Source organism: Triturus cristatus, chromosome 11, assembly GCF_964204655.1.
Source record: "Triturus cristatus chromosome 11, aTriCri1.1, whole genome shotgun sequence".
NCBI classification, from domain to species: Eukaryota; Metazoa; Chordata; class Amphibia; order Caudata; family Salamandridae; genus Triturus; species Triturus cristatus.
Window position 1 is genome coordinate 412,288,677 of NC_140594.1, and position 72,089 is coordinate 412,360,765.

The window sequence follows — 72,089 nt, forward strand, 5'->3', positions numbered from 1 at the left end:
CATTTAACAATTTAGATTCGTTGAATTTTCTTCTATTTAGAATTACCAGTTTTCTGAATTATGGCACTTACTTTGGGTGTCACAAGATTATCTGCTGAGAATGCTGGAGAAAAAAACTTGTAGGTTGGAGATGCTATTACAAGGAAAAAATATTTTTTCCTAATTTTTGACCCTCATTTTAGGTTCTAACCAAACTAGTACCACATACATTATTATCAAGCTAAATATCCCTACCAACTGGTGTAAAACATCGAATCCATTATGTGTGCCTGCAAGAAAAAAGGGCCTAATGAACAAATTCTGCTGCTAGGTGAATATTTGCTGTTAAAATATATTACAAGACTATGAAATCACTGCTTTAGCAACTGCTCTGTAAAACAAGCTATTGTTGTAACTATTGAGAAATTGTTGCAGAAGTACCAAGAATCTGAAATTCTGTAACAACCATCTCTTTTACACAACTAGAGTATCAATTGGTAGGAATTTGCTGCTTACGAATATCACATTCACCTTTTGTTGCTATTTTTCTGCGATTTGGAGCTGTGCATAAGCACTAAGAATCGCTGACTGTTCCACCGGCACACCTCAGGCATCCTTCAGTCTATTTAGACTGCATCAGATGTTGGCTTTCTTGATGGTGGAGCCTTTGCTGACAGCTGATCCAACACTGACAAGAATGGCATGTAGGGAAGGCCCTGAAAGGCTATTTCTGATAATGTTGTTTCCTGTCCAGGCCAGCCGTGTAAATTAGGATGGTCCTGGACTGGAAAAGTCCACAAATGTGTCAAGTTCTATGAGAAAAACTCCAAGCATGTGAGGATGGGTACATTCGTTTTATGTTTTTTTCCCAAAGGCGGATCATACATTTCTGGGTCTGTCATCAGCAACACAAATGTTGATAGGTCCATAAAGCGGGCATGCAACTGCAGGCAGATGCTGCCTCAGACAAACAAGCATTGGCATAGCCAATAGGTCTCGCCTTTGGGACCTTATAAGTGTTTAGTTATCCAGCACAATATCCTTGGTGCAACATCAACTGTTGCATAGCTAAACACTTATAAGGTCCCAAAGGCGAGACCTATTGGCTATGCCAATGCTTGTTTAAATAAACTCCTGCTTTTGCAGAACCCTCGCATCATGTGCTTTAAAGCCAAGCATTAATGCCAATATCTTAAGATACAAACAGTCCACCATACTCTCGAACTTCAGAAGACTGAAAAAAACAATGCATCCCACTAAAAGGTGTTCTGAAAACTGTTGAATTAAATAGTAGCAATAAACACAGATAGGTCAGGTGTCGCCATTTTGACTTCTCTCACTGACAGCGCATTAACTACTCCTAGATCTGCCTGTCTGTCCATTTTCTCTCTTCTGATGTCAAGCAGACTGTTTGGTTTGAGAGTATTCAATTCATATCCAGCACCATCCCTATCCACTGAATACATCCACAGAAAAGTGTATGCACCAGTTGTGCAAGGTGAAGTGTGAGACAACTGGTGTTTCTTCATATGTTGGATTTGAGATGCAACTGTATCTACCAGGATGTGTCAATTTAACACCCCCACTCACTTCGCTTAGTAAAAAGAAAATGGCAAGCCTGGTAGCAGCTGAATGCATAATTTCAATCATTCCCTAATTCTCTGTGTGATTTCTGCAAAAAACGATGCTGCTGAACCTTCGCTGCAAAACCCAGCTCAGCATACGCACAAGTCCCCAAAAGTAATTTAAAAACTTGAAATCTCACGGGTGCATGATCCTCCTCACTTGAGAAACAACCACTGTGGAATTCATCTCAGGCAGCCCTCTCACAGGGCATCCATACCAATAGCGAAGTAACGAATTACTCGTCTGTGCTAAGCCATAATCACTGCACCCGAAGATCTTAGAACCTGTTGTTGTCTGAGGCAATATGTTCCCTTGTGTCAGTGCAAGATAGCGGGTTGTGCTGCATGCAAGGAGCAGCAGAAAATGTGTTGGAATGAGGTGAATGAAAAGCAATCCAGGATGGGGAAAGAGGAGGTCGACATTATGGAACACATGGCGGGGCGGGAGGGAGAGAGAGAGTGAAAGGGAAAGAGTGAGAAAGAGAGAGAGAGGGAGCAAGAGAAATAAAGAAAGAGAAGGAGAGACAGAGAGAAAGAGAGAGAGAGAAAGCGAGAGGAGAGGGAGAGAGAGAGAGAGAGAGAGAGCGAGAGAGAGCAAGAGCCTGGGAGTGGTGCGTGTGCGCGCGCGCAGTCTGCTCTTTTTGGAAGCACTGCACTCGTGCTTGTGGCGCGCCGCTGTGCGCTCCCACAAGCTGGATGCGCCACAAGCACGAGTGTGTGCTTCCAAAAAGAGCAGAGCGACGGCTAAAGGTCCTCCTATGCAGCGCATGCGCGCTGCGTAGGTGAGACCTAAAAAAGGATGTATGGCAACCAGTCCCCAAATGAGAAATGAGGCCCTTGCCGTGTTTAAAAGAACAAACACAGCAAATGCATCCAAGTGTCATTTTATCACCTGGGAGAAGAAAAAGCAATCCAGAGTGAAATAGAAGAGCGGGGAAAAATAAAAGGGGAAAAGCATGTGAAGGAAGAAAGGAGGGATGAAAAGGATAGAAAAGAGGAGCATCGAAGAAGAGGAAGAGAATAGAGGGTAAGATATGGGAAGAGAGTGGTACAAAATAATAGAGGGAAAGGATACACAAGAGAGGGGAGTGAAATACAGCTTGAGAAAGGGCAGGTGTGATTTCTGCAAAAAACGATGCTGCTGAACCTTCGCTGCAAAACCCAGCTCAGCATACGCACAAGTCCCCAAAAGTAATTTAAAAACTTGAAATCTCACGGGTGCATGATCCTCCTCACTTGAGAAACAACCACTGTGGAATTCATCTCAGGCAGCCCTCTCACAGGGCATCCATACCAATAGCGAAGTAACGAATTACTCGTCTGTGCTAAGCCATAATCACTGCACCCGAAGATCTTAGAACCTGTTGTTGTCTGAGGCAATATGTTCCCTTGTGTCAGTGCAAGATAGCGGGTTGTGCTGCATGCAAGGAGCAGCAGAAAATGTGTTGGAATGAGGTGAATGAAAAGCAATCCAGGATGGGGAAAGAGGAGGTCGACATTATGGAACACATGGCGGGGCGGGAGGGAGAGAGAGAGTGAAAGGGAAAGAGTGAGAAAGAGAGAGAGAGGGAGCAAGAGAAATAAAGAAAGAGAAGGAGAGACAGAGAGAAAGAGAGAGAGAGAAAGCGAGAGGAGAGGGAGAGAGAGAGAGAGAGAGAGAGCGAGAGAGAGCAAGAGCCTGGGAGTGGTGCGTGTGCGCGCGCGCAGTCTGCTCTTTTTGGAAGCACTGCACTCGTGCTTGTGGCGCGCCGCTGTGCGCTCCCACAAGCTGGATGCGCCACAAGCACGAGTGTGTGCTTCCAAAAAGAGCAGAGCGACGGCTAAAGGTCCTCCTATGCAGCGCATGCGCGCTGCGTAGGTGAGACCTAAAAAAGGATGTATGGCAACCAGTCCCCAAATGAGAAATGAGGCCCTTGCCGTGTTTAAAAGAACAAACACAGCAAATGCATCCAAGTGTCATTTTATCACCTGGGAGAAGAAAAAGCAATCCAGAGTGAAATAGAAGAGCGGGGAAAAATAAAAGGGGAAAAGCATGTGAAGGAAGAAAGGAGGGATGAAAAGGATAGAAAAGAGGAGCATCGAAGAAGAGGAAGAGAATAGAGGGTAAGATATGGGAAGAGAGTGGTACAAAATAATAGAGGGAAAGGATACACAAGAGAGGGGAGTGAAATACAGCTTGAGAAAGGGCAGGTGAGATAACAGAGAGTAGAGGACAGGAGAAAGTGAAAGCGTTATTATTAGAAAATGGAGAGGGAACAGGAATAAGGATCTGCTTCAAGCATAGTAGGTAAGAGAAAGGGAGTGTGAGGGGCAATAACAGCCTGAGTTTGAAAGATATTTATAGGGGAAGAATGAAGAGAGAGACCAAAAAGATAACTAAAGAATGAGTGCAAAATAGGGCATTATGAAACAGAAAGAGAACAAAGAGGCAGAAGAAAGTGATAGAGAGCACAGAGAAAATTAGGATTTTCTGCAATTGAATGAAAGCACTGGCTGGATGACAGAGTGGAAGAGACAAGTAGTGTATGGCCTTTCCCCTTACATTTTCCTATATTTTCTAGTGAATGGGCAGTTGTATCCTAGATGGCTGTGCATGGTGTCGGACTTTGAAGGAGCTATTCATGTGCCTTGGACACCAGCAATATTTTGTGAACATGGCTACAGTGTCTGTATTGTCTACATATGTAACATGAGACATAACTTTCCTGTATTTATTAACACTGTATTTTATCTCTACTGTTCGAGGCCTAAGCCTCTAAGATTGTATAACTTGAGTAAAAATCCTGTTGTCTCATGCTAGAATATAGGACGAATGATTGAAGGATAGTTTATTAGGTCCCGCCTACTAGACTTTTTAACTATCTGCTGGTGACAGTCTCCTGCAAGCTTAGAGCCCGCCTGCTGTTTACTATTGGTTGGCTTAATTGTCACTCTTATTTGCCTTCTTCTAATTCGATAGCTTGCCTTCCTCTTCCTGTTTTTGTCCCTCTCCATACACATAGCCTCCTTACCATCCTTTTGATAAGCTGACTTGTATCCTTCCACTGTTCACATTTAAAAACAACTTTTTTTATTTTTTATTCAGTACTCCACAAGAGTACTTGTGTTTCCTTATTCTCTATTTCAGATAGTTCTGGACTGCAATTTTGGGAGGTATGGAGCTGTCAGGTGGGCTAGATTAAAAGGGTCACTAAGTGTTTTATTTTTATTTTTTGGTTCCACCAGCGCTCATAAGAGGAAAAAAGGATCCATATATAAGCCTTTTCAAGCTGACTCATCTGGCAGTGCCCTCATGTGATGCTTTCTACCCATCAAATGCTCGCCACCCCACTCTGCTGTGTTGGTCCCCATTGTAGGAGAGTAGGATCTGCTTCTTATAGTTACCCCCACTTTTTGCTGATGTTTCACTGTTTTTTGACATTAGTCTGGCTGGAGCCCTTCCAACCAGGACCCCAGCCTAGCTGTTGCCTCTCTATATTGATTACCAGTACTTTAGGTACACTCAAGATTGGATTCTGGGGTGCCCTTATAAGTCCCTAGTATATGGTATACTATGTACCCAAGGCATAGGTACCCCAGAGGCCTACCAGGGGCTGCAGCATGTATTATAACACCCCTGGGAAGCCCTCCAGAATGACACAACAGGACTGCTACAGCAGCCTGTGTGAGGTGGTGCATGCACACGTTACTGAGATATAGGTACACTATATCTCTCCCTAGCACTGCACATATAAACCTATCAGTCACCCCTATGGCAGGCCTTACCAATCCTGAAGGCAGGGTGCTGGATTTTATGTGAGAGGGTGCCCATGCGTGAGCAGAGCAACCTTTGCAGCCTTCGGAACCTTTATTCCAGGGTTGTTTGTGATTCAGCCAAACCATATACTCTTAAGTGCATTATAACCTCGCGGTAAATGCTAACTTTGGGATGGCTGCATGGAAACATGTCGTGTTTGGTACTTTTTCCAAAACTTTGTGGGTTTGCTTAATGATCAGCATATCCATTCATAGTCATTTTTTTCATAGTTAATCAGAATATACATTTTTTGTGGGTGCTCCCATGGTGTCACACTACCCACCCACCAGGGTGTGTTTACACTAGAACTGGAAAACAGCCTAGAACAATATACAACCAAGATACACCAAAGCACACCAGATCGTTGTAACTGTTATCCAAGAACATAAAAAAGTCAATCTTTAAATAGAACGTATTATTTCTCCGTCAATAATGTATATTTGTAATCTCCTTTTTTTGTTGGATTCTAAAAAGACTCTTGAATCAGGTTCCTCTGTTCGCTTGATTTAATTTCATAACCAGTAGAGAACAGCAGCAGCCGACGTACGTTTCGCCCCCCCTGGGCTTTCTCAAGGCTTTAAAAGAATAGTTCCCGATTTGTCATATGCTTCAATTTGATTGAATGACTTCTGTTGTTGTTTTATCCATGCAATCTCTGCTTATCGTAAACGGAGTTGTCACCGTTTACGATAAGCAGAGATTGCAACATGACAGAGATAGGACTTATCAAGGTCTAAATTAAGGAACAAGGTGGTTTTGTGTAGCATCCCTTGGATAGGAGAGATATGTGCCTTCTAAGAGGATAACCTCATGAACAGTTGGATTAACACTGTACCTTATATACTCGCATGGATAAAACAATAACAGAAGTCATTCAATCAAATTGAAGCATGTGACAAATCGGGAGCTATTATTTTAAAGCCTTGAGAAAGCCCAGGGGGGGCGAAACGTACGTCGGCTGCTGCTGTTCTCTACTGGTTATGAAATTAAATAAATTTAACAGAAGAACCTGATTCAAGAGTCTTTTTAGCATGTCGTGTTTGGTGTCAAACACCTTGCAATCATACCCCCACACCAGTAACTGGTGTGGGAGTATGATCCCACCCTTCTAGAGGGAGAACCATTACAGAACCGGTATACCCGGTACCAGCTAACAGAGCCCTGGCATCACAAAATGGATGCTGCCAGCCACAGACACGAGTCTGCCCTCCTGCTGCTGGACGAAACTCCGGCAGGGGAGGCCTGGACAATATGTTTCCTGTCACAGGGAGGTGTGACCACCTCTCAGACAGGCTTTAGTGTATTGGGCTGGGGGAGTGCACTCCAAGAGTGCCATGAAGTCTGCACTGGGGGCACATTTGGTGTCCCTGTGCATAGTCCAGCTCAATCCGGTTGCAGGGGCTACCAGCCCCTGCTCTGGCACGAAACTGGACAAAGGAAATGGGTGTAGCCAGCCCTCTTTCCTGACCCTCCCATAGGTGGGTCCATAGAGTTTGTCCCACCCCTTCCTTGGGTATAAGATAGAAACCCTGGCTACAGGACGTTAGTTTTACCTGGACAAAACTCTGATACATAATCCTGAAACTTCGACGATCTACAAGGCGCTAGATGACTGAAGAATCTCCCTTGGAGTAAAGGAGTTACTCCCCTGAAAGGCAGGCACCTAAGACGCATCTGACAGGTTTGCATCCCCGAAGCTCCCGCCGGACTCCAAAGAATTTGCAACACAGGAGGTGGGTTCCCAGACTTCCCAGAGGCCGACCCGAGCTCCCAGCAAAGCTGAGACCCATAGCCCTCGTGGGGACCGTGGAACAGGAACTCCTGGACACCGAGCACATTTGCAAGTGCATATGCTTCTTGTTGATCCTTGAGACTGTGCTTTGGGCTACTAGTAGTCCACACCCCGAGCAGTGTTTCCGCCGAAGAAACTGGCGTACACTCACTGAGTGTCCCGTGGGCTGGTATTGTGTGATTCCTCTTGAGGTCTCTTCACGATCCCTGGTCCGTCGTCTCGTGGGTCCCTGTTAAGGCAACTCTAACTCTGATTGGGCTTACCTGGTTGCTCCAGATGTGCCCTGACTCTCCATTGTTTGGGGAGTGCCTAGGACCTTGCTGGTTTGCACCAAAGCATCTCATCTCTTCCTGCATAGGTTGCTGTTGCCAAGGCTTGTTGGGTTCAATCTAAGCACTGACACCGCAGCACTCGTCATCCTTTGTGGGACAGCTCGAATCCAGCTCCTGGTTGTCGTCACCGCCTCCTGGTCCTCGTGGCTGCAGAGTCAAGCTTCACCTCTTCGCACCTGAAACACCCGACATTGGTGGGCATTCGTCTATCGTGCCCCTGGTCACTGGCAAGTGACCCAGACTCTGTCCCCTCTGCTTTCAGATTCTTCTGATCTTCGATCCAGGCTTGGATCACACCGGACGCTTTTCTTCTTCCCGGCAGCAGCACTTTGCAGCAGATCGTCATTGAAAACAACGACGATGTTTTAGAACTGTATTATTGTGTATATTGGACTCTAATCTCATAAAGCGATTAGCAGTGAGTGTTTAGAAATAAATACATATATTTTATATATACCTTGTGTTGTTCTCCTTTCATTTAGTGATTTGAGAGGTTATAATCTGGTAAACTAAGCTGCTTTACACTCCTTCAAGACTTAGCCTGAAGGCTGCTCTCCATAGCTTCCACTAGAATAGCTTTCAATAAAGGTTGTCTTTAAACCTATTCATCAATAAGGGTTGTTTGGACTACTACAAGGTGCCCACTATAACTAGTGGACAGCCTATACCAGGCCAACTTCTCACACTCATCCCTCCCATATTGTTTGTAGAAGCACCCAAACAGATACATTGTTTCGAGGGTTTGACTAAAAGGTTGTCTTTAGGGTTGTTGTACCACGGTACCAAGGGGGTCATCAAAAAGCAAAAATAAAAATGAAAGCAGCCATCTGATTGGCCACTCAGGGTACACTACTCAATCAATCAATCAATAGAAACGTTATTCCATCTTTCACAATTAAGATCAGAAAGTACATAAAAACAAGATTGCAACAGTCACGTCCAGGCCTAAATTCATAAAGTAAAACCATGCCCAGTCAAATTCATAAAACAATCCCATAAGCTTATACACTTAGGTTCATTTAAAATGGAAGTTAAAATAACAGTTATTAAATATCATAAAAAAAGAAGATAAAAGATCCCCACAGTCTGGTTGATGACCCACTTGCTTCCTTTTCCGCATACATGCCCATAAAAATTATGCTACTGAGAAGCAGACAAACGGGTTGGGCAGAGATTTTAGAAAGTATAATGCAACCCGACATAGTTTAAAATTGTGCCTCTTTAAAATCGGTATAATTAATTTCTTTCTTTCCTGCATGTACAAACTACAGAATAATAATAATTGAAGGTCATTTTGGGATGATTGGATGTCACACAGGCACAAAGGCAGTTCGGAATGCTTAAATCTTCTACCTGAATACCCTAGCATCAACGGGATCAAATTCAGGCGAAATCTCAGTAGGATAAACTTATGGTGTGATACTGGAATATCTGCTAACTGAGAATACCCTTCCTCTAACATCGGTGGAGTTGTTTGGTATATGAGACCCAGCTGTTTACAATAGTTCCTCTCCCTGCGATTATATTCGGACCGCAACATAAATGTGTAAACCAACATCTGCCTGGGCGTCTTTCTGCAGATAGTTGGGTCCTTAAAAAGATCTTTCAACCCTAAAGCAGTCAGTTCCCGTTCCATGTAGTTTAGCCATCTGATCCTGCTGTAGTTCTCCAGTTTTATAATATCTCTTATAATATTCTGGGTATGGGGCATGGTGTCCCTATGCCATATGGAGAGCCACAGCAGGAGCGCGGCCAATCTATTGGAATCAGTAATATACGGGAGACCCAATTCTGTGTGAAAGACGTAATTTGAATGGGATTGCGGGAGAGAAGCTAATGATTTAAAAATATTAATTGTAAATGGTTTGGAGTGAGTCAATGGGTGCCATACCCCATACGCCTGCCCCATAGGAAGCAGCTGATTTCGTCTTAGTGTATTGTTGCCTGCAGATTAAATAGAGGCATATTTAAGGTGCTACTGGGATACAAGTGGGAGGTATTAGTGGGCTCCCTTGGGTTTGCAAAGAGGTCATTGGGTTGTGCAGGGAGGTTTTGGCCGCGAGAGCGGGGAGTGGTGTCAAGTGTGCTCGAATTCTTATTATCTTGTTGGGGGGCCTGTTGGGGTGCCTGAGATAGATGATCCCTCACTTCGTCATATATAGTCACTGAAAAAAATAAAGTTACAGGGACGTTATAGTTAGAAAATAGAACTTAAAAAAACGTAGAAATTCACCCATAAACATCCAAAGGTTACAGGGACATTATAGTTAGGTTCAGATTTTACACACATAAAACCATAGAAATTCAGCAGCTATTGTTATCTCAAGAAACTAGAAATTGTGCCCTAAGGCAACTATAACTCGCGCCCCCGCCATGCACAGTTTTCTCATCAATAATTTTATTGCAAATGTTGCAGTGATACTATCAATGAAGTCAGAAGATGTTATGACTGATGTGGGGTAATTAGCAGTGTATGGCGAGGGCGCTAGATAGAGCATGATGTATAGTTTTTTGAGGTAACTATAACTGCCAAATTTCTATGGTTTTATGTGTGTAAAATCCCTGTAACCCTTCTTTTTTTTGTGAGTTTCTAAGACTTTTTAAATTATATATTCGAACCATAATGCCCCTTAACCATTGTTTTTTGCCGTGAATTTCTGTTTTAGTAATATTTAATTACTATGTGTTAATCTAACCGCCGCTGTGCATGGCGGGTGGTTGGCCGCAGGGCCTGGCCCCCCGCATGCACCCCAAAGCCCGTGCACAGTGGGGATGGCCACAAGTCCTGGTCAACCCCCAAAAGAAGCCAAAACACGGGCCTTTGGGTGTGTAAGTGGCCATGTGAGTCTGTGAGTGGGTGTGTCACTAGCTATATGAGTGTGCACATGGGTGTGTGAGTGTCTGAGTGGGTGTTTGAGTGCCAGTGTGGGTCTGTGAGTGGATGAATGAGTGTTTCTCTGGGTCTGTAAGCGGGTGTGTGAGTGGCTGTGTGAGTGCGTAAATGGGTGTGTGAGTGGTTTCTGGGCCTCTGACTGGGTGTAAGAGTGGCTGTATGGGTCTCTAAGTGGATGTATCAATGACTGTATGGGTGTATGAGTTGGTGTGTGGGTGTGTGAGTGAGTGTGTGAGTGAGTCTGTGAGTGAGTTTGTGAGTGGTTGTATGTGTTTTTTGATTGGGGTCTGGATCAGTGGATTTGCAGGCAATTCACACAGGGGGCCGCGCTGGGCACCGCTGTGGGTCCGCGGATCCTCGCGCATGCAAAAAATATTTTTTTTTAAAATGATTTCCCTAAGAGGGGTCCCTCAACGCCCCCTCCATCAGTCCAATTGGGTCAGGATACCTCTATCCAGATCTGTTATATCCTATTTCTACTTTAATGTCAATGTGTCTTTATTTGTATCAGTTAATTCAAACCATTACAAAAGACATAAAACTTAAGAAAAAAAAACTGAAAATGTTCTCATACAGGTCTGTATATAACTGTATATACAGTTTTACCCCGACATAAAAAACACAATGATGTTAGCAGCAAACCACTTAACAAATGCATAATCAGTTTAACATGACCCTGTTAGTTATTTAAGTCTTATGAATCACAGTGGCAGAGTACTTTAATAGTGCCCAATTCTATTTATTTTATATGAGTTAGATAGGGTTTATTTATTCTCTCGTACATGTTGGTTTACAAATTCGTTTTTATAAAATACGAGCCAGAGCTCACAAGGTCCAATAAGATTTATATGTCTTGAGCTTAATCTGCGGCTATGTCTGTGACTCAATAGTGTGATCCCTGTGCACTGGTGCCTGTGCTGCTCACTGGAGTAGCCTGCCCCTTTAATCTGTCTTAGTTTCCCATAAATTACTTGTGCTTTTTTTTTCAGCCTGTGACAATCTTCTTAATGTTGTTGTTTGTTTTGTGGATAATTTGAATGATGTTATTACTCAGAGATCGATTAAAAGACCATTATGCAATAAAAACAGCATACGATTCGATTTATGTGTATTCTAGTAAGAAAAATTCCCAAGAGTTGTCGCAATAAGGAAACACTATAAATAAATATATCTACCGGTTATAGGCATTTAAAGGAATGCTAGTCTCTGCAGGCCATAGTTCTATTCAACATTGAAATGATGGGTTGTATGGTTATGATTACCTCTCAAAGCCTAAATGTACATTTGGTCTCACCGTATAAAGTGCTGGTACATGCTATAGTTAATGTTTTTTTAAAGCCATTGTAAGGATTTTTGGTCAATGTGATTTACAAACATAGTTATAAGTGCATTGAATTGAAAGCCTAAATGTAAATTTGGTCTAACCCTATAAAATGCTGGTGCATGCTGTAGTTAATTTTTATTTTTTTATTTAAAGAAAAAAACATTTTAAGGGTTTTTGGTCGATATGACTTACAAACATAGTTAAAAGTGAATTGAATTGAAAGTAGCTAAATATTTGAGAATTTAGGCCTGATAATGGTTACAGTGCTCATTTAAAACAGAATCAGAATGCGTAGGGAGGGCCTGCCATTAAGTCAACAGGAAATACAACCAGCAAATTTCGCTTGGGCATGTCCAATACTATTGACGTGCTTGAAGCATTTCTTAAAGAAACAGGCGCAAAGAGCGAGGTTGTTTAGATCCCGTATTCTTTGTGCAGTAGTCCATTATACGTTTCTGGACTTTGTGCCGCGGTTGAGGGGACCAGGACAAGGATGTATGGGGTCTCTGAGCTTTTTTACAAATTTCCTTCAACGTGCGAAAATGGTAACACCAGATTGTGAGAGATATACTGCCGATGCTTCTGTACAAGTATAGGCTCGTGCCTCAAAAAAATTGACCTGAGTAGGGCTCTCCTTCCTTTGATCATGACCAGGCAGCAGCACAGAAGGTGCAACCATGATTCTCGTTTATAGTTGCATAACCTAGAAGCACCTCCATTAAACTGGTTGGCCCATGCCGGATTGAAATCCGATATAACCAAGAAGATGCATGTACATAATGTCTCTCCATGTTCTGCGATTGATGGCAACTGATAGGTAAGGCTGAGCTCTTGCAACCAAGTATGAAGCGTTTAAGGGGTGCAAGGTCTCCGAAGATTTTCGAGAGGCTTGATCTTGCTGAAATGAGGCCAGTCGCACCTGTCTATTGATGATCTTTTCCCATGTCATTACGGAAATGGAAACCAGTGCAAATGCTGCTGGGTTTATTGTGGAGGTTGCTACTGCTCTTGTAATTGACTGTTCCACGGGGATCCTGGTTTTTCAAAGATGGATCCGAGTCTGGCCTTGAGAGAATTCTCTGGTGCTTTCAGTATACAAATGCAAAATTTCAAAAAATCTGTCGCTATACTTTTGTTTCACCAGATGGAGTTCCAATCTAAGTCTCGATCTACGGAGATATTTCAGGAATTGGAAAATGTTCTTATATCCGACACACTGAGCGTGTTCCAGGCATTCTAAGCAGGCTCCAGGAAAGGCTTGGTGTCCTTGAAGCTGGAAGAAGGAAGGCTTGAATAAATTTGATTATTCCCTCGGCAAAAGGACTATTTAATTTATTGTTGAGACTAACTAGTCCATAAATGATTGCTGTTTACTTCTTTTTAGTGAGCTTTTGTGGTTGGATGGTTGAGCGGATTCGGTAAACCACACTCCCAGATAGTTATACTTGGGTGCCGAAGTGATGGTCTTCGGTCCCATGGTACATGAATGCGCGCTCTTGTTCTTATACCAGCCAAATACTACTATTTTGATCATTTCTGGCTTAATTATGAGAACAATGTTTTCATTGTTTACATGAAGGCTGGTCGGTGCTCGCTGGAGACCCACTTTTGCATGGTCCATAATAACAATGTTGTCTGCATACTGAAGGATGTGAAGCGGTCTGTGTCTCAGATGAGGGAGAACAAGGCTACTATTTGCTAAAGCCTTCCCCAAATCTGCTGTGTATAAGTTAATAAGTAGGGGTGCTACCACACAACTTTGCTTCAAACCCCCAAAAGTGGGGATTTTGGGGGTGAGTGTGTTTGGGCCGATTCTCACACGAGCCCACGTTGCCAAATACAAAGAGGTTATAGCCATTAGGCGGTTAGGTGGAATGCCCCAGTGTGCTAGCTTCCTCCACAGAGTCAACTTTGTCGAACCCCACTGTAAAATCTATGAAACAGCAAAAGAGTGGGAGTTGTTTATGTTGAGCGGCTTGCCGGCTAGGGGCAGCTAATGCCATTATGTTGTCAGTGGGGGCTGCTACTCCAAGAAAGCCCGTTTGAAAAAGTGGGAGCAGCCCGTTTTCTGTTACCCAAGTTTCCAGCTTTCTTAATAAAATTTGTGCATGTCCTTTTGCCTCTAAGTCTAGCAAAGCTATTAAGCGATAGTTGGATGGCTTTGATGGGTCACCTTTCTTGAATATTGGGTGGAACCTCTCCAAGCTTCTGGAATTTTGGGCCAAGCAAAAGGCAGAATTAAAAAGCGGGGTTAAAAAAGATGCCCAATCCTCTGGTGCACATTTGAAGATGCCTGCTGGAAGACCATTGGGGCCCGGAGCTCCATCACCTTTCATATCCTTGATGAATTTAAGATTTGAGATGGTGAAGTTAACTCCTGGTGGTCCCTTTAAAAACTGCTCATTGGGCCCTTGTTTGTCCGCACAGATTGTAACTTCGTGGTGGCCGGAGAATAGGCCAGATACATGCCTCTCCCATCTGGTTTCAGAAACTCTGTTTTCCCTAGTTGAATAAGGTGCTTTTAGTTTAGTCACATAGCTCCAGAAACGGGCCAGTGATCTATCCTTAAGCATCCTGTATATCTTTAGTAAGCATGGGCGGTGAACTCCGCTCTGTTTGTGGAGTTTGCAGAGTTTTCCACACTCTGCGTTACACGGAGCTCATGGAGTTCCAAAAAACTTCGCTCTGCATAGCAGAGTTTTTTTCCTTGCTCCTGCTCATCAACATCAAGTTGGCGAACGAGAACAAGGAAAATCCACCTTCCGTCGAGATTTTTCCTAATTCGCGCTCGTCAACATCAAGTTGGTGAGTGTGAGCGAGGGAAATCAACCTCCCAGCGAGATTACTCAACGCGGGCAGTCGGATTTCTCAATGCAAAAAGGAAAAAGTAGATTCTGGGGTGGATGGTACTCCCCAGCCCGACCTGGTATTTCACTGGGGAGCCTTGTTACCTAAGGCTGACTCAAAGATGGTTGTGGGTCTTGGTTCAGCACCGGGGGTGTTCCGAGTTATGACTCTTGCTTGAGGAGTGTTGGCCATCTCAATGGGTTTATTCTAGTTCCACCCCCCAGGATCCATGTCCCCATTCACAAAATGGCGGCCGCAACATTACCATCAGGTTGTGGTCAGCCAGTCATGGCATTGCTGTTGGCATGTATATTTACGGTGGATCTGTGTCTCTAGATATACATACATATTTTTTCTTTAAGAATTCCAAAACTACTGAACAGATTTACACCACATTACAAAAAACACTCTTTCTGTGCCAAGATCTATCTTTCTGCCAAAGTTGGTGTAATTCTGTTCAGCGGTTGAGGCTGTAGTCGTGTCTAAAATCCCTATGGGTAATTGCTTGGGGAAAAGACGTTTTGGGACCTCCCTGCTTTTTCTCTAGTTTTGAAGGTTTCATGAAGATTTGTCAAACAGCGGGAAAATTAATAACAGAATAAAAAATGCTTTTTCTATGGAAACAAAGGGACTCATTACGATGCCGGTCAGACCGACCGCCGCTACCGTGATCCGATTCCGACCACCAAGGCCGGGAAAGTCCCCCAGCTGTATTACGATGCAAGCACTGCTACTGCAGCAGTATCATCTACAGCGGTGGACATACTCCCGAATATGTTGCTGCAAGTGCATACAAACTCACAGGAAACATGTGATATGTACACACATACATGACATATGTGGGGATATGCCTTGTGCTGCATGTACACCATTGCTGGAGTGAGGCGATCTGTGCACAGTCCATTCAATGGGGATACATGCCACCTACAGACTTACCTGCATTCCGGCACCCACAGGGTCGTTGTCTCCAGGGTTCAGCTGCCGCGGTGTAGGGGGGACCTGAAGAAGCTGATTTGGGTGAGTATGCACCCCAAATCCTTTGTTTATGATGAGTCGAGGCAGCCGGTTGGACCACCACGGTCGGCTCGTCAGAAATGTACATCATAATTGAGACAGCGGTCGGAACTCCCTGTACAGCTCTATGGCTGCTGCTTTTCTCTGACCTTCCTCTCAGTGGTTGGAGAAAGGCTGTCAGAGTCAGCGGTTGGTCCAAGTACACGATGCATGCATCGTAGTCCGGCAGTCTGACCGTCTCTCTGACAGGATCGTGGAAGCCGTACTGGCATCGTAATGAGCCTGGATGTCCTAACTATAACTACCTACCCTATGTGGATTTATTCCTCTAAGAAGTTCTCTATTTTATGGTTTGCTTTTGCATAACTTGCCCTCACAACGAATTCCACATTGAGACATTGTTGTTTGATATAATATAACTACCTACTGGCGGCCGTTAATAGGTAATATATATATATATATATATATATATATATATATATATATATATATATATATAATCTACTGGCGGTCGCCAGTAGATAGTTATAGTTAGGACCGAGTTCCCATAGGAAATCTGAAAATTCTATTTTGAATAACTTTGGCGCCGGTTGACTTATCTTCGTGAAATTTTCAAAACTAATGGGGCGCTCCGCTCAGCTCCTACCCGGAAAGTCTCGGGGTGATTCGTCAAGCGGGTGCTGAGAAAAAAGGGGGGTCCCAAAACGCATTTTCCCCATGCATTTTCCCATAGGACCTTTAGTCGAAGGTACAGCCCGAACGGCTAAACAGAAACAAAGAGGTAGTCCTCAGGTCAGGCATATGCCTTTTGCATATATGATGTCAATCTGTTCAGTAGTTCCTGAGAAAATAGCAGTTGGAGAACGTGAAAAGGGGGCAGGGTAGAGAGTTCCTGACCCCCTAGCCTTTGTCAAGGCTAGGGGGTCCCTAGGTGAAGGACACCGAAGGGTGAAAAAAACATTTTATTTTTTTTCAAAAAATCGCGGGGTGCGCGCACCGTGAAAAACCCTTAAAAAAAAAAAACATTTTAAACTGTTTATAAGTATATAGAAGATATTAACTATGCTGTTCAACTTTATCCAAATAAAAGAAAAAAGAGCTGAGCCATTCCATATTACACGATACAGTCAATCTATAACTATATACATAGGTAGTTTATTGTAAAATAAATATATAAAAAATATAATAATACATACATAAATTAGTATTTAAAAAACCTTACAAATTCACTAAAAAAACCATAGGTTTCACACACGTTATAGTTAGAAATTAGCATTTAAAAAACCTTGCAAATTCACTTAAAAAACCATAGGTTTCACACACGTTATAGTTAGGAATTAGCATTTAAAAAACCTTGCAAATTCACTGAAAAAACCATAGGTTTCACACACGTTATAGTTAGGAATTAGCATTTAAAAAACCTTGCAAATTCACTGAAAAAACCATAGGTTTCACACACGTTATAGTTAGGAGTTAGCATTTAAAAAACCTTGCAAATTCACTGAAAAAACCATAGGTTTCACACATGTTATAGTTAGCTGGACATTTCACTCGTACAAAACCATTGAAATTCCCCCGTTATAGTTAGTTCAGCTAACGATAACTCGCGCAACCGCAATCCACTGCTGATGACGTCACATATTAAATCACTGTATTCACTAAGATACTGTTAATAAGTCAGTTATACAATTATTTTACCAAAAAAAACATCCATTTAGACACTTATTTACCCATTTATTCTTCCATTAACCTTTAGATATACATATATAAAAAATATTTATTTTTCAGAAAGACACATATTCACTGGATGATGCAATCAGTGATGTCATCAGTGATGTCATTTGAGATGTCATCAGTGATGTCATGAGTGATGTCACTGACCATGTCATGAGTGATGTAATATGTGACGTCATCAGCAGTGGATTGCGGTCGCGCGAGTTATAGTGAGCTGAACTAACTATAACGGGGGAATTTCAATGGTTTTGTACGAGTGAAATGTCCAACTAACTATAACATGTGTGAAACCTATGGTTTTTTCAGTGAATATATATATATATGTAGACACATACACACACACATTTAAACAGTCTAAGCAAACAAACATTCATTACCTCAAACGCTGCTTTGCAGTCAAAGTAAGTTGGACAGTCTAATGTGGACAGCAAAGGCAGAGTCTTTTTTTTCTGTATTGCCTCATGGCACATTCAACAACTGTGGTTTTGAGGCATAAGGGGTGGCCAGGACAAAAAGAGCTGGGGACGGGCCCCATTTCACTCCCCTTTAGAGACGCTAGTGGTTCCATTGCTTCGAACACTAAATCACACTTTTTCTCCTCTTGATTAGAAGCATCCTCCAACTGTGAAACTTTCTGAGAACACCCATTCTCATTCAAACAAAAGAAAGGTTAGCCTGTTTGCTGCATTTAAAACATTATTTTCCAACTGCTGGGCTTGCCCTAAATCAGTAGTTCTTAACCTAGGCTCCGCAGACCAATGGGGGTCAGTGATGTCTTCTCAAGTGGTCTGCAACTATTGGAAAATAAATAAATAATATTAGTGGATTAATAAAATATATCAATTGCAAATCAAAAATGTCAAATGCTCTGAAAATGTAGATTGAAAATTAGGTTAGTATCTTCATCTTGATCTGCGGGACAAGTCCAAGTAAATGAAAGGGAATCCAATAAAAATGATTCGTAACTGCAATTGAAGCACTGATATGGGCCCAAAATGGCCGTGCATTAAGAGCACAAAAGGCAAAGTGATATGTTAAATTTTAGCATATATCGTCTTATGTTTTAGATATAAAACTATTTTTTTGTATATTTTTAGCGGTCCAAATCATACAAAATTGCTTAGGTGGCCCCTGGCTCCAGTTGTGATTCAGAGGGGGTCCAGAGAAGTCTAAAGGTTAAGAATTGCTTGAATGATGAAGCATGACTTCTCGATCCGCAGTGAGTGCACTTGGACTTGGAGACATTACTGACAAGAGCACCTGTTGGCATTCAACACTTTTAGCTGTATTAATGGTTGGTTGCAAAGTAGGATTCCAAACAGCAGTGGCTCCTTTGCTAAGGTGGAGGAGCGTCGTCCACTGCTATTCAGCAGTGCAAAAAAGTAAAAGTAAAATGATAATAACACGATGTTATTATCATTTTATTTTCCCGTGCTGAAGCTAGTTTTGGGGCGGAACAGGGCTTGGCTGTCGTCACAGCCAGCAGGTGGAGTAGTGGATGGTGTACTTAAGTGCGCATGACAATTTGGCCGGCTGTCTTGGGCCAGATACTAGGGCCGTGAGGAGCAGCAGTTGGAGCCCTCCGTACACAGCTGCCTCATATCTTTTATCAATCCTTTGATGCAGCACCTTGTGTCACGATGATGCCATGCATGCTTGAGGGGTATGACGCAAACGCGGTGTGTCAAAGAACAAACTATCCAAAGGGGTCTAACACAGACCACTCAACTGTGGACAAACGGTAAGTCTTAACATGTCTATAACATAGTTCTGCAGGTTACGAAGTGGCTGGGGCTGAAGCAGATTCAGACAACCCATGAAAGCAGAAGCATTTCTGGAAGTACTCACTCTGCAGAAACCGGAAGTGTCCTTATCTCTAGCATGCTTTGCCTGGCACTCCAGACAGGAATTATCCAGCACCTCTGGCCACAAGGTTCCACAATAAAATTAAACATTTAAATATTTCTAAATAAATGAAAATTATATGTATGCATATATGTATATATATATATATTATATATGTGTGTGTATATGTTTAAGCACACACACATATATATATATGTGTGTGTTGAACAAATGATAAAAACACATTAAGATTGAATTATGTTAAGTAAAGGTACTCCCAGTGTAAAACAATTGGATGCACAGGTACTCATGAAGTATTTACCTTGAAGTATTAGCTCCAATTGTATGTTTGTCATAGTTCAAGGATTCAGGAGCCCATAAGGTAAGCCTCAAGAAAAGTTAATCACAGCACAGATGAAGACAAGCTGCTGGTGGCACACAGGTAGGCCACAACTCCTCAGATTTAAACCACATTCCACATAGAACCTTCGCCTGACAATGCCAAGGTTCCAATGTGCATGTGCAATAAGCACGAGGAAATACATCATATATACCACAATGGTACTACGAAATAACGACTAATATTCGCTGAGGGCATATGGGTAAATTCCATATATTAAACATCGCTTTGGATATTCTTCATGCTAATGTTGTTTGCATGTTATCACAGCACTCTCGATACTCCATCGGTTTCGCCTATGTAAAGTATCGCAGAGTTGGAATACACAGCTGAGGAGTACTCAGCAAAATCTCCATAATGTTCACCTCATTTCTCAGTAAGCGGTGGAGCATGAGGGGGGATGGGAGGGGGCAATGAAGATAACTAGAATGGTATACTTGCAAATATCAAACATCGACATTAGATCCTGTATTTAGGCATCACCACGCATCACATACTAAAACTTCAGTTTTGCTTAATCCATATATTTAATATTGTTACCATGACCAACATTCTCCATCTAATTATATAATCATACCTGTGGGATGTTTGATATTTGTAGTGAACCCCTGACGAAGGGCGATGAAATTAGCCCGAAATGCATTGGGAAGATCATACTACTGAGGATGAATCATGTATATTTCTTGCTTCGGAAAAAGGTCCGGATGGACATATCCGCAGTATCAGAAACGTAAATACAAGTAGTGGCTGTCTTGTGATGAAGCAAAATGAAATGAACATGTGGATCATTGGATTATCGTAAAATAAATGTGTTTGAAAAGGATAAAAAAAATCAGTATCTTTACTACACAGAAATCACGCTGTGCGTCTGAGATGGGAGTGGAGTTCCACTCCCTTTATTTTGATGATCCTTGCACAGTACCTGCATCCATGCTAAACTGGAACATCCATGGCCTCTACCTGAACAGCAGCCCTGGAGGAGACCCTAGGAATTCCCTGGTCCTTCTCAAAGGGAGTTCTTGTAAAATATTGTACCATAAATATTGTTTACAGAAATATAGACCCAGTGGAGTTATTAATAGAAAAAACGACACCAAATATAGAGATATTTTTGTAAATTATATTTACACCCCGATATTTAAGTCAGATACCTTTGCCATCAATATTCTAACATACAACCAAGCAGCGAAGTGTATGCCGCTTCCTGGGTGGTGCAAATTCAGGCCCAAATTTACCCAATGATTATGAAGGCACTGGCGTGGCATGCACTAATTTGTGCCTTGCCCATTGGCATTTTTGGTGGTGCGCAAATCGATGCAAAGCTTTGTCTCTTTTTGCCCCTTGTGAGTAACCATGCAAAATCTTAATAAATAACACACTCAATGTACTCTCCAAGGGCTTTTCTGCTTAACCCCTTTAGTGCGGGTGTCGGCCAATGGACAATACCGGCACTACCACCCTAATGCGTCTATCGGCCATTGGCCGACACTGGGGAGGTAAATAAAGGGCCCTCTGGTGCAGGGATTCCTATGTTATTTTTAGGTCTCGCCTAACTATTGCGTTTACGCAATCGCTATGCGAGACTCTAGTAAGAGGGGCATTTCAAAGTGCTCCCAAAAGTCGATTGCATGGCGAGCACGCGCACAATCACGTGCATCGTGCCGCCATGCAATCCGTTTGGGGAAGTGCTTCAGCCCACTGGCGCCCTCGGCATCATACTTCAAAGGGTCCGCTCCCCCGCCTGGAATGCGCTCCCCCGCCAAGCGCGCCCGCCATGCTCCGCCGCGTCTCGCCGTGACAAATTTGCTTTCACTTTCGCGCGGCGGGCGCTCGCTCGCGTCCGGAGCACTTTAGAAGCCGGGCGTGTCTTGTTTTCTTTGTAATACGCATTTGTTCTCTACCTGGCTCCCCTCCTTTTCCTAGGCCTCTGTCTCTCTTACGACCCCATTCCTTTCGCTTATGTCTGTATTTACTGCTCTCTCTCTCTTCGCTTATGTCTGTATTTACTGCTATCTCTCTCTCTTCGCTTATGTCTGAATTTACTGCTCTTTGTCTCTCCCACTCTCCCCATTCTATCCTGCTCTCTCTCACGAGCCTTCCATAATTTCCTATCTCTAACCTGTGGTCCCCGTCTACCTCGCGCCCTCTCCCCTCTTTGTGCCCGCTCCCTTTCTCGCATCGCCACCTCTTCCATCATTGTACCTCGCTGTCCCTGTCTAACCTGCAGTCCCCGTCTACCTCGCGCCCTCTCCCCTCTTTGTGCCCGCTCCATCGCCACCTCTTCCATCATTGTACCTCGCTGTCCCTGTCTTTCTCGCGCCCCCTCCCTTCCAGATCTCTGTGTCGCTGTGTCTCCTTCCCTGTCAGGCCTCTTCTTTCCTCCCGGTGTCTGACATTTGAGGGTCGCTAATGAGCGCCTCCGCAGTCCGGCTCTCACTGATCCCTCGGAGGCTGCCGGGGGTATGGGATCCTTTCCCTGCAAATAATTAATTTAGCTACGTGTTGCGTAAAAGCCTAAAAGGCTTTCTGCTGCTACCGTGCTGCTCGGCGGCCATTAATATTATATCAGGGCCGGTGCTGTTGCTGTAGTGCAGTTTCATTAAAAATGTGATCTGTAGCTTTAAACATGCAGCTTTCCATGCAGAATTATGCCAAGTAATTCTTGGTCTGCAAACTCGTAATTGCGTACAGAGATTCCCATTGGTACCGGAAATTCAGAACGCCTGGAACGGCTGCATATAGTTCCTCCATACTTTGTCCATTTCTAATAGTTGTGTTTCATCAGCTTTTAAGAGTAGCGTTCGGGCCACTCCTCCCCCCCCCTCTTATCTAGTCTCCTTCTAGGCCACTTTTTCCATTTTGCTTGGACATTTGATCCTCATCTTTTGGCTGCCTCTTTCTCTTCTTAATAATTATACTATAATATAATACTTGGATTTGTATAGCGCCGCTAATAACCCCTGAGGGTCTGTAGGCGCTGTCCGTAGGCAGGGGGAAGGGATTTGCCCAGAATCACAGGATGTTGAGCACACGACGAGACTTAAACCTGGATCTCTCAGCGCCCAAGTCGGCTGCACTGGCCGTTAAGCCACACCCTCCCCCTTCTGAACGTAGCATTTGGACCACTTCTTTGTCATTGACTCCACTCTGGAACACGTCCAGGGCCGGACTGGTAATTTAAAACAGCCCTGTCAAACAGTATAAACTTAGACCCCATGTCCACCAAGTGAGTAACCCCCAGCACATTGCTCAGTAGGATTTTATGTAGGATAATTTTGGAAAAGTGAAACCAAAAGGTGCATGTTAACTGCTCAATTTTTCAATTATATTTGCCACTTTTACTGACTGCTCCGAAAGGGATTCAAATAAAGATTCCAGTACATTAGTGTTTACCACAGTACCGCGAAGCGCTATTTCTACACAGCTTCTAATCATGCATGCCATGTGCCTGGTGAGAAAAAGGACCTATTTGTTGGTACAGTTATGAGAGGTTTTCTTTTAATGCTTCCATTCAAAAGTCTTTGAAGCTCATCTAACAAGCATTGAAAATGCAACAGGTCTCGCATTTACGCAAGGAAGCTATTGGCATTGTAAATGACAATGCCTTTTATTTTATGTTTTAAAAACCAAAACATAAATAAAAGGCATTGTCATTTACAATGCCAATAGCTCAAACTCCCGTAAATGCGAGACCTATTGCATTGCAAATGCTTGTTTTAACTTGGGCTGCTTGAGAAGAGATTTCTGACAAGCCTGAGTCTTCTTTTTTCTATTTAGCGTAATGACGATCAGCGAGCAGGGTGCACTGACGTCATTACATTAAAGTGAAAGTAAAACGAGCTGATGGGCTTGTTTTACTTTCACTGCATCAGTGCTCGGGGGCATATCTCAGCCCCTCGAGCACTGATTGCATTGGGAGAGGGTTCATTGAAAAAGGGACCCTTTCCAAGGATACCTCTGCCCAGTGGATTCCTACTTGAGGATCACCACAGGATCCACCCACTAGGCCCCAGATACATGGGGGAGCAGCCCCTTAGACAAGAGCTTGTGCTCCTCCCACCATGCTGATACATTCAGTTTCTGTCCCCTGGGGGAAGGATGGGGGTGATTACTCCCGATCTGCACCCCGGGGGGAGGACCGAAAGCCCACTAGACCCCAGGGATACAAAAATAAATTGAAGGTAGGGGTGGGGGCAGCGCACCATGGGCACGGCTATGCCCCAACCCCTAAATAATGCATCAGCAGTCTTACTACTCCCCCAGGGGGAGGATGGGTTGATTACCCGCAATCTGCCACCCCCGGAGGGGAGGGGCACAAAGCCCACTAGACACCAGAAAAATTTGATAGAAAAAATGTACAGGGGTGTGGGCTGCCCACCATGGGCATGGCCATTCCCCCCACCCCAAAAAGGGTGGCATCAGCCTTTATGCGCCCTTGGGAATTGGATGTGGGGAGAAGGCTCCACTAGACAGCAGGAAAACTTTATAAAGAAAAACAAATGTACAGGGCTAGGTGCTTCACACCATGGGCGTAGTCCTCTCGGGTCGTAGGTGGGGACAATTGGCCCTAATTTTCCTACCGGGAGGGCCAGAAAGCCCACTAGACACCAGGGACTGCATTTATGCAGCACTTTTTTGGGTAGGAGCGATCCCTCTGGGCATGGGCCTGTGCTCTCCCCACCCGACGGCCCAATTGACTTGTCTTTCTACCCTCCTGTGTGCAGATAGGAGGTTTGTCACAATTGGAGAAAATTGAAAAAAGAGCTACCTCTTTGAAAAATGCCAAAACTGTGGTAAAAAATTGTGGGGCATATTTGCAAGCCCCTTGCGCTGCCGGTGTGTCGCCTTTTTGACGCACTGGTGCACACATATTGGCGCAAGCAACTGTTTTGTAAAGTGACTTTTTTTGTAATCCGGTTTAGGTACTGATCTGTAAACACGCTGTGCGGCCCTATTTTAGTCCTGTTCAAATATGCTGAGCCCCATTTGAATTAAATAGTGTTAGGCCTCAGCCCATTGCTTCTTCGCCTCCTCCAGGGCGACTGATAATATGTTCCTCTTGTTTGAAACTTCCAAGGCCCTGTTGTAAAATAGTGTCAGAAGTACCGACGGCTGACAGTATAATCCCAGCGCTACCTGTGAGGTTTTCAATTGATCCATAATCTTTATGGCCTCTGCTGTACATCGTGTTCCAGATTACAAAGTGCATTGTCAGGGTCTATACATAGGATCAATATATATAAGGAAGAGTGAAAGAGCGGGAGATAGGGGGAGTGGGAAAGAAAGACGGAGGCCATGGAGACAGGGAGGACGAAGGCAAATAAAGAGGGAAAGTGAATTTGAGGCAGAGTGGAGGAGGGAGAGTGAGTCAAAGTGAAGGGACTAAAGGAGCTACTAAAGAAAGAGAGAAGGAAAGAGAGAAAAAAGGAGGGAGAGGAAGAAAGAGAATGTGAAAGATTTACACAGGAAAAGGTAAGGGGTAGATCAGTGGAGTGGGGAGGATAAAGAGAAACAAACGATGGCAAAGCCAATAGGTCTCATATTTTTAAACTATTGAATCTATCAATGCTTTTTGCTGATGCCATGCAGCATCGTAAACATTTTTTAACAAGCATTTGCAATGCAATACGTCGCGCATTTACGCGAGTTTAAGCTATTGGTATTGTGAATGACAATGCATTTTATTTATGTTTTAAAAACAAAAACAAAAATAAAAGGCATTGTTCTTTGCAATGTCAATAGCTCAAACTCGCATAAATGCCGGACCTATTGCATTGCAAATGCTTGTTTTTTTTAGCAACCTTACACTAACTATTAGGAGTCTAACATATATGAGCTGCAAGTAACAAAACAGCTGCTATGAAAAAAGCAGTAACCCACTGAGCTACCTACCTAAAATACAACTCTGTGATCTGCATGATACAAGATGTGCTTTGCATGGGGCACATTAACCCTCTATACCTCACTAGGATGAGCCAAAACTGCCACTAAACAAAACTCAGATCTCTCCAGCAGGTACATTCATCACCCACATTAACTTGACAATTTTATTATCGGCTGGGAACACAAGGAATTCTGAAACATCAATGGGTTAAAGGCACCTGGAGCTGTTTCCCAGAGTCAGCCATGACTGTCAGCCTCAAAGCCAAATCAATTAGGCATTACTGCCTAACCATAGGCCACCGCGACGCGCACGAGCACACTTAAGTTTGGAGAGGCGCGGCGCTGGTTTGTCACAGCATGCCAGAGCAGCAGGAGCATGGTTTCACTTTTTTCCTGTACTATAATAATATGAGACGTGAGAAAGTGCAGAAACAAACATCGGCCCTGGTTATTAGTTACTCTTTTTCTCTCTCCAAAGACCTGCATTTGTCATCCTTTAATGGCTCTATCCATGGAGGTAGTGCTAGAAGAAATGTGAACTAATTCCTCACCAGAATTGACGCTGAAGGTAGGGTGACCAACCGTCCGTAAATTTCACGGACAGTCCGTAATTTCGGCCGTCTGTCCGTTGTCCGTGAAGGATTGTTTAACGGACGCCATTTGTCCGTAATTTTAACCGGGCACCGCTCGCACCACCCTAAAGCCGGCACAGCTTCCACCCACCTCCCTTCTTGACTCTGATGCTGTTGAGGTCGGGTGTAACAGACTCCAGACACCGATGCAGTACTAAAGCTCAGATACGCGGCAGCATTGGAGAGGCACAGTGGGTTGGCAACCCTCACACCTTCAGCCCTTGATGAGCTGTTGAGATGAGAGGGGCTTGAAGGTGACTGAGTGGGAGGGGCTGCAGATTCAGGAGCAGGGGCATCAATTCAGATGCAAACAGCCCTGAATGCGTCATGTCTCTGCAATTTAGAGGGGCCTCACACATTCCCTTTCTGCCCAGGGCCCCAAACATCATAGAACCGGCCCTTTTTACACCGAGGCAGCACGTGGTTCTCTTCACAGAGCTTAATTACCGTCACTAAATTGTAAGCAAACCTGTTCTTCAAACATGCAGTCTATAATGTAATAAAATAAAGAAATGGCACAAACGCACCCACACTGATTAACAAAGTATGGAGGAAAATCAGTTAAATCAGTTCTCTTGGAGTATCTCCTTTAAATACTATACATCACAGTGGGGGATGGCAAAACTAACATTTTGGAAAGAGAGCCTGTCTTCTCGTTGTTTTGTCCAGGAGGGGGTGAGGAGCCCTACCCCACCCTGGAAGAGACCAAGATGACACTAGAATACTGCATGCCCACCCTGGTGGATCCTGTTCCCCCTCCTGTGATGGCTCCTGCCCCCCCCGTGATGCCTCCTGCCCCCCCATGTGGTGGCTCCTGTCCCCTGCCTGTGATGGCACCTGCCCCCCCCCCCCCCTGTGATGGCTCCTGATCCACCCCCCCCCCAGTGGTGGATCCTGTCCCAGTCCTGGAATGGCTCCTGCAGCGAGGGTGAAGTTCTTGATGGGCCTCTTCTCAAAAAGGCTCAGCTCAAAATTAATATGAAAAGGTGGGCGAGTGAGTAAGTGAAGGGATGGGTTGATGGCTGGATGAATTAGTGAAAGGGAGAATGGATGAATGAAAGATTGAATAGATGGATAATGAGAGAGGATGGATTGATGAGTGAGTGGAAGGATGGATGAGAGAAAAGGTAAATAGCTGGATGTATGGGTGGAAGGGTAGCTGGATGGGTAAAAGGGTGGATGGATGAGTGAAAGGATGGATGAGTGAAAATGTGGATGATGAGTGAGTGGGTGGATGGATGAGTGAAATGATGGATTGATGAATTGATAAGTGCAAGGGTGAATGGATGGAGGGATGAGTGAAAGGGTGGATGTAAGGATGGATGAGTGAGAGAAAGGGAGGGTAGATGGACAAAAGGATGAATAAATGAGTGAAGGAGTGAAAGGATAGATGTATGAGAGAAAGGATGGATGAGAGATAGGGTCAATGGATGGATTCATGAGTGCATAAGTAGATGGATGGGTGGGTGGGTGGATGGATGGAAGGAAGGATGGCTAAGTGAAAGGGTCGATGGAGAGAGAAAGGGAGGATGGATGGATGACTGAAAGGGTGGCTGGGTGGAAGGATGAGTGACTGGGTGGATGAATGAGTAAGTGAAAGGATGGCTTGATGGGTGAAAGGGTAAATGGCTGAATGGATGAGTGAATGGATGGGTAGAAGAGTGGATGGATGAGTGTACAGATGGATAGGGTGAAAGGGTGGATGGATGGATGATGGATGAGTGAAAGGATGGATGAAGGGATGGATGAGTGAAATGATAGATGGAAGGATACATGATGGATAGGTTTGCAAATGGTTGAATATGTTTGGATTCGGCTGGGCTTACTTATATACTATTGCGTGACCTCCTCTGATGTGTCTGTAAAACGTATCTATTGTCCGAAGTTTTGTCCTGAATTTTGACCCCCTGTCCTGAATTTGTGTCCCGAATTTTGACCCTTTGTCCTGAATTTTTACACTCACCGTCCTGAATTTGCACCAATGCCAGTTGGTCACCCTAACTGAAGGTGCAGAGAGGGGCTGTATTGAGGACACAAGTTCACGAGCAGAATAATAAAGGCGCAGCAGACCTAACAAGCTTTACGTTTCCTCTGATATATAATGAAGCGTTATTTTCTCCGTGGTGTGCACGTGTCTGCCCCACCTCTCTGTGCCGCGGCAGGGCTAGTCATAGTGAGTCATGCATGGTGGCCAAATCCAGGGAAACATCCGTCTGTAATACTAATGTGAAGCTCTTCGGGTGACGGCTCGTGCGATAGCGGGCTCACCAGTATCGAAAAAGGAACATGTTACCGGTTTTCACGTTAAGCGCTCCAGTACCTTCGGGTAAAACTGCAGAAAATAACTGCAAAAAATCAATAAAAAAAATATGGATATTCAAGTGAGAGAGGGAATAAAGTGACAGATGGAAAAAGACAGTGGGATAGTCAGAACGAGTGGTGCGCGCGTGAGCGCCACGAGACATCTGGTTTCAATTATCGCACCCGTGTCTGGGCACGATAATTGAAACCACATGCCGGCCGTGCGGGTAACCGACACCAATAGGCCATGGGTGGAGCAATGCGCCTGCCTATGGCCAATTGGGTGCTGTCTTTGTTAAAAAGTCGCATGCAAAGGCCAATAGCGTGGGCCAAAACAAAAAGCACAAGCACAAGCGTGTGCGATTCTTAGGTTAGTTTTCGGAATCCCCTACATGAAGTCTTTGCCAGAACAGCGCATGCTCGCTGTTACAGGCTCGACCTAAAAAGGGATAACGTGTACATAGGTGTCACGACGCTATGGCGCCCAGTGTGATAGCGTCTAGAATTACACGTAATTATGTCTGTGCGGGGAAGCGGTATGACATGGCTGCTGTTTGGTTTATTTTTAACTCACCCGGATATATGTCCCATGTCCTCCACCGATCCACGGAGTATTACATATACAAATGATGGAACATTAATCAAATGATTTGTGGAGAGCAATCCACTGTAAGAATCTATTTTTAATTATTCTGGGCATGTGCAATACTATGTACTCATATTATTTTATTACGATCCTCAATGGTATGACTGGATAATATTTATGTACTCTTAATTATGTTTTTAGCCCATCTCTTATCCATATTTTATCATGGGGAGGGATACGGGGACTAGGTTCTTTAGGTTATTTTGCACCCTTCTACTTTCTGTATTGGTTGCATTATAGAATAAGTTCAACTATACGGTTATGGAATGATGAGGAATTGTTAAAATTGATCATATGATGAAATCTGTACAAATGCCAGTGTCGTTATGTAGGTTTCCTACAAATTGTTCTTGGAAATGTTTGATTCCTTGGGTGTGTTTGTAAAGTGGGTAATTAGCTATATTTTATTATGATACTCATACACTGTATAAATGCCCGCTGATAATTGATTATTGAATGACATAAGAATCCAGACCCGTTCTTTTAAGTAATAGTGGATGTTTACCAATATGGGATAGGTACCGTATAATGTCGTTTGTTTCAAATGTTGCTTTTATGGATGTTTTTATACTTCTGAATAAAGTATTATAATAATAATAACTCACCCTTCCAAGATGGAGAGGTACATTTTAAAAATGAATTTAAACATGCATAAAAGTGCTTTAAAAAAAAATGAGAAGCCTGAAATTAAATGGCTGCTCTCGGGCCTTCCAAAATTTTAAAAGAAAAAAAAACATTATTTTTTAAGAGCTGTGATGGCAGTGTAGGGGAGCAACAAAGTGGCAGATGGAGGAGAAGTCAATGCGGGTTGATCAGGGAGCAACGGAGGAGCTAGAGGTAGGGAAGGAAATACAAAAAAGAAAAGTCGGTGCAGAAAGAAATAAAAGCACTACAAGAAAGGGGACAAGAGAGCACCACAGAGTGAGGTTAAAGAGCGGGTATCTGAGGGAGCAAGAAAACGTGCACTTTCGTGAAGTGCTGAAAGAAAATAAAAATGTAGCTCTCTGAATATGATAAGAGGACAGATACAAGTCATTCAGTCAAAAGGATGGTATGGAAGCTATACTTCAGGTGAGGGACAGACACAAGAAGAGGAAGGAAAGCCACCAAAGAAGAAGCCAGCAAATGGGAGTGACAAGAAGACTTACCAATGGCAAACAGTGGGCCGGGCTAGCGACTACTGTGTCGAGACACTAGCGCCAGGGCAAGAAAATCATAGGTATGTGGAAGTCACACAGTGATGTCATAAGAAGTGCTGACTAAGGATGAGGGTAAAACATCTGCATTCAGAGTAGAATCACTCAAATAACATCATCACTTCGCTGTTACTGCACCATATAAAAAAGTGGACCCATTGGTGGAAGGACCAAGAAATGATTTATTTTGAGATATCCCAAACAGTTGTCAAACCTTTGTCTTGTGGATTTGAGAAATAATCACCTTCTGCAACCGTCACAGCCGAATAAAGTGTAATATAACGGGACCATACCCTTTTTGACAAACAAAGACTTCCCTTTAGTAGGCATATCACGTGCTATTCACCCCAAACACTTTGCCCCCCTTTTCCCACCACAAAGGCACCATCAAGTACTTGGTCTTCACTGCATAGTCTTTATTAATTCTCAGATCACGCCATCTTTATATGCTGATGAAAGCTCATCATTGGACCAACTTTTATTAAAATCCAATCAACACACATTGATAAACATAGGGTTGTGCAGTATTCATTTCAGTCTCAGGTTTCAATTGTATTTACAAATCTGTATCTCCTGGCCACACTTGATGCGGGTTGTACCAGCAGGCCATAACGCCACACTTGATGCGGGTTGTACCAGCAGGCCACAACCATCTCCATTGCTTCCAATTTGGGGCAACTACCCGTCGTCTACCTCTAGACGCGGCCATCAGGGCACTGCTTTGCGCCTTTCTTGCGCACCAGTTCTCACAAAGTTGCTTCCTACCAAGCACCAGCATCTCGGGTAGGGCCAGAGAGTCCAGGATCACTAGCAGGCCGGCCCCCTCTCCCGCCAGCCCGGAGCCCCATTGACTGCCCTCCCTGCTCCAGGATCAGACAGTCCCCGCCAAAAGTAGTCCCCGCCATTTTCTTGCCCGGGACCCCTCCAATTTTACCTTAAAAATTAGGGTTGGGTGGGTGGGCAACTCGTTTCTGGCTGCAACCCACTGGGCACCTGAGGCGATAGGACAAAGAGGGCTTCTCCCTCGTGTCCGGTGTTTTTTCCTTCCTGTGGAGGGGCCACCTGCGCACCTTAATGCCCCACTAGGTGCCTCCCTGAGTCCTCACATTTCCTGGCGACCCCTTCCACTCCGCTTGACCAACTGTAAGATGACCCAGCTTGCCTCTCGCATGAAAATGCCACTAAAGGCACCCGCCCCGTATTTACAAATCTGAATCTCCCGGCCACACTTTTTTTTTTTTTTTTTGAAACCTTTATTACAAATTTCAATAGATATACAGGTATGGGCCTACAACCTCCGGGCCGGCCGCTAGTAAACAATAAGGTCATAAACATATAGGTATAAACACAAGCAGCAAGCAGTGTAGGTCCCAAGGATCCGAAATATCATTTGCGGCTATAGGCCTTGACATCCCAAATGACGGTTTCATTTTAAATGAAAAAAGAAACAAACCCACAAGGCGGCAAAAGTCCAGGTGACATTATGCGCTCCCCTCGGGAGGGGCCTACCAAACTACAATGGAAGGAGGGGGGGGAAGGGCAGGGGGCAGAGACAAAGTTATCCCGATAACACAGAATCATGGAGATGCGCAGACTAGGGAGACAGGGCCTCAGCAGAGTCACGCGTTAGGGGCGGGGCGCAAATCCCGCCACGATAGGAGTTCCAGGGGCCCCACACCTTTACCCATTTCCCAGGCTTGCCTCTCGCCACATACACAGTCTTTTCTCGGAACATACACCAATCCATATTTTCCTTCCACACCGAAATCGTGGGTGACCTCTGGGAGCCCCACAATTGTGCTATGTCACGCTTGGCCACCATATATCCCAATGTCACCCACCACGTTTGCGCCACCGTGTAATCAGTCGGCTCCCAAACATTCCACAAACACCTCCTCGCCTCGGGGAACAACGCAACATGTGTGACCGCCTGCAATGCTGCATGCACGCCACGCCAGAACCGTGTCACCTCCGGACATTCCCACAAAACATGGAGGAAGGTCCCCTCCCGGCCACACTTGATGTGGGTTGTACCAGCAGGCCACAATGCCACACTTGATGCGGGTTGTACCAGCAGGCCACAACCCATCTCTATTTCTTCCAATTTGGGGTAACTACCCGTCTACCTCTAGACACGGCCACCAGGGCACTGCTTTGTGCCTTTCTTGCGCACCAGTTCTCACAAAGTTGCTTCCTACCAAGCACCGGCATCTCAGGTAGGGCCAGGGAGTCCAGGACCAACAGCAGACCGGGCCCCTCTCCCGCCAGCCTGAAGCCCCATTGACGGCCCTCCCTGCTCCAGGATCAGACAGTCCCCGCCAAAAGGAGTCCCCGCCATTTTCTTGCAAGGGACCCCGCCACAGGGCAAGGAGCCTACTGGCGTTCTCGCCCTCCCCCAAAGGCTGCTTCACCTTCCAAATCTAAAACCATGGCCCCCAATATAGTTTGGACGAATAATTCCAACCCTGCTTTGGACAGATGCAGCCCATCCGTCAGATACAATTCCGATTTTGATGCCTGTATCAAGGTATGCCTAATGGAGCGTATGGAAGAACCCACCAACAGCTTTGCCACCTCCCGATTCAGTCTCCTCACAGACTTGTTCACCGCACTTAGTGGTGCATTGTCCCCCCAAACTTGTCGCGGGATCACCTCTGACCAAAATATGGTGGTACCCGACAGGGAGTTCCGTAACCTTGATAGTGTAGCGAAGAGGGCCTCCTTTACCCCCCTCCTGCCCGCCGGAATCATGTTATTGCCGCCTGCATGAATCACCAGCACGTCTGGAATGGGCATGCCCTTATCAATCGCTCCCTGTAAATGGGCCGCGAGATTCCCCAAGCGGTGTTCACCACTCCCTATCCAATGATGGTCGATTCCCTTCCCCCTTTGAGCTCTGTCCTCCCCGGATTTGCTGAAAAATTGCCCTGCTCTGCTTATATAAGAATCTCCACACCAGCATACCTGCGTCCGATGCCTCAAGACCACTGCATGAAATCAAAAGAATATAAAGAGCAAATAAGGCACTGTAAGGTCGCTGCTATCCCTAGGCAGTCGTTTAAACTAGCTGTGGTCTCACATATCGTTCAAAACAAGAAGACCTCCATCTGCCCACCCTTTTAATGGTTTCTGATGACAGACCTAACGTGGCTGCTGTTGTCGCCGCCCCAATGCGGAATGAATGCGACGTGAAAGGGGCCAATTCCTCCCCCAGCACCCCCAGGGAGCGCTTGCATATTTGTGTGAACTGAAATTTTGTCAGCGGTGTTCCATCTGCATGTAATAGAAGCCTACCATCCCCATCACTAGGCCGCATCTGCATGAACTTCTCCATCAGAGCCACTGGGCAATAACCAGCCCCATTCACTGCCCTTAGGACCCAAACACCCTTCCCTAATGGGTCTGTCTTTGACCTCCTCACTCTAATCTGAAGCAAGTCACCTGCAAATGACAAGCCCATTATGCTGATCCCCCCCCTCTATCCGCCTTTGAGGCAGGTATAAGCTCCGATATTCAGAAGGCCCCGAAAAAGGCCAAGGAATAAGTCAATCTGAACAGATGTGCCTCATAATGGGATATGCAAACCTTTGGCAATACCCCCAAAATGCTCAACAGCCTACTGGCGTCTATGGGTCTCCTGTTGTCTTTCACCCCTGGGGCCAGGCGTTCCCAGCCCTTCATCGCACGCCTAACTCTAGAATCCTTAGTGGGATCCGCCACCCCTTCCAATCCTGCAAAGACAGCAATTGCCGACAACTGCCTCCTAAACAGAGACTGTGACCTTCCCTTTTCTCTCTGACGAACTATGAAAAGAAGCACCCCCTGCGGTGTAAATTTCTCCGTACTCCCTGCCCCCTCCAAGACTTCTAAGAATACCTGACATGTCTTCTCATACATACTCTTAGTCTTGGGCGCAATAGAAGCCGCTATCAGGTCAGGTGAAATGGGGCACCAAGCTTCCACAGGCTTTCCGGGAAGAACGCCATCTGATCGTCCGCTTGCGGCCATCGAGCTCTAAAGTCTGTCAACTTAAAACGAGACAGGGCGTCAGCTACTGTGTTGTCCACCCCAGGGACATGTTTGGCAGTAAAATACACATTATGACTGAGGCATACCCGCACTAACTTCTTAAGCAAACGGAGCACCCACGGACATTTTGCCCTTTGCCTGTTCACCGCCATCACTACAGACTTGCTGTCAGACCAAAACACAATGCGTTTATTTTCCAGCAAGCTGCCCCACAAATGCAGCAACACAATGATGGGGAATAGTTCCAAAAATGTGATGTTGCGAGTCAGATCCGCCTTGACCCATTCTGCTGGCCAATGCTTCATGCACCACTTTGAGCCCATAACCGCCCCAAAACCCACACTTCCAGCCGCGTCCGTGTACTGCTCTAGTTCTATGCTCGCCTCTGCTGGCTGCTGCCAAATCACTGATCCATTAAACCTCACTAGAAAATCTTTCCATGTGCCCCAGTTGTCCTTCACTTCCACGGATAGCCACATGTGATGGTGTTTTTTCCTTAGACCTGACATCGCCCTGGCGATATTCCTAGAAAAGGCCCTGCCCATGGGTTTCACCCGTAGCGCAAAATTCAACTGCCCCACCAAGACCTGCAATTGGTGCAAGGTGACCTTGCGTGCTGCTGAGCAATCATCTATTGCTGCTTCAAAGGCCCTTACTTTCTTTTGGTGAAGTCTGCATACTCCCTCTATCGTGTCTATCTCAATGCCCAAGAAGGTTAAGCGAGTCGTTGGGCCCTCAGTTTTTTTCTCCGCAGGGGTTACCCCCAAACCTCTGCTAACCGCTGGAATCCCAGCAGGGCCTTCCCGCACGCTGGCGATCTAGGTGAACCCATGAAGAGGAAGTCGTCCAAATAATGCACCACATCTTGTGTTTTCACTAGGTCATGCACTGCCCATTCCAAGAAATGACTGAAAGTTTCAAACACCGCACACGTGCTGGAACACCCCATTGGCATGCATAGGTCCACGAAGAATCTCCCCTCAAACGTAAAACCTAACAACCTAGTGTCTTCTGGGTGCACCGGCAGGAGTCGAAAGGCAGCCTCGATATCTGATTTGGCCATCAGGGCGCCCTCACCTAATCTCTGTAATTTCCAAATAGCAGAATCAAAAGTGGTATACCGAACTGCACAAAGTTCTGAATCCAACCTGTCATTAACTGACAGCCCAGGTGGACTTGATAAGTTATGGATGAGGTGATATTTCCCTGCCTCCTTCTTTGGCACCAGGTCCAGTGGAGAACACACCAAGTCCTGCCTTGGTGAATGCTGAAAAGGTTCAGCCACCCTCCTCAGCGCCACTTCTTTCATAATTTTCTCTCTGTCCACCCCCGGATTTTGCAGGACTGAGTGCTGATTACGTGGGGGAACAGTAAAAGGTGTAGCACTAGATGGGATATGGAAGCCAAATTTAAAACCTTAATGCAACAAATGAGCCTCTTGACGCCTCTCATATCTGCTGAGCAGGTGGGCCAAAACATGCAGATGTATGGGAGTGGGCAGGCCTCTATGATGACTGGGCAGGGCGGCCCTTGCTCTGTGCGCCGGCATATGTCTGAACTTGCATGCTGCTCCCCTATTGTATTCGTTCTTGTTGAACTGCCAGCATGCTTGTGTCTTATCTCCTGCTCCCTTGTCCCCCCGAAAGGAATGAGAGGGCTTGCTGACTGGCGCCGCCGAATAAAATTCTGCATGCCATATATTGATCTCCCGCTGATCCCAGGCCACCTCCGGCCTTACTGCCTTCATTTGTCTGAATTTGGTATCGTACTGCAGCCACACCGTGCCCTGAAATTCCAAAGCTGCCCCATGGATCCGTGAAATGTAGCTTATTAGCTGGGCCGCCAGTGCTGGGAACCGTTCTACCATATTTGCTGCATAGATAGCAAAACGGGTCACCCAATTCTTTATTGACCATTCCACCCAAACTTTCTTCTATTTAAATTCTCCCTCTTTGCCTGCTCTGCTCTTCCCTGGCACCACCCCGCATTGATCAAATCAAATACATCTACAAATTCTCCTCAGAAAATCTTTTCTCTGGTTTCCGCCGGCACATGCCATGTAATACTTGCTGATGGTGCCATCACGAGCGAGGCAGAGCCATACAGCACCAGGCTCTGTGACAGAGGAGTTTGCACTGATACCGCCGCCCCCGGAGACACTGGTGGCACCGTTGCGGTAGACCCCGTCCCTGGCGTACCCATATTATTAATTGGACCCGGAGACGATGCTGCGACTACCAAGGGAGATTGTGCCACCCCTCCTGACTGTACCCACACCTGTGCCACCCCGCTACCTTGATATGCTACTACTGGCGCGGGAGCCTGCGCGGTACTTGGCGTGGCGGTCACCTCCGACCCCTGTGCTGCCATGGTTTGGTGTGTATGTGCCGCGACCGAAGTTGCCAGTACGGAGGGTGCCGCGGTCTGTGCAAGGCCCCCTGCAGGGAGCAACTGTACCTCCGTCTGACCCTTCTGCGCAGCTGCGCCAGAAACCTGATTATTGTCTGTGCACAACAGGGGCTGGCCTACTGCCACCACCTCACCTGAAGTGTTCGTTTGCGCTTTCGCGTCCTGTTTAACCTTTTCCTGCTACGCATCCTCAAAGCGTGCGGGCGTCCGCCTTGTGTGTTTAGGTAACAGGGCCTCCTGCTGCGAGCTTGATTCCTGCCCCCTGCGTTAATGTCTTCAGCGCCAAATCGATGCCACCTTTCTTCGCAACCTCCCACAGTGCTGACAAGGATCGAAATTCCTCCGCTATCGCCGGGTCATCCTTGCCCCCCCGTGCATGCTTTGTTGGCATCCTGCCGACTAGAGAAATAAAAAGGAAAGTTACATGCTGGCCACACCCTGTTTCCGGGCCTTGCGACTGCATGCTTCCATCCGTGCGCACCCACATGCTTGTTTCTCCCCTTTGGCCGGGCACTAGGGATAATTTCTACCTTAGTGCCCCCTTTGCCCTCCTCTCATGCCTTAAACTACAAGTCCCCCCTCATCCCGGGATACTCAGCCTGTTGGCCAGCTGAATGGCCCGGGTTGTCATGCTCTTCCCCCCAAGCATCCGCCTTTCCTTGCCATGATCCGCATCACAACCCCCCCTGGAGCGCGCTCAGTCTACTCTCTAAACGAGTGCCCCCCTGATGTCATGCTTGCATGCTGCGCTTCACACTCCCCCAGCCATGCATGCAACCAGACAACTTTACCGTGTTTACTCGTTTCCCACATTCCATAGCATTAATTGAAAATGACCGGCGCGTGCCTCGCGCCCCTACCGCTGCCCATGCGAAATAATTAATGGTGGGATTGATGATGCTCAAATCCCTTCCGCTTGCCACCTCCAGAGCATCTATTTGAAAATGACCAGAGCGCGTCTCGCGCCGCTACCTCTTCACATATGTGATCCTATTTAATGATGTGAGTGCCCGCATCCCTTTCCCTTTCGTGACGGTGCGCTGTGAACTTCTAGCGCTGCAAGCCCCTCCCCTTCCCTCAGCATCGAGCAGGCGCGCCGTGCCTTCCCTGCTCGCAATGTCATCATTTGCAATGCTTGCTCATTAATAAGCAAACGGGCGCGTTGCGCTTTTGATCTTCAAACCCCTTTTCTTTTGCGACGGAGCTCGCATCGCTGTAGTGCTGCGAGTCAATCCCTTCTCGCTAACGAGCAGACGCGACCCGCCTTTCCAACTCTTAATCTCATTACCTCCTCGTCCAGTCTTCCTCGCCACAGTATTCACATATGAGCCTCCGGCTCCACACAGAACTCCAAGTAAAATTAAAAAGGCAGCGCTCTAGTCTCCCCTCCCTCCTCCAATATGGCCCCCAGTGTCTTCAGCCAATCCCATAAAGGGATACATAGCAATCAACACGACCTGTTCTTTTTTTCTGCACTTCTCCAAGTGCTATGTCGCCTGTGTCCAGGTGAGTGGGGCTAGGTTCCTGCTTCAGCTGTACCGTTATGCCCTTGGGTATCTAGTTTGGGGGTAGTAGTGAGTTGTTTTTTCACGATGGTTTGTTGTCTTTTAGCTGTATTGTATTTACCTCCTGCTTCTGCCTTTGCGCCTGTGGTCCTGCTTTAGCGGACTTTCAGTGGCGTTCGTTTTGTTTATAAAGCATGTGTCGTACAGTGTGTTGCTATACAGGAACTGTAACGCTGTAACGCTGACTACCTCGTGGTTTGTTTCATTTCCCAGCCGCGCGTCCTGCTAAGCGGACATAGCGCGGCCGGATGCGTTTGATCTGGGGGCCCGAGGCTCCCGCTGTCATTCTTACCTCCTGTTGATGCCGCGTGTCCGTGCTGTGGGGGCGGGTGTATCCCGTCCGCGTTTCTTTTGTTAATGGGTCATTGCGCGTTCCTTGATGTTCCACTCTGTATCGGTCCTCGCTTGCACTGTCTATGGGCATGCGCGCGACTGTTTTTCTTCCGGCATTTATGCTGAATTGTCTAATTACAGGTGTTGGCTTGTTTGGTTGCCTAGCAACCCCGGGGCCTTTTATGCCAGGCGTGTTGTCTTCTTCCCTGCCTGTGTTTCTCTTCATGCGTTCACTGGTGTGTTGCTATAATGGAGAGTGGTTCTGTACCTGATTCTGCTCCTGGGGCTTCTGGTTCTGGTATCCAGATCCCATCTATGGAAGTGTTACAGCAGATGATCAATTCTGCTGTGGCTGCTGCTATGCAAAGTCAGACGCCTGTTCCTCCTGCGAAGCGGGCTAAGGTGGATGACGCTGCGGCTGCTGATTCTGACATTGAGGAGGAAGTTGATGTCAGAGGTCGTTTTGTGCAGGGTGCCGACCTGAAGGAGGTGCTGGGTCACATTAGAGAGAACTTGGTGTTTCCTGCTTCTGTTGTTCCTCTGGAAGACGATCTCTTTGCGCAATACCAGCGTCCTGAGCCTGATTCTTTGCCTCTACACTCTTCAGTCTTGAAGGTCCTGGAGAATGAATGGAAAGATGTGGACAAAGGTTCCTTTCTACGCTTTTTGAGTAAAAGGTACCCGCTACAGGACTTTGATGTGAAATTCCCTTCTTCGGTGAAGGTTGATTCATTGTTGGCCAGCATGGCGTCTCATGGAACTATAGTGTCTGAGGATTCTTCTCCTGCTGACCCGGTTGACCGTAAAGTGGATGGTGCGGTGAAACGCACTTTTGCGGCTGCGAATTTCTCTATCAGGGCGGCTGCCTATGCGTCTTACACTATACAATCCTTGCTTAAGGATTTTCAGTCTCTGTCTGAATTTATGGACCAGGGGGAGGATGTTTCTTCTACCCTGGCTATGATGGAGCAACAAGTTCGGTTGCTTTCGGATGTCTCCTTTGACTCTTTAGGAGCAGCGGCTTCCGCGGCTGGGTCTTCAGTGGCTGCGAGGCGACAGTTGTGGCTTCGTTCATGGAAGGCTGATGCTGCGCAGAAAAATCTCCTGATGAAGATTCCTTTTTCTGGGGTTAAGCTTTTTGGGTCGCTGATGGATGACATGGTTAAGAAGACGGCGGAGGACCGTAAGCTCCTGGCTCCTGAGAGGGCGGGTCACTTCCGTTCCTTTGGTTCTCAGAGGGCTTTTGGCCCTTCTCGGAGGGGTCGAGCTGGTCAGCCCTTTCGTGGGAGGGGGCGTGGCCGGGGTGCTCCTTCCTTTGGAAAAACCCGGTTCTCCGGTTCCTCTTCCTCCTCCACTCCTGCACCAAAGTCGTGACTGGATCGCTCCTGGTATGGGTCCGGTTGGGGGTCGCCTCAGTTTCTTCCTGGAGTCTTGGAGACTGACTGTATCGGACAAATGGGTGCTGCAGGTGGTTTCAGAGGGTTTGCGTATTGGATTTATCCAAACTCCCCCAGACTGTTTCAGGGCTACTCCTTGTCCCAGAGATCCTGTTAGGAGATTAGCGCTTTTGGAAGGCATCGAATCCCTGGTGGTAAAGGGTGCGGTGATTCCTGTTCCCATCGATCAGTTGGGGTTGGGTGTGTATTCCATCCTATTCCTGGTGTCGAAGCGCACTGGGGATCTTCGACCTGTGATGGACCTGAAGTGGGTGAATACTTACATCCCTCACCAAAAGTTCAAGATGGTTTCCCTTCAGTTGATCCTTCCTCTGATATCTCAGGGCGACTTCCTTGCATCGATAGACTTGAGGGATGCTTATCTCCATATCCCTGTTCATCCCGAATCTCAGAAATTTCTCCGGTTTTGCGTGATGGGTCAGCATTACCAATTCCAGGTAATGCCATTTGGACTCTGCTCTGCTACCAGGGTCTTTACTAAGGTTCTGGCTCCTCTTATTGGACACTTGCATGGGGAGGGCATTAGTGTTTTTCCTTATCTGGACGACATTTTAATTTCTGCTTCTTCTCTTCCTAAGGCGGAGTTGCATATCCGGAGAGTGTGCCATATCCTGGAGCATCATGGGTTCCTAGTGAATGTACCAAAGTCCTCCCTGGTTCCTGCACAGGAATTGACTTTCATTGGGGCTCTGTTCAGGACTCAGTTGGGTATGGTGTTCCTGCCACCTCCCAGGATTCTGTCCCTGGTGTCTGCCGTTCGTGCCCTGTTGGTGGGGCATTCTCATCCTGTGAGCCTATGGTTGAGGGTTCAGGGTCTGATGTCGGCGTAATTGTTGACGGTGCCGTGGGCTCGTCTCCACATGTACCCGGTGGTGTCCCACGTTTTGTCGCATTGGGACCCCTGTTCCCTAGATATGACTGTTTTGGTTCCTATGTCGGAAGAAATTCGGGTGGTCCTGGATTGGTGGTTGGACGAGGGTCATCTGTCCAGGGGACGCCCCTTTCTGATTGTTCCCACCCGCGTGGTCACTACCGATGCCAGCCTGCTGGGGTGGGGTGCTACTCTGGGGGATTCGACAACTCAGGGGGTTTGGCCTCCGTCGGTGTTGTCAAGTTCCTCCAACTACAAGGAGCTGAAAGCCGTCCTTCTGGGTTTGTTGGATTTCTCGGATCTGGTTCAGGGTCAACATGTGCAGGTCCGAACGGACAATCAGGTTGTGATGTCGTATGTGAACCATCAAGGAGGGTGCAAGGTTCGTTCCCTCAGTTGCCTCAGCCGTCGGATTTGTTGTTGGGCGGAGTTACATCTGGAGTCCCTATCTGCCATTTATCTACCTGGCACGGAGAACACTGTGGCGGATTGTCTGAGCCGGGTGTTTCCCTCCATGGGCTCTTTGTCCCTGACACATGTGATGTTCAGGAGGTTGCGGCGGATGTTTGGTTATCCGATTGTCGACCTCTTTGCTTCCCAGGACAATTTCAAGATCCGTTGTTTTTGCACAATTATGCCTTGCCGGGATGCGTGGAGGGTGGATGCCCTGTCGTTCCCTTGGCCGACGGGTCTCTTGTATGCCTTTCCCCCTGTTCCCCTGATTCCGGCGGTCTTGCAGAAGATCAAGAGGGAGGGATCCTTTGTGCTTCTCATTGCTCTGGGTTGGATGCGTCGCCCTTGGTATCCCCTGATGTTGGAATTGGCTGTGTCTCCGGGGTGGGCGTTGCCATTCAGTCCTTATCCTCTGTTGGGTCCTCTTCTTCCTCTGCCTGTGTTCCGTTCCTTGGGTCTGCGGGCCTGGCTATTGAGAGGGACTCGTTGATACGATCTGGCTGTTCATTGGCGGTGGCTGGGGTCATTCAGCTATCCAGGAGACCTTCTACTCTTAAATCCTATGCGAAACACTGAGATAATTTTGTTTCTTGGTGTCTGTGTCACGATCTGTCGGTGGCTTCTTTGGATCCGGCTCGCATTTTGGATTTTTTGAATGATGGATTTGTGCTGGGCTTGGCCATTTCGACTCTTCGGGCTCAGTGGGCTGCAATTCAGGCGTTCCATGTCCTCCCTTTGATTTCAGTTTCACCATTGGTGGCTAGACTTTTTAAGTCTCTCTCTTTCCAACGCCCCCGTCCTATTATGTGTCCTCCACCTTGGGACCTGCCTTTGGTTTTGCGCTCCTTGCAGTTGGCTCCCTTCGAGCCTTTGGAGTCGGTGGGGTTGAAGTTTTTAACACTCAAGGTGGTGTTTCTTGTGGCGATTGCTTCTGCCAGGCGTATGGGTGAGTTGGGTGCCTTCCTTCGTTCTGCTCCTTTTTTGCTGGTTTTGTCGGACCGGGTGGTGTTGCGCCCTAATCCTACGTTCATTCCGAAAGTGGATTCTTATTTTCACAGGTCTTCTGAGGTGGTGCTTCCATGTCTTTGTCCTGATCCTTCCTCGGATGAGGAATCCCTGTTGCACCTCTTAGATGTTCGTCGTGCTTTATTGATATATTTGTCACGCACGTCTTCCTTTTGCAAAGTGGACAACTTGTTTGTCAATTATGGTTTGTCGCGTCAGGGACTGAAACCCTCCCTCTCGACGATCAGTCGCTGGATTAAGGAGGCCATTTTGTTGGCGTATGCTTCGGTTTCTGAAGTTCCCTCCCTTCCTGTTCAGGGGCGTTCCACCCGCTCTGTTGCTGTGTCTTGGGCCTCCTTCAAAGGGGTGTCCATGGAGGATGTTTGCCGAGCTGCTACTTGGTCTTCACCTCATACATTCATGTCCCATTACCGCCTCCAGGTTGGGGGTGGGGGTTCTGCTTCGTTTGCATCTTCTGTTCTGACTGCGGGGATGCCTTGAGAGGTTGTCTTTGATTGCTGTACCTCTGTATATTAAATTTTGTTTTTCACTGCACTTTGGTGTGGTCTTTTCCTTACATGAAGCTGATTGCTTTGGTATCGGCTCATATGTGAATACTGTGGCGAGGAAGACTGGACGAGGAGGTAATGCCCCGATTACTTACCGGTAATCTTCATTACTCCGAGTCCTAGTCTTCCTTGCCACAGTATAGTTTCCCTTCCCTCCCGGCCCTGGTGGTGGCTTCATGTATGCGGCTTTGTTTATCAGGTCGTGTTGATTGCTATGTATCCCTTTATGGGATTGGCTGAAGACACTGGGGGCCATATTGGAGGAGGGAGGGGAGACTAGAGCGCTGCCTTTTTAATTTTACTTGGAGTTCTGTGTGGAGCCGGAGGCTCATATGTGAATACTGTGACGAGGAAGACTAGGACTCGGAGTAATGAAGATTACCGGTAAGTAATCGGGGCATGATCTGCCTCATCTATGAAGCCTGGCGCCCCTTTTCAATCGCGCGCTTCCGTTCTTGTACTGCGAGCGCTTCTGCCTTTAATGTTCGCACTATCTTTCAGCGAGTGCTTCCACATGTTCCTACCAACTGATGGGCATTCTTTCCTTTGCCCCAAACGAGCATCCTTAAATCGAGTGCTTTATGCACCCGACTTACATGCATACTCTGTGTTTCAACTAAGCGGTGCCCGTCCCACCGCTACCGCTCTCGTCCTCGACGAGCATTGTTAAGCGCGCGCCTGGCACCGCTACGGCTCTCCCACTCAGGACACCTCCGTTAAAATCCTTATTGCCATACCTGAACTCCTCCCCTCCACTGCTACGCGTGAGGCCCCTCACCTGGGTAGACCAGCTGCTAAACTCGTTTCTGGCTGCAACCCGCTGGGCACCCGAGGCGATAGGACAAAGAGGGCTTCTCTCTCGTGTCCGGTGTTTTTATCCTTTCTGTGGAGGGGCCGGCTGCGCACCTTAATGACGCACTAGGTGCCTCCCTGAGTCCTCACATTTCCTGGCGACCCCTCCCACTCCTCTTGACCAACTGTAAGATGACCCAGCTTGCCTCTCACACGAAAATGCCACTAAAGGCACCCGCCCCTTAGGAGTGGGGGGTACCTCTCATAATCAGTCCTGCGTCTCAAATACCCAATAAAAGGCATTCTAGAATGTTGCTTTGTTTGATGACGTCTGCTTCGGTTGTGAGAGGTAATAAATATGACATCGTAACTGGATGGCCCCCATAATGCTTTCACTAAGCTTTTCACAACAAACACTTTAAAAAGGAAAAAAGTTATATATCATTTCTGCATACATTTCTAAAATAGTACCACCAGTTTCACACCAAAAGTACCCATAATAAAAAAAAAATCAAAGATTAATGAAAAGAATCCTAGGTCAGAGTTGTTATTACCTAACTTATGCAATCGAAACGTAATGCTTAAAATCATGTTATACAGATGCATAATTGATTTACTCATTTGAGGTGAAAAGCGTTCTTTAAGTTTTCGCAGACGTGGCAAACACGTAAGAAAAAGACGAAAACATATAACTGCATTTCAATGACTGAAGCGTGTCTTCCACAACAGATGGCAAAGAAAGATTTTCACGCAGACAGAGAAACATCCTACATATTGTAACCCAATCTATCTGCACAGCAGACCAGTGTCCAGCCGTCCAGCTACACCTCTGCTTTCCTCCACCTAGACCCCAGGGGTACCAGGAGAGTAAAGAATGAAAACAAGCACTGGCAGCCAACAGGTGTGACGTGTACTGTCTACTACAGGCTTTCTTCATTCTTGTTTGGGCCCAGGGAAGCCTGCACAAATAAAAGAGTCTGAATATGAATTCTACAGAAAATAAAGCAACCTATTTTCTTAGCATCCATTTTTTCAAATTCTTTTGCCAGTGTTCACGCCCCGGTAGTACTGACTAGCCCACTTGTTGATAATAAAATAGCCTCAATTACAATGGATTCGATGCAGAAGGACACCCCCAAACAGCCAATAGAAAAAACAGTGAGTCGGTTTTACTATGGTCTAAACCTATATGTGACTGACAGTATCTCAATACAATGGCTGGAGCAAAAGAGAATGGCTGAAAGAGGCTGAACCAAAACCCCTAGTTAAGGCATGTACAGAATACACTGTTTGCCATAAATGGCACAAGTCTTGTTCACTTCAAAGCTAACAAGCCTTAAATGTATCCACTCTAGGGTTTGCCTCGAGCGATATTACTGCCATTTCCTACCATCCACTGTTTCGAAGACACCCCAAAACGTGCCTGTGTAGGAAATCTTTGGAGGGGTCAGTGCTCTCGACTACTCTCTGATTAAACTGCCTGGTACACCAGGACTCTAAATCACGTAAGACACTCTGGGGTATTCTTCTGGGAAAGAGGCATGATAATACAAAATCTGGACAACATTAAAAAAAAGGGTGATGAAGCTCTAGAAAGGGCAGAAGAGCTAAGGAATCATTAAAAGATGAAGTAGACCAAGTGATAGAGTGTACATTCCTACTGTAGCCTTTGCCTTCCCTTTGGGAAACATTGGTGGCCACCATGGGTCTCAAGGGCTCCTCCGGAAGACGCTGTATGTTCTGGTGTTATTGGTGTGAATATAGATGAGACGCAAAGTAGATAGCTTGACAGCAGGCAGGAGATACTCAACATAGACAGACATGGCAGCCTGTTTTTGCACTTGATGGGCCCAAGTCACAAGGGTTAAACTGAGACGAAAGTCTAAGTTTACGACTTTCGGTATCCACAAAGGCATCTACAAGTAGTAAAGTTACACTTTCGTCTCAGTTTACCTTTGTGATTTGATCCCTAGATCTTTTCCTCAATGCAAATTGTTACTGCTGCTATTTGAGTAATCAGTTTCTTAACCAGTCCTGTTGTATGGGCCATAAAGACTTTATTGGACCCGTTATCTGTTTTTCAGCTAGAAAACCCTGGTGTGGAGGAGGCATATGGTGCCGAATCACATGCAATTCGTACTCCAGCTCAACCAGCATTTTCCCCGGATTGATATTTCCTGCTCTAGTGAATGGGTTCGCGTGAGGTGAACTTCGAACAATGTTATACGGCAGGATCAGCCTGCCTAGTTTCCAGCTTCCGCTTAATGCTGCTGAGAAAAATTATAACATCTATGAAAAAGTTATAACTACCCAAGAATAAAGATCATGACTTTTGGAAGAGCCAAAAACTTGGACAAATGGAAGATGAGTAGAAGAGGCATCCCTGAGATAATGATAACTAATACGGCACTGCTTATAAAACTGCCTAAACAGAGTGTATTTAAGTGCTGCTGCCAATTACACCTGAGGACACTACGAAAGACCAATCGTACGAAATTAACCTGGAGCACTGTAACCATGGTTCCCCAATAAAATAACCCTGTTCAGAAGTGAGTGGGGATGTTAGGAAATTTTGCCTTAACCAATCATCTGTGTGGACTGTGGAGGAAGAATCACGAACGGCCCCAAGAGAATAAAAGAGTACAGAGAGTATCTAGATAGATTGTAGATGCTGTGTTACTGGGCGACTTACTGTAATTAATAAAGGAAATGATTGCCTCATTGTTTAGATGTGAAAACTAAAATTTAGAGGAAATTAGATAGATCCAATGAGGGCATTATCAGAGTCTTTAGGTAACACAGTTTGAACATTTTTGAAATTGTATTCTTAATTGTTCAATCAGAGATTCCGGATTGTTGAATTGAGACTGTATGATTGAGAGGTATTTGTATTTGTTAAGCGCAACATTCATCCGAGAGGATTTCACGGCGCTAGAAAAGCTATGACCTGAATGAGGGTGGTGTGATACTACTTACCTCTGTGCCAACAATTACGACCTGGGGAATAGATTTGTTTTCAGCTTCTTTCTGAATGACATGTAGTCATCAGTAAGACAAAGGTATAGAGGAAGTTCATTCCAGTGAGCTGCCGCCAGATGAGAGAAAGAGCGCCCCCCTGCACTAGCTTTCTTAATGCGTCTGGTTTTTGCAAGTGCGTGGTAGCATGACCTCAGTTTCCATGTGGGGGCATAGAATTCAATTTTATCTTGCAGGATTCTGGGGCCATGTCTGTGTAGAGCTTTGTGTGCTTAACCCTAGAGCTTGAATTTGGCGCTTTGGCGTACCGGCAGCCATTGGAGCTCCCTCAGACCTTCTGATGCCGAGCTGTATTTGCTTTTGTTACACACAAGCCTGGCAGCTGCATTCTGGACTACCTGTAAACAAAGCTTTTCCCACACAGAGATCGGACTTGGGCCTGCATGGTTAGGGCATTGTTGATGAGTATGCCCAGGTCTTTCACTTGAACAGTTATTATTCTTCCGGGCACCAAGTATAGAGCAAGAACAAACTTCATATAGCATTAAAAAAAATTGCAACCACAGGAGGAGGCAGCAACTGAGTTACGGGCACACCACATGCGTACATTGAAGTCACTTGAGGGGCAGCAACTGAGTCAAGGATGCACTGTGAAGGTACTGAAGAGATTTAAAAGTAATCAAGTGGACATGCTTCCAGCCATCTTTGGCTCTATAAGCACTCACCTCTGCTTTTGCTACAAGTATAACATTGGCTGGAGATGTATGAAGCATATCATTTGGTATGGACACTCATACGCTAGCGGATTATTTTACTCTAACTCCTGGAGGCATACTTGGCGGGCTTGGTGCGAGAGGAGCAAAACTTTGAGAGTGGTGCAGAATATAAAATTGTTGTAAGTAAATCCTTAATTCTAAATTGACTGTCCCCGAAGTTGATATGGTTATGTATTCAAAAGCAATATACATTTATATGGACTGTTACCCACATTAAATATATGCATGTTCAGATTACCACACAGGTAGCTGATCTATATAAAAGAAACTTGATGAAATATGTAGAGAACAGAGACAATGGTCTCCTGTTTAGTTTATATGGATGTGTAGGATAGAAACAATTACAATAAACTTTCTCTGGAGGGTGTTTTATGTCTTTCAAACACTTAGACACTCCAGGAAGCAGTGAATCATTTTATATTGCATGACTCTTGACTCAGGATGTCTCCGTGTCTCTGGTGTGGTAGAAACAGGGGTCAGTCGTAGCGAGGTGTGCACCAGGACACTGTTCATAGCCCGTTTAATAGGCGCGGCCTCTGCCACTTACCGATGAAGTTGATTATTTACCAAAATTGAGTTGGTTTCTGAAAACAAGGTATTAATATATACTTCTGTGATTATGAATGGGTGCATTTTATAATCTTAGGCACTTACAGACATCCTTTGTTTTGTAGATTAGGTCCCTGGTCCTGATAAATTTCGTGATCGACAACAACAGTAATTGGCAAGAAACATATTCACCTTCAGCTGCTTCTTGTTTCAACCATAACAAGGGGACCCACTTACTAAAAACGCAGGGTACTCCATAGATATTTTTAGACTCATGTTACACCAATCTACTTCAAATCACACAGAGCACCACTTCACATGCTTCACAGCAGCAAAACGAAAAGAACTCCCGGCAAAGAGCTCCCACCCCGAGGGGCCTGTTGGGCATTGCAGAGCCGGCACCAAAGAGAAGCTGCTCGATGATGAAGCATGACAACCATTTGGGTGTGTGAGGGCTCTTGCTCCTGACCAATCAGATCCCTCGATCTGTTCTCTCGATTGTCTTCCGACCTCCTTCCTCTCTCAATAGGAACGGCATACTTCATTGATATATATAGTCCAATTGGGAGCTTGTATGCTGGACATTAATGCGCTCCTTGTTCCTCCTTTTTCATATTGGCAGTGGTACTGCACCAATTCATCATCTGCCTAAAAGTAGTAATAAAAGTAGGGACACTGCCAAAGAGACAGTGCAAGCGAATCAGAGTGCCAAAGCCTACAAAGACACCCCAGCTAAAAACCAACAGCAGTGGTTGGCTTCAGATACACCCAGGTACTGTCTGACGAGCTGGAAGAAGAGACTGCATTGTGGCATCACCAGAGCAGCAGACAAGTTGTACAGCTAGTCATCATTCAAAGAGTATGCTGCGAGCAAAGTGAAAAGAACTACAGCTGGAATTAATATTCACACTGACTTTAGACAGTGTTTTTATCATTGGAGTACTACTCTGTGCTATATTATTTATTTTAGAATGATTGGTTGTACTGTCTAATTGTCATAGTGGCAGCTAGTATGTTGTAACCACCCATTTTACGTCTGAAGCAGAGAAGCCTTTATTACTATGACAGCAGTATACAACTTGTTAGATTCTTATTAGCTTGACTCATAGGAGGCAAGATGGCGGCTGAGTGAGGAGTGTGCTGTTTCAGCCGATTGTGCTCTCCCGGAAAAAAAGCTGTACTAATTACAAAATATGTTAATATCCCCAACATGAGGATGCGATACCCCTCTGAGCGTGAAGATTAGAAGATAAGACAAAAAAACTCAATGTTTGAAGAAGTTAGCGGCGACATAACCAACTTACGCGGCTGGGCTTCAGCGTTGGCCCGATACACGGAGCAGCTGCTTCTTCGGGTGGAGCACATCGAGAGGCTCTGTGCCCTTCATCTCCCAGCCGCTGCTTCAACTTCTGTTTCTGTCATGGGGCCAAAATCTGTCACGAAAAGTGGAACTGCGGCAGATCGTCGGGGGCTTCCAGCGTTGCCCTCTGAGGCTGACATTCCAGCGCGCGGCCGTAGGCAGAAGCTCAACGCTCTCCCGGAGACCTCTGTGGACCGGAAGGGGAAGGGTGGGAGCACTCAGCCCCAGCCACAGCGGTCCTCAGTATCTGTAGTTGATCTGCTCAGAGGGCAGGCTGCTTCTACCAACAGGAAAGGCAATGGACTGGTCGGCGGGGAAGGTGTTTCTGAGAAGTCGCACAAGGAACCGGGTAAGGAGCTGAGTGGGGGGATAGAGGGGCAGAAGGAGCCCACGCTTAATTTGCAGTTGCTTACGGAACCGAGTTCGGACTGCTCAGTTAAGGTACTATCTAACCCCCCTGCTGAAGCGCACTCCCGGCAGGAAGAAATGCCACCTATAGACCCTCGGCCATTTGCTGCAACTGATAAACAGAATCTTGGCTTGGATCAGCCAAATGAATCCACCCAGGGGTATTCGTTATTCGGTGGAGCTACTGAAGAGGGGGGAAATCCTACACCCCAGCCCCTCTGTCCAGAAAGCAGGGATCCGGCCGGGCAGCTTAAAGCCTTGATGGAGAAGGATCAGAGTACTCCCCCCCCAGATGGCGGATCATGGTTCAAAATATAAAGGGAGCTTTAGGGGTCACCGGACCCCACGGCGGGACTGGGATAAAGATTTAGATTCGGAGGCAAATGATTTTTTCTCCCTTTCTGATGCAACTTTGTCAGATGCCGCCTCTGATTCAGGTGGAGAAACTTTGTCCAGCGATGAGCCACAATCTCAACACAAGGCTAAGCTATCTTCAGCCTCGGGATCTGGAGCTACGGTACGCTCTGTGAGTCTATGCCCTAAGAGTTTTGAAGGACAAAATCAGGCGACCTTGAATTGGGATTACGCACTCGGGGATCAATTGATGGGTACTACTAAATCTAAGCTAAACACCGGATTGGAAGCAGGGCTTATGCCGGCTCATCCAACATTAGAGACAATTATGCAGTGCGTGGTTGCACACCGAGAGGAATCCCGGATGGAAAGTAAGAGGTCGCAGAACGCCTATCGCAAACTTCAAGGGGCAATCAGGAAAGTCGCAAAAACCTGCAAAGACATAAGCGACCGTATGACTGATATCGAGACTCGGACAGAAGCTTTGGAATTAGAAGCAGCCGGCTCTAAAGGTCAAGTAGATGCTCACGAGGCTCGACTCATGGACATTCAGTGGAAGCTTGAGGAAAGGGAAAATTACCAGCGTAGGAATAACCTGAGATTTTTGGGTATTCCGGAGGGAAAGGAAGGGTCGGACCCTCGCATGTATATTGCTCAATTATTGCAGACCTCTCTGCCAGATCTGGTTGGTTGGGATTGGCACAGGGAGGTGCAAAGGGCACACCGGGTTCCTTTCTCTATTCGCCAACCGGCTCCACCTAATGCTAAACCCAGGGCATTACTGGTTTACTTTGGGAATTTTTTATTAAGGCAGAGTGTTTTTGAAAGAGCTAGGCCAGAAGCCCAATTAAAGGCTGAGGGGTTTTCTTTTTTTGTCAGACCCGACTTCTGCCATGTTACCGTGGAGCGCCGGTGGCGCTTACGCCAGATGATCAAGCCTTTCCAAGAGAAGGGAGCTCAGGCTTTTCTTTTAAACCCTGCCCGCTTAAAAATAATCTGGAGGGATACTACAAGCTTTTTTACGTCTGAGATAAAGGCTAAGGAGTTTTTGGATTCTGGTGGAAAGGCTGCATCTTAGGGGTAATCAACCTAATAGCGCATACTGTTTTTCCCTCCTCCCTTTCTGTTTCCTTTTTCGGCTGGACGGTTGGGATACAGATATATAGGACTATATAGGACTATCCGGCTATGGGTGGTGCCTCTGGCACACTAGGGGGTATTAGTTCGCTAGGTTGTTTCGCCTTCGGGAGAGCACAATGTTCATCCACTACAGACCTGGTTGGTCTGTTGCCTTCACTTACAGGGTGGGTGGGACGGGTGGGGTGGGTGGGGTGCTGCGGGTTAGGGAGTGGGGTGGGAAGGGTCGGGGTTGGAGCTAAAAGGCCAGGGAAATCAGGGAAACCAGGAAAAAGGCATAGTTTGACTGATACTGAGCTACTAAAATGTTTAACATCACTGCATTGGAATAAAAATTACTATGATGGGTAAGCTGAGACTCTGTTCCTTGAATATAGGGGGGGCTTAACGATGCTGGCAAGCGGTATAGATCCGCAGAAGCTATTCGTTCGTGGGGGGCGGACGTAATCTGTCAACAGGAAACCCATATTCCTTTCCAGAAGAAAAGTCTAAATAATATTCCCGGATATAAGCAGACGATCTGCTCCTCACAGACTACTACTACAAGAGGAGTGGCTATCCATACCTCCACTCGGATGCCTGAAGTGGAGCGAACCCTATCAGATAAGTGGGGGCGATGGGCTATAGCCTATTTACCTTGTAGAGTTACCATATGTACCATCTATGGCTCCAGGTTTGATGATTCTGACCTATGGGTCAAGTTGGAGCTTGAGTTAACAGCCTGGCCCTCTCCACTTATAATCTGTGGGGATTTTAATATCCATCTAGACTTATCGGATATATCTTTGGTAAGCTATGATGGGAGGAAGCCACGGGTATTTAAGGCCCTTAAAGCCTTAACAGTGAGCCATGGATTAGCTGATGTGTGGACTCGTAAAGTAGTAGGTGATGCTGGCTATACCTACTTTTCTTGTCCCCATCAGAAATACGTTAGGTTAGACTACTTTTTTATATCTACCTCCCTTATAGATCGTGCTAACATACGTAAGCTCCCAAAGATCCTATCAGACCATAACCCTTTGATACTTGAGCTAGATCTCCCGGAACATTTGAACCGCCCTAGCAAATGGTCCTTTGATAGGAAACTCTTGGTAACAGAAGGGTTTCTTGACCATCTTAGGAGATGGACCAAGCAATTTTTTGATGCTAATCGGTATAGCGCATCGAGGGAAATCGTCTGGGATACTTTTAAAGCTTGCCTAAGGGGGGAAATTATTAGCTTCGCTGGACATCTGACGGCAGAGCATAGGGTGACTATGCAAAAACTCATGACTGAACTTTCTATGAATGAGGAAATACATCTCCAAACTATTGAAAGAAAACAGAAGGATGCGGCGAAGCTAATTGAATTAGAAGTTATAAGGGTTAAAGCTAAACTAAATGGAATATATAACAATAGGAATGCTAAAATATATCAAACCCGTGTTAGGGATAACTATGAATATGGGGAAAAGACCGGAAGACACCTGGCATTAAAACTGAGACAGAGGTTGGCCGCTAATAATATCCCGGAGATTAAACGGCGGAATGGGAATATAGCAACTGATCCTCAGGATATTCTTTAGGTTTTTGCTGAATTTTATGGTGAGGTCTATAAATCTCAGATTGATCCTCAAATAGCAACAGGGCAGCGCTTAATTACTCCCCCCCCTATAGTTATACAGGAACTTGAAAAATAATTCACACAGGTTGAAGTCAATGAGGCATTACAGTCCATGACATCGGGCAAGGCTGCAGGTCCAGATGCAATCCCGGTAGAAATTTATAAAGCTTTACAGCCGGAATTAGCACATATGTTACTGGACTTGTTTTTAGCAGTACAATATCATGGCACCACACCTCATTCTTGGAAGGACACTAATTTAATTGTTTTTTTGAAAAAAGGGAAAACGCCTTGGGATCCGGCCTCGTACAGACCAATCTCTTTGATAAATACTGATGAGAAAATATATTCAAAAATCATAGCCAACAGATTGTCAAAAATAATAGCTTCCCTGGTTAGTCCATGGCAGCATGGATTTATTCCTGCTCGGGGAACTACTGATCTTGTGCGTCGGGTGATCTCTTTATTTGATATCACTGAACAGATCGGGGGTCAAATGTCTTTGATTTTGTTAGATGCTCAGAAAGCCTTTGATCAGGTTGAGTGGGCTTTCTTGTGGCAGACCTTAAGTACTAATGGGTTTGGCCCCCGTATCCTGACAGCTATAAAGGCCATGTATATGCAACCATATGCAAAAATACAAATGATGGGGATGGAATCCGGGAGGATTAAGATCTCACGGGGCACTAGACAGGGCTGCCCATGCTCCCCGATTCTTTTTGCTTTATACATAGATCCGTTGATTAGAGCTTTGCTTAATGATCAGGCTATCCAACCTATAGTGGTTAGGGGATTTAGCACTAAAGTTTTAGCATATGCGGATGACATTGCCATAGTTACCTCTGACCCTCAGGCTGCATTGGTCCGTATCGAGGCTCAGGCATTAGAATTTGGCCGTCAGTCTGGCTACAGGCTGAATACAGCCAAAACTAAGATCGTCTGCTCTAGTAATACCTTGTTTAGGGATGCTCGGAGGTCTCTGGAGGCTATTTATCTAGAGATAAATATAAGCGCGGAGGTTGCAACTATCTGGGATATCAATCTGACACAGCTACTAACTAAGATTAGCACAGATTTAAAGCGTATAGATAAATTAAACATCTCCATCATTGGACGGGCTAATACTATTAAAATGACGATGTTTCCTAAATTTTTTTATCTTTTCAGATGCATTCCAATTGAACCCCCTAAAGAGTTTTTTACAAAAATTGAAGGGATATTTTCTCAGTTTATATGGGGGTATAAAAAGATTAGGAGATCAATAAAATTCATGACTCAGCCCCAAAATCGGGGTGGACTGGCTATCCCTCATATGCTATATTATTTTTGGGCTGTGATGCTGCAGCAAATGATCGTTTTGTTCCGCCCAAAAAAACGTGTAGGAATTACTTTGACGATTGATAGCAGTGATTCCCTTCCATCTATCTATGAGTTGGCTTTAGGGGATCATGCACCTGGTGTTTTATTAAGGCAATTAGATGGTAGCTATTATAAAAGAACCCGGTTCAAAATTGTTAGAACCGCCTGGAATGTCTGGAATAAAATAAGTAAACTGCTGAGGATCCCCAAGCTGCATAGATATCACGCTATTTGGGGTTCGTCTCTGTTCCCACCTTTATTTTATGATAATCTTGGGAAAAGTTGGGAACAGGCTGGCATTAATATAATTGGAGATCTATTTGAGCAGTCTGAGTTAAAATCCTTTGAAGAGCTTCAAACTCAATTTGGGCTGGATATTAAGACATTCTTTAAATATTTACAATTCCGGGAGATTATGAAAATAGCAATGGCTCAAATAACTGGACACGATAATATTCTGATACTTGACTGGCTTGGACATAGGCAGCCACGGGTAAAGGATTTATACCTAATTTTGTTGAATGCCAATGAGGATGACATCGCCAGCTCTGAATCTGTTTGGGCAGGCTTGCTTGGGGATCCTGAAGTCGCTATCTGTAGGTCCTTGTATTTGTCAAAGAAAATATTTCTCGCAGCTAACCTTAAAGCTCAACACTTTAAAACGTTGTTTAGGCTTTATTATACCCCTGCCAAACTCTTTAGTTGGGGGAAAAGGGAAACCGATTGGTGTCCCAGATGTAAGTATGGTCCGGCAGACATGATTCACATGTTCAGTGGGTGTAATCAGCTGGATAATTTGAAATTAAAGATAGAGGAATTTCTCAATCAAATCACTGGTGGTTTAGTACGATTAACTCCTACTCTGATTTTGACAGGGATTGATGCTAGCCTATGCTTGGATCCTTCCCAAATCTATTTTTGCTTTATGGTTTCTGCCATTTTTCGTTTAATTATTGCGACTCATTGGAAGGATGCTGAATCACCCACATTTCATGAATGGTATGCAAGACTTCATCATGTTTTTAATTTAGAGAAGGCACTTTATAAATGCAAAGGGAAAAGGGCCAAAAGAAGAGGTCTTTGGGTATGGGGCCCGATCTGGGAAACTGATGAGATGTAATGAAGAAGATATAACTCTCTGTTTTATATTCTGTATTTTGGGATTTAAGTTGTTTTTGTAATATGGAATTTGCAGTGATTATTTGGTTCCTTTCCTGTGTTTCTATGATTATTTATTTACTTTTTTTTTTTTTCTTAGTGCAATAATGTTTTTCTTGATTTCCCTGTGCAAAATATTCAAAAATAAAATAAAAAATAAAAAAAAAGATTCTTATTAGCTTGCCAAACGGGAGAAACTGTTTCACTGGCAAAAAGGTAATGAGGAATGGCTTCACACTTTGGGCCAGAGGGGAGAAACATTTATGAAACTATGGAAGTTGAACTACTGACTACAGGAAATGGTGAAGGAGAACCCAGTCAAAATGTTAAGGCATTTCGGGTCACACTTCATCGTGGTGTTGATAAGGCAAACCTTTTTGTGAAGCTGCATGGGAGAACTGAAAGAGTGGAGAACCATGTGGCAAGCCTACATGCAACATGACCCACACTTGGAGATCTCACTGAGTTATTGATGAGAGACCTGCTTGTTAGATGTACCAATAACCAAAGGTCCAAGAGAAGATACTACCAAAGAAGCCTCATTTGAAGGCAGCATAGCCAATTGTTGAAGACATGCAACAGACCTCTGGTTGGATGAAGGAAACGACGGGTGGTAGTGACAGGGGAAATACTGTACTAAGTTGCAAAATGAGAAGACTGGAAAAGCAAGTAACAAAAAGTATGTGTGGGAGTGGAAAAAACAGGAAGCGCAATGATTCAAGTGCTTTTGATGTGACAGTTCTTAGCATGCTTCTAATAGAGTGAGTTGCTTTCCAAGTAATTCCACATGTGGGAAGTGTGGAAACCATAACCATCATGAATGTGTATATAAATGTAATGAGGTCGAATAAGTGGTAACAGAAAGATTGGCAAAAATAATTCTGCAAGTGTATTGGGTGTGTAAGTGAATGATGAGAATGCCAGGATGTAAAATTTTAGTTAGTGGAAAAATTGTTTTAGTTATTGGAAAAAAGATAAAGGCCCTGGTAGATTCTGGATAACCATGCAAAATAGTTAGTAACAAAATACCTGAAAATTGATTTGGGATGGAGAATAAAGCGTTAAGAGTTATTGGTTCCCAACATTAATCCAGGAGATTATTGTAAGAGCCCGATAGATTTACTTGTATTCACAAGAATGGGAATCAGGCTGTGTGGGAAACGTGTAAGTGTAAAAATGAAGTGATCATTTAGTTGGAAAGATGGAACTGGAATTAGGTTGAATCCCAATTTCAATGAACAAGTGTTCCGGTGAATTGGTCACCCGCCCAAGCGACAATTATGGTATTGAGGAGAACGGGTGCAGCACCAGCGTGGAACTCATAGTCACAAAAATCTGAGAGGTAGGCAAGAAGCCCCTACAATCAGCAGCACCTGAGCCCAGGAGTACTATTTAGAGAGTCTTCAACACCTGCTGCGTGGGATGTGCCAGGGCAAAGCCTGGGCTAAGGGCAGGCCCATCCTGCACCCATCAGCCCCCGGAAGAGGCAGGGCAGAACCACCCCCCTTGGCCCTTCCATTTAGTATCATGGTGGCCATTTTATCTTGGCCTCATTGGGCAGCGGACTACAGCACCATTTAAGCACTCATAAGCCATTGAACCTTGGAGAGTAACCATTTGTGTATGGTTGGACTGCGAGCCCTTGCCGGCTGGGACGAAGAGCCGGGCGTGCCTGTACTCTATGTTGTTAATACAGGGAAGAACGCAATCGAGGTTCTCTCTTCTATGTGTGTGCTACGATGTGCTGATTGTCCTCTTACCTTATCTGTGCCATAAGACGGTGCTGGCTCATGGTTTTCCCGCTTCCTGTTCCTCGTGCCCCTTGCCTTTCGACCATCCCATTGTATGTACATTTGATAAAGGACAGATTAGAGGCCTTTGTTGACCAGTTGGCTCAAGATGGGAAAGCAGAGGTCAGGAGACTGTGGGGACGAACACATTAAAAGATGGGTTTATTCAAAGAGCGATGGGCTTGATCAACAAGGAGATTGGTTGAGCGCTCTATCACCTGCACCCCATAGGTCTACTTGTAGGCTATCACTAACCTTAGCCTGCATTCCTACCCCAGGGATAGGACCATCTGGCTCTATTCAGAGTGAACACTGAGACCCGTCAGAAGGCGAGTGTATCAAACCGCCTATCCGAGGAACCACAAGGGGTTACCCTGAATCATGCAACTCTTGCACCATGTCCCAGGAGTCCTGCTGCATCTGAATACATAGGGTGCAACCGGAAGAGTGAGGGAGCGAACTCCAAAGCCAAGAGATTATACCATGGGACTGAGGCAGGGAGAGAGGATGTAGGGGGGGCTGGGCCGTTGGTTATGTCACAAGAAATAATGCAAGCTCTGTGTGATAAGCTGTTAGATCTGTAAGGGATGTATCACCCCAAAACACCCAATGTCTGAATCTGGCCAACCGCCCCCCACTGCTAGGGACAATAGTGTCTTGGCGGGTGGGGAGTGCCAATCTGTAGCCCTGAGAGCGTGCCTGCCTCTACAGGGACATCATTTGTCAAGTTCAAAAACAAAACATTGCATTGGCTATGCTCCCATGTTGAGTTTTCCCATGCAGATGCACGCTAAATCTTGATGGGCAGGAGAGTCGTCTGGGTAGGGCCCCTGCCCAAGTTCTACAGGGGTGACTGTGTTGTTGTGAACTTTAGGGACCCAGTGACTGTTCGGTGCTTACTCACCTCCAGTGCATGACCAAACCAGGTAGGATCTATTATTGTTTTGCAACCCCTGGGATTCTTGTATCAGTATTTGAGGGAGGAAGAGTAGTTTAGATCTGAAGCTGCCAAGAATAGGCCAGTGCAGTGGATTCTGAGAGGGTTGCGGGGGTCAGAATTTGGCCTGTGCAGCAACTTTGTTCTATCAAATCCTCCTTCCTCACTAGCAGAAAAGTATGGCCTTATAAATAATGGGAGGATGGGCATACAAACCATAGAAGAGACGCCTACCCCACCTAGGCTGCTGTGTCCTGCTCAGGGTCAGGGAGTGCACCTGGGTACTTTGGGTGACATGATCAATCCTGGTGCAGTTAGATCAGTAACATCTCCGACCCATATAGAAAATCTGGAAAGAAATAATTGTGTGGCCCAATTGTGTCAACCTATCTCCTTACCACCACAGACTCTTTTGTTAACTTGGAACATTGTGGGAATCAGGGGTAAGTTAGGAGACCCAGATCGGGGCAGTTTTGTGGACAACTATGACATTTGTCTTTTTCAGGAAACATGGGTGTTAGGGCAGGTGAACAGGTGTGGATTCAGAAGCTATTATATCCCGGCGACTAATCAAGTGCTGGGCGTCCCTTGGGTGTGCTCTTGCTGCTGGTTCCGGCCACCCTCTCCTTTACAGTTATGCACCTGTACCTGTATTCTCTGGATGTCCAAGGATTGCTTTTTGCATGGCCAAATTCATATTCTCTTATACTCATTAATATCTACAATAGGAGTACTGGCCATAGGCAAGAATCTCAAGTATTACATCTCCAGGATAGAGTACTAGCAGAGTATACAAGTACCTACCAGGTGATGGTAGCGGGGGACTTTAACTTGACATTTGAGCCAAGTAGCTTGGTTAGTGATCTGACTAGAGATGAGACCCTGTTGTGGGGCATACCAGACTTAGGCCCCTCCAAAGAGAGACCTCTCTCAAGAGCAGCGCTCCAGGATGTGAACCTAACTATTGCTCATAGGAACAGGGCATGCAATGGGCGCACTCCCTCAGATAAGCTACTGGCCCGACCTTCAGAAGGGTGGTCTACCAGAGTACAATTGACTACATCCTTTTGGGTGTAAGAATATGGAGTAAGCTGGATGACATGGTTGGGGGGAGAAAAGAGAGTGATCACAACTCATTGAGGCTAAGGTTAAAAATGTCAATGATGCTTTCCAGCTCCGCAGATGCGTACAAGGGCCATGGGCCCCTTGAAGCCAAGAGTAACAGAAGGAACATGAGATGGGAGTAGTAAGGGGAATATCATCAAGGCGGCGCTATGAAATTATCGCCACTTTTGCGTCCGTTTTCAGGCGAAAAGCGTCGATAATTTCATCGCCTTATCAGCAAAGACACGCTATCGCGTGTTTTGCTGACTTAGCGCCCGTCACAACAACGCCCAGCTTTGCATCTCTAATGAGATGCAAAGTGGGTGTTCCTTCCCAAAATAACTGTAGAAATGTCGCTAACCGACATTTCTCCAATTATCAATGGGCACGCTAACAAGCATAGTGATAAGAAAAGTAGCACTAACCTCAGTTATCGCTACTTTCCTTACGCCTGCTTTTAGTTTGACTTAGCCATGATATCCAATGGAAGGTGGATATCATGGCTGAGTCTGCCCTGCCCTATCAGCAAGCTATCGCCAAACGTTGTGCGATTATCGCTGGATTTCCAGCGATAATCGCACATTTGGCAGCTTGTGTCTGGAATTTTATCGCTTTTGAGATAAGCGTTGCTGATAGCACGCTATCTCAGCGATGAAATTCAGCGTTAGCCGGCGATAATTATCCTCGCGCTAAGCGTGCTGAGCGATAATTATCGCCGGCCCTTGGGGCATATCAGCAAGGGCCGGCGATAATTATCGCTCAGCGCGCTTAGCGCGAGGATAATTATCGCTGGCTAATGCGGACGTTCCCAGTCCACACAGCTGGTCATGTACCACTTACATTGTCTGGCTTTTGTGTTGCCCATCAACAAAACACGATAGTGGACCTCACATCAGGATCCGTATACCTGTCATTGTGATATTGGTTGCATCCAGGTAGTGGGCCCATTCGAAGTTATGTGGGAGCAATCATGATATTACGTATAACACACTTCAGCAACGCTGGTGCCCACAACTGCTTGTGCTCATCCTTTGTGCCAGAAATCTAGTGCATCACATGTGGCTGCAGGAATGTAAAGTAGCAAAACACACTTATCATTGTAGGTACAACGAGGTCCTCCCAGAATCAAAGACACACACTGACTTCTGCTACAAGGTTGGCTGTGACATCTGTTCAGGGACCACACACTGTTCCGGTGCTGGGCCAAGGGAAGTGAACCCAATAATATATCAGGCTGACTGCTCATTAAATGTGCCTTTCACGTCCGCCGTATGTTGTATGTGCTGTACAACACTGTTGTCCTGCATCACAATATGCTCACATATGGCATTTGAACCCATGCAAGATCAGACCCTGGTGGCTAATGAAAGGATGACACAAAATGTATGCCAAGTGAGTGCAGAATGGACATTCAATAGTACCATGAGTCATATGAAATGACCAAAACACAACCGGCTTGCAATTCAATGATCAGAAACACCATGATGAAAATAGCATGGCTGAGGCCAACACTGATGCCAGTGGTGTACCTTTGAGATGGATGTAGGGGCTGCTAAGGTGAATCTTCATGCAATGACACCTGCTAAATAACTTGGCTGAAGAGCAACACGCTAATCCAGTGCAGGCGGAAGGCATCAAAGCTTCTCAGCCTATCCGCAATGTGTGAGCATAACCAAACGTTACATTCTGCTTGCCTCCTCTCCTACCGTATTCACATGTATAGGTGAGTGTTTGACATATGAGGTTTGGATGTTTGCTGTACAAGACACCAATCGTCGTCAGCTAAGTAGTAATATGATCTTGGAAATAGAGTACCCAAAGAGAGGACACTCAAAGGATGGACATAAGAATTCTGTGTTCTCTCATTCAAACATGAGCTGTGTGACTTCATGCATAGGGAAGCACAAATGAGTAACATCATGTCCCTGACTATTGCACATCTCACACATGAACCCCTTTCTGACTTGTCAACAAACAAGATGAGACTCTGGAAATATGTAAGTCAAAGGCAAAGGTGAAAGCAGTGTAATGGGGAGGATTCCGGGTCATTTATCCCTTCCTATCAGTAACCTTCTCATACATGTGTGTCTGTTGATGTGTCATCTTATTGATGTCAGTGCTGTGTGGAGGAAACGGTTGGCAACTGCTGCATGTGAGCAGGTGCCCAAATGTCAAGTTCAGGAGCTAAACATGCTGCACATTGTTCTGGATTACCCACAAATGGTCATTGAGAATGACATGTTGGATCAGAGCTACCATCTGTGGCTGAAAAATATAGACCTGTATGTCTTATCACAGCTGCTGACAGGATGACACCACAGCAGCGTGCACCATCCCGGGGACTGCATGACAGCCTGGCTGCAGCGTTGAAACCATTGCGCACCTGTCTTTCAGGTAATTCTGGCATGAGGTGTGTCACTGGCTTCGACTCCAAAGCCATGACAGAGATCCTGATTCCCCTCTGCATGTAATCAGCAGTTGTTGTGTACAAGCTGAAATACAAATCAGGAGTGTCATGTGCCTGTCTGTCAATAGGTGATGGATATATTGAGAATGTTGTCACTTCCCTCTACAGCTGCTGGTTCAGGGACAGCTATGCCTACAAAAGCTGTGAGGAGACAGGTCCAGCAGGTGACACTAAGGGGGAACACCAAGGGACAGAGAGTTGTGCCTGGAGCTGGCGAGTTTGCCTGTATCTGTGTAACACCTCAGTGCTATGGTGTGAGCTGTCATTTGTGGTGGTACCCTACACAGGTCACATGATCCTCATCTGTTGATGCAAAGTACAGTTAATACAAACACTTGTGTTGCACCACATGTTATACCAGGTCAATCCCTAATACGGTTGCAACCTCTGTTCCAGGGCATGCTGAGGACGAGGATGACAGGCCTATGACCAGTGCGGGCCGACGGGGAATCAGTGGGGAGAATCCCCTGATCCTCCAAGCTGTGATGTCGCCTGCAAGTACTGCTCAAGAGGAGGAGGATGAATTTCCTGAGGACCTCTACTTGGTGGATGATGAGGACTACATGTCTGATGACGATGAAGATGCCAATGCGCGCTATCGTGCCAGATTGGCTAAATCGGTCAGGGCATCACATCCTCTGCCAAGCAACGTTCGTCAGCCTCCTCCCAAGCATAGCATGGCCTGTCCCCAGCCTCGAGCAAACCAGCCACAGCACCCACGCATCACAACACAGACATCACTCCCTCACAGTCCTCACGTCCAGGACCAACATGGTGGTTCCCCTACCCGCTCTTACCCAGACAGTGTAGCCCTGCCATCCTCTCCACCATCTGGGGGTAGTACCAGCCCTGTTGTGCTGCCGGTATCCCCTGGGCACCATTCACCTGCCCACAGGCTCCCACCTGCCAACCCCCCCGCAGTAGGACCTGCTCGTCCCATCCATGGCAGACAGCTGCAGAGAGGGCCTGCACCTGGCTATGATGGCCAGTGGGAGCAGGACTTCTACCAACAGCAGAGCGATGTGAGGCAGGACATTTGTGCCATAGGGGCTACCCTGTCCGACATGTCGGAGTCCCCGCAGGACATGGTCCACTTCTCTCAGGTGGTGGAGAGGCTGAGCCAAGTGTTGGATAGGATGGATAGGACTTGGCAGGACATGTCCAGAAATATGCGAGACATGCTATCCATCCAAAGGGAAGAGGGTGCAAGACACCATGCCTTGGCCATGAAGATGATGGAGGGCATATTGAGAGTGAGCCAGCCTTTCCCTTCACGGTCAACGCAGGGAGGGGAGCCATCATATCCGCCCCCAGGACAGCACATCCCCACACCTGTACCAACTGCAAAGCAACAGAGCAAAGGGAGACATCCACACCAGCAGCTGAACTGGCACTCCCACCACCAACCCCTGTACAGGCACTCCCGCCACCTGCACAACCACCACCAACCCCTGTACAGGCACTCCCGCCACCTGCACAACCACCACCAACCCCTGTACAGGCACTCCCGCCACCTGCACAACCACCACCAACACCTGCACAGGCACTCCCGCCACCTGCACAACCACCACCAACCCCTGTTCAGGCACTGCCACCACCTGCACAACCACCACCAACCCCTGTACAGGCACTGCCACCACCTGCACAACCACCACCAACCCCTGTACAGGCACTCCCACCACCTGCACAACCACCACGAACCCCTGTACAGGCACTCCCACCACCTGCACAACCGGCCCTTGTCCAGGCACAACCATCAAGTGTGCATACACCATCTGCCCCAGCACATGTAGATGACCCTGGACAGTCCCTTGGACAGTACCCACCTCCACGCAGGCGGCGAGCCAGACCTGAGCCCTCCGAACGGTCCTCCACCCCCATATTGCGATGTCGCAGGCACGATCGCCAGTGACAGGAAACCAGGACAATGTAACCACGTGATTGTGTGTTCACCAAATAAAGACCTAAAAAAAAAAAATCAGTTGTGTCTCATGTCCTGTGTAACGATGTAGGTGGCCTCGAGATGTGAGAAGGTATGTGTGTGTGTGACACAGTTACAAGTGTAACCCATCATTGCAACAAGCCAGTATGTGCATAGCAAATGACTCACCAAATATGTGTCCTTATTCAGAAACCGACATTCTAAATGAAGTCAAACAAGGAGAAGTAATTAGAATTCCTCAAATATATTTAGGTATGAACAGAACAACCGTCCGTTTGGAAGGGAGGAAGGAAAACAAATGATGTTCTTGATGCAGAGGGAGAAGGGAACCTGGATTGGGGTGGGGCAACAAAAATATAACACGTCAGGCAGCGTCATGGAAAACAGTCTATTTACAAGGGGAAAATGAAATAATTGTTCACGTCAATGTCTCCGATTAAAAGTCAAGTGTCCTTCTGGTCAGCCTCTAGGACCACAATGTCCAGATCTTCTGAGTCCGATGCAGGCACACGTCTGGCAGGTGCAGTAACAGGCACCACATGTGTTCGTGACACACGAGGAGTACGGGGGGAAACAGTGTGGGGCAATGGACAGGGGGAGACATTGACGGTGGTATGGGAAGGGATTGGGGAGACAACAGACAACATGGCTGTGGTCAGTGAATTGATTCTGGTGGCGAGGGTGGCCATAGATCGGAGCATGTCCTCTCGCATCATGCGTACCTCCATACACACTTGTAGCATGATGCGAGCGGACATGTCTGGCTGACCCTCACACATCCACATCAAGTCCACTGGCACAGCCACAGGAGGAACAACACCGGGAGGGGCCTGGGGGGGACAGGAGGGATGTGGTGTCTGAGGTCCGGAGCCAATGATGTTGTGGAGCTGGCAGCGACGATGAGGGGGACTTGTTGCAGGGGATGCAGCTGGAGCCCCCGATGGAATGGGGGACTGTAGAGGTAGGGAGGGGCTGATGGCAGGCCCAGGTTGTGTGTTGGCCTGCCCCGAGGACACCTCTTCAGGGCCCACAGGTGAAGAGTCATGGGGAGAGTAGCTCTCCAACACATCATGGTCCGAGGTGTCGGGTTCACCCCCCCCACTTCAATGTCTGCAGCCTCCACCTGGGATGTAGCACCAGCATCAGGGTGTCCCTTGTCAGTCCGGGTGGGCGCAATCCCCTTGCCTCTTGATGTTGAGGGTCCCTCCTCATCCTCCTCTTCCTCGCTGGTGGAAAGAGGGTGTAGCCGCCGCCGCACTGGTGGCCTCGCGCTCCGGACCTGGTCCTGCTGCCCTTCTGTTTCGCCAGCTGTGCCTGCAGAAATGTAAGCAAAATCCTAATGTTATGGTTGTGTCATGCAGGACGAGACACATACGTAGAGGAGCCAAGCTCAGACTTATTTTCCTCTGATCACACTCTATAGTTGTCAGTGTCTATGAGCTGACATTACGTGTATGTTCACTGTCATTTACTGGATTGAGTCTGACATGGCCATCTCACGTGGATGTTTGTGGCTTACACAACTGTATTGGCCAACCCTCAACCTGGCATTCTGGTGATCTGTGTGTCCTGCCACTGCTACATGTGCAGGTTCCAAAAGCAGTCCACCAATGGAGACCATGAAGAGTCCTGATTTCTCGGATTTTGGCCAATCATAGGGAGTCGCAGCTATTTAAGGTCTGGACAAGTGTCATCTGCTTTATGTCATTGTATGGGACAAGACAAGTGGCGAATGGGGGTCACACATCCACTGAGGCTCTGGGCTATTTGTGTAGCTACATTTTGAGTCTAGCCTTGGGCTGTCCCCACACATGATCTGACAATCCAGTGGCACATATTGGCTTTGGTGACTGATATGGTAATGCAGTACACCGCTGAACAGTGGGGGATTGTGGTGACAGCTACCTGTACATGTGGAATGTCAAACAGCCCACTGAGGGTGAGACGTCTGTCAGTGGACACCCCTTGCAAATTTAGAAGCGCTTAAGAGTGATGCAAGGATGTTTTTGATGATCCTTTCACATGTGATTAAATTCACTTCTCATTTTCTTTGTATTTGTGCTGACCATATACAAAAACATATATTTACAAAACATAACCTCTGCACATATAACACAAGTACGCTACTGTCTTAAACATTAATTTTCAATTGTGGTTCCACCCTTCAATAGTGTGGACAACCCCACAGGGCATATACATTGCATGAGAAGTATCAATGTCCCCATAAATTCTAAGGCAATGCAAGGTTGTTGAATCCCAACACAATCAAAATCTTTTGGGTCCCTCTGTAAAACCAAAATGTCGACGCGGTCGCGTTTCAGCCAAGCAATTCCTTTTGGCCTCTTCAGGACAAGGAAAACAGCAGCAATCTTAGGCTGGTCCCTCTACTCAGCATACCAAGCGTAAGTACTGTACAATAGCCAGGAGTGGGACGCAGGGAATCCACCCCCTATTCCATCTCTTTATTGCAAAGTCAGCTGGGCCCCCTGTTCGTGTTCTAAAGTCAAGATTTCTTCCGTCGTGATTACACGCTTGCCTCTCTACCCTCTCCTTGATAGCTATTCCACATCTATCGGTGCTAACTCTCGCTACGCGAGTTTGTTCAGGAGAGCACTATCTGCAGCATATGCTGCAGATAGTGCTCTCCTGAACAAACTCGCAAAGCCTTAGCATTGCATTACCTTAGAATTTATGGGGACATTGATACTTCTCATGCAATGTATATGCCCTGTGGGGTTGTCCACACTATTGAAGGGTGGACCCACAATTGAAAATTAATGTTTAGGACAGTAGCGTACTTGTGTTATATGTGCAGAGGTTATGTTTTGTAAATATATGTTTTTGTATATGCTCAGCACAAATACAAAGAAAATGAGAAGTGAATTTAATCACATGTGAAAGGATCATTAAAAGTGTCCTTGTTCACAAATATTGTTATATCTTTTCCTCCATACCACGGTTCTTCATATATTGTGTTCTCTTTACCCAGGTAATGGTAGGGTAATTGTTGGGTATACCCCTACCTATCAGAATCATTTAGCCAGTTGTCATGACGAAACTACAACTCCCAAAATGCACTCTGCCCTGTACAGTCCATATGCCACAGTGTGCCTTTTTATGCTTGGTGACTGCTGCATGGACACAGATTCTGTGAATGGAGGCATCAGACACACAATGGTACAGCACTGTTTCACTCACATCATACTCCCAGACACATTTAGCATATCATGCACTTACCATGTCCCTGCTGCTCATGCTCCTCTAGCTGAGCATGGAGGGTCGGCCAAGCTGCTCGCAGGACCCTCCTGTACAGTGGGGATAGGCGAGGACGATGCACATGGTGCTGGGAAGACTGGCCCACCAGTTCCTCAGCCTTGTGCCGGGACCACCGTTTCAGGTCCTCCCAGTGCTTGCGGCATGCCCTCGCACTCCTGGTGTGGACTCCCACTGCACTGCAGCGCTCCCCAATGTTGGCCCACAGCCTGGCCCGGGCTGTATTGCTCAGCTGGTGTTCAGGGTCCCCATATAGCTGAGGATATTTGGCCAGCACCCCCTCAGCCAAGATGTCTAACTCACTTTCAGTGAAAGGGGGTGCCTTCTCTTCATAACCCTCAGCCATTATGGGGATAATAAGAATGATGAGAGCAGCAGGATGTCAGAGGATCTGATCTGTGAGTGAGGATGACTCAGAATGAACACAAAATGGCTGCCAACTATTTCCTGTGATGTATTTCCTGCCCCCAACTTCTTGTAAAACATTTCCAGAATGAAATAATGTGTTCCGGGTCATTTTCGGAGTTTACGGCCCGTAAGCGCAGTTTCCGGTTCCGGAGCGGAGGGTCCGCACACGAGCTGTACACTCCATAATCGGGACTTCCGCTTTTGTGCCGTAAACTCTGAAAATACAGGATATGTTTGACAGGGAGTGGGAGGCAGGAAATACATCACAGGAAGTAGTTGGCAGCCATTTTGTATTCATCCAGATCCATCCACAATCATGAATCTAATCTACTGCCATCCTGCTGTTCTGCTGTGGATAAAAAAAAAAGACAGTGCATGTGAGAATTATTAAAATGTAACAAGAGGGGGAAGAGACCATTTAAAGACATTTCTGCACTTATGGGTGGGGGGGCTGACACAACATCAAACCCCTGTTTCACTTTCTCATGCTTTGCATCATGGTACATGTAGTCCATATTGGGTGCTCAGTAGCAGAGTTGTGTGATGTGTTACGTAACATTGGGGTGGAGAAGTGTGGATATATCACAGACACATGGTTGCAGATTTATGTTCCCTGGCACATCCCTGCAAATCAGCAGGGATGCGCCATGGGAGATGCGTCACACAAGTTTGCCCTTGCACCACCGCAGATGCGCCGCATTCACAATGCCGTGCATTGTGGCGCAAGGACAAGCAGATGCGTGACGCATCTGCCGGCGTAAGGTTGGCGTATTGCTGGAGTTGCGTCGCAACCGCCACGCAGCTCCAGCAAGGCTCAGGGTGCCCCTATCCCTAACATGCTGCGTCAATCCTTAAGCCTGCTTCAAGCAGGTGCAGGGCTTTGACGCAGCATGGCCAGAAAAGTGACTGAGTGAAATCTTGTGGATTTCACTCAGCCACTTTTCTGAGGCGTTCCTGCGCCTGAAGGCCCCCCCCTGTGCAGGTACACCCACATGTGGCGCAAGCTTGACAACGTGACGCATCTCCCTAGATGCGTCATGTTGTAAATAGCCCGCAGCATGGCGCTGGCTTCGCGCCGCCGCTGGCGTCACTAAAGTGACGCAACGGCGGCGCAAAAGTGGTGCACGGGGCGTATTCATCTGCCCCATGGTGTCTGATTCGCCCATGACATCACTCACGTTGTAGGCGCATCTTTTGTGGGTGACTCACATCTGTTGATGGCACAGGCCCGACAATGCTATGGTTATGGCCTTTTCTGATTAAGTGACCCATCCTCATGAGGTCCGGCTGGGTCTCTCAGTACATGTATCATTTTCCATCAGCGTCAATAGATTCTTTTGGGACATCCACTACACTGATCGCTGACATGGGCACATGAGCTGAAGCACGCTCAACCTTTTGACTACTGTCACCAGCTGTGATGAACATGCAGTTAGTGTGGCTTGCAAAGTTGTCTCAGGAAGGAATTTATTGACACAGTCGTGTATATCCAAGTTTCATCATTGGCAACAGACAGCAATCCACATTTAGTCCATTCCACTGCAGGTTGCTCATGTGAAAAATGTGGCAACGAGCTACTCACGTACTTGCATGCCCTGACCTTGGTTATGTGCCATGGCCCGGTTTCCCAGATTCAGAGCTAGCCGAGGTTCCAGCGGTATGTGTAAGCCATGCGTTAAGGCAATGTTGTGCAAGACACAACAGGCTAATATGATCTTGCACACGACTTCTGGGGAGTACTGCAGCCCCCCCCCCCCTGTACGGTCAAGACATCTGAATCGCGACTTCAACAGACCAAAAGTGCACTCTATGATGGCTCGAGTTCATATGTGTGCCCTATTGTACCTACGCTGTGGTACAGTGTTTGCACGCCTGTAAGGGGTGAGGAGTTGTGGGGTGAGTGCATACCCAGCATCACCTGAGGAGAGGGGAAAGGGCAGTTGGTTACATTTCCCTCTTTGACTTGCGCAGGACATGATCTATACTGTATTACATGCAGTATCTGTTGGGCCATGTATGTAGCTTTATGATTCTTATTGTACAATGGTTAATGTTGGGGGGCATTCAGACATTTGCAAAACACATTTCCCTCATTTCTAACGCTTGGTACTTACCCAGTAGCCACATGTTGTCAAATTCTCCCGCAGCCATCTGCCGGGCAAGAGGTGACATGCGGAATATGAAGCTGTCATGGGTACTGCCTGGGAACACCGCATGCACATTGATGAACCTCCCCCTGGCATCACAGACAGCTTGCACGTTGATGGAATGCCATCGGTGTCTGTTGCAGAAGATGTGTGTAATGTGGCGGGGTGGCTGAAGGGCCACATGGGTACAATCAATTGCACCCAGCACACGTGGGAATTGTGCAATGAGATAGAAATCTCGTGCTGCCCTTTGTCTCAGGGCCAGTGTACGTGGCATTTGTATGTGGTTGTGGGATCTTGCAGTGATGCATCTCAGTACCTGATGCAGGCACCACGACTGGCTCGCCTGGGATATGCCCACATGGTCACTGGAGTCAAGTTCCTGCTCCCACTCACATACCATATCCAAGATGACTTCTGGAGGGAAACGGTACCTGGCCCTTACATCTTGACTGGAAATTCCAAATAGGATGTTCCTCTGTCTGTAGATCCTCTCTGCTCTCCTCCTCCTCCTCAAGTGGTTTTGCCGCATGGCAAGGGGCAGTGCAACAAACACATTCAGTGACATGTTGTAAGGGTTTGTGTGTGTGTCTGATCTGCAGTTATACGTGCTGCCGAGCTAGGATTGGCTGGAGTGTGTCAGCTGATGCATGGTGGGGGATGGTAGGGACTTGGACAGGTATTAACCCTTGGCTCAAATGATCAATGGCCACAGTTAATGTAGTTTGGCCCAAAATCGGAATTTCCAGCCCGTAGGCGGACTTTCCGGCCCGTAGGCGGACTATCCGCTCCGGGGGCGGAAAGTCCGCTCCGGGGCCGGAAATTCCGCTCCGGGGCCGGAAATTCCGGCCCGAGTGCGGACGTAAGTTTAGTGGTCATAAATCCATTCTGTGAATAGCAAAAGTTCTAAGTTCATTCTGTGAATAGCTAAAGTAGTAAGTTCATTCTGTGAATACCAGAAGTAGTAGGTGCATTCTGTGAATACCAGAATGGTAGTAAGTTTAGGTTTTAGTCTCAAGTTTGTTCTGTGAATCGGGCCCTGTGTTCCTCCACTGCGGTAGCCAGCATGAGGGTGGGGGTGCATCCAGCAGATTGAATCAGATAAAGCACCCTGTAATTTTCTCTCTTGAGGAGACAAAGCGCGCAGTGGCATTGTTTAAGGCCAGGAAAGCCCCAAGCCTTGATAAAATCCCGGCTGATGTCTTTAAGTCCGAGGCAAGGGTATGGGCTCCTTATATTAATGTGGTCTCCAACGCCATTGCTGTTGAGGGGTCAATTCCCCCTTGCTGGAAATGGGCAGATATCGTGCCAATCTTTAAAAAAGGGGATCTTTGTGTGCCTTCCAATTACCGCCCCATCAGTCTGCTAGATAACCTCCCAAAAATATTCTGCAAGCAGGTGTTGGAGAAGTTGTTAGATTGGTGTGAGCAGAACAAGATCCTCACAGAACTTTAGGCAGAAAGTCAGTGCAGGGGAACAGGACTTTTGGTTTCTCTTGGTGAAATGGAAGGTGGTGGATTTGGCTAAGGGTGACTTTTATATGGCGTTCATTGATTTGCACACCTCTTTTGACCTGGTCCCAAGAGGGAATCTAGGAAGTCTTCCAGGGATTGGGTACCGCACCTGACCTCCTTCATTTGATTAGATTACTGCACAAGGGAAACTTTGCGAAAGTAAGGTGTGGGTTGAAAGGAGAGCTAACTGATGCCTTTACTGTCAACTGAGATGTACATCAGGGTGGTGTCCTTGCCCCAAACCTTTTCCTCCTATATATGAACAACTTCATCACCTACCTATTTGACTGTGTGAATGATTCTCTTTCCCTGGCGGTGGGTAAAAATACCAGCACTCCTCTTTGCAGACGACATGTTGTTGTCTAAAATCAAGAGGGGCCTGCAGAATTTGTTTGACAGTTTCAATCAATTTTGCAGAGATTTTGGCCTTGCAATTAACAACTTTAAGACCAAATACATGGTGTACTCCAAGAAAGGTAGGGCGAAAAGTGGTCATTAAGGTGGGCACGCAGGTATTCAAAAGGGTACTGGAGTTTGACTAACAGGCCATCAGGCTAGATGAGACAAGATCATGGAAACTGCAGATTTTAAAAAGCACCCTAATGGTGAAATATCGGGCGGGTGCTAAACAAAAAGTTGCTGAAAAAAGGGCTTGGTCCCCTGTTTGCCCTGCAGTAGAAATCTATAATGCTCAAGCATGGGGGTGGTACTTTATGGGATGGAATTATGGGGTCACTGCAACAGTAGCCCCTCAACCACAGTAGAAAACAACTTCCTTGGCTCAAGATGGGAAAGCAGAGGCCAGGAGACTGTGAGGCCAAGGTGGGGTTGAACACAATAAAAGATGGGTTCATTCAAAGAGCGGTGGACGTGGTCAACAAGGAGATTGATTTGGTTGAGTACTCATCACCCCTTACCCCATAGGTCTACTTGCAGGCTATCACCTTGGGTCTAGGGAAGGGCATACCAATGATCCCCCTCTGTTTAGATTTAGGAATCCATGAGATAGCGACAGTGCTGTTATTAACCTCTTCCATGTGTCGGATGGCCGGGAGACGTCCGACGCCACAGTGCTCATGTGCGTCGGATGGCTCCCGGCCATCCG